The following is a 66,219-nucleotide window of genomic DNA, read 5'->3' as shown; positions in this document are numbered from 1 at the left end:
TAAACACAACTGAACTTCAAGTTTATATCTATTAGAAAGACCCTGTGTTAGGATATATCTGCACGCATGCACAATTTCTATATATATTTCTTATTAGATGAACGGGTATAATTGCCTTAATATTGCTAATTATTTAAAAAATGATAAGTTATTCCTCGCTAAAAATATGCATGCCACATTATTGACACAAAAGTTTGCAACCAAAAATGCTTGAAGTATAAGTCTGCAACCAAAATGTGCTTGAACAAGAAATTTTTGTGTATTGAACGTTATCTTCGTACTTGCGAACTAAACCATTTGTAGAGCATTGACAGAAACATATTTTGTTATTGTTAAATGCAGTTCAAAACTTACAAATTCGAATAAGTTAGGAGAAAAACTGACCAGAACAGTCGCATGTCAAATTTCAAAATATCTACAAGATCAGTTAATATCTTCAATAACTTCGTCAAAACAGAATCTAGGATGCTGAAACCTTTAACCGAGTGTGGCATATATATTGCATTATGGAATAGACATACTAATGAACTTCAAAATAACAAAGAAACCCACTTGCCTAGCAAAAATTCGTTCACCCGTTTCAAAAAATTACGCCGTGTTCGCCATTTTGTCAAGTTTGCAACTAATTCGCTCGCTAGAACCAAGTGTGCAACCACTTCACGTCCTGCCCCTTGCTATATTTGACATATTTTGACATATATTCACATCCTCTATAGCGTTTATTTAACCATATTTTAAACGTCGCGGCTATCTAATAAACGCTATGCGTGCCTACGAAAAGTACGTCGTTCTAAATTAGACGCTTATAAGAAAAATATAAACGTCTTTAATATTTACAGCTGTTTAAATCACTTATACCTACATTTTGCAGGCAGTCTCATCGCTTAAAATGTACGCTTCGTCATTGGACTCGTGGAGGCTAGAGTGAGGGGTGGGGGGCGGTGAAACATTTACGATATGGGATACAAACAATAATACAATGATAATGTCAGCAACACAAAGCTGCGTGTATGACTGACTGTTTTATGTGATTGACTAGGACGGTTCTCGAAGATAGAATGATTTCTGAATGAAGTTTGTGGTGCGCATGATTTGTTTAGACTCATAAATAACAAGTAACATGTATCTATCAAGTACAAAGCACGAACTAGAAGGGACCGGCACTATAATGTTGTGTGTATGATAAATGTGTTAATGACCTTTGATCACTGGTATTACATTTGTAATTTGGAGTGCTTTGTCATAAGTGTTTCTTATATGATTATTTTTTTGACATTACTTATTTACATAGCGGTCAGAATAATAACCTATATATAAGACAAACGTCCCCGGATGTAATACTTAAAGTCTAAAGTGATGCTTTACGCTAATGATCCCCGGCATTGTAGTTTCACACACATTAATTGGACAACTAGTGATAAGTAGAATTTTTTGGGGAGCGTCGTGTGATAAACAATCATCTGATTTAAGTATGTACTCTTGTGTAAGATAAAAAAGACATAGTACTAGCCAGAAACAAGAGCTTTTGTTCAGTTACGAATGGTATTTTAATTTTGTGAAGTGTTATTGTGACCTAGGAAATGATTATAACAATCTTAACTTCCTTAAATACAGAAGACCATTGTGAGATAAAAAAACACACACACACACATAAAAGAAAATAACAAGCAAGCAAACACAGATTTTTGAACGATGTGAGAAATTAATGTTTGTTTAAGGTATGACCCCCCCCTAATGCATAACCTCCGCTTTAAAGAGTGTTGAAATAAGCTAGAACTATTGTCAACTGCATTGAAACTGAGGGGCGCGGCTTCAAACTCCAGAAGGGGAAACTATTTTTACTTTTCTTTTAGTTGAATAACGTATAATCATGTCCTTAGATACAAAAGCCCTACATATTTGTCGAAAATACTCTCCAAAATTGAGATATGAATACCAACTTATGTCCTAAGTTGTTTATGACCTTAATTTTCATTTCATTCGACTGCAAAGCCGAGTTCATTAAACACCGCCCTTCCTTGATGTTAAATGATTTTATATAAAACGCACGGTTTACTATGGAATGACACAATTCATTTTGCGAGTCCTCATTGAAAATACAAGTACATAAAAAACATTCACATGCATTAGCCCATTTAAAGTTTCTTGCTTTGTTGCAGATCATTTTTATTTACATTTTCGTCAGATGGAAAGACAAATGTTCTTATTGTTTTATTTAAATCATTGATTGTACAACTGTCTGAGTTCATGTACTGAGGATAGTTTACCGATCGTGGGTCCATAATGGATAAAAATCGCATGAGCCGCGTCACGACAAAACCAACATAGTGGGTTTGCGACCAGCATTGATTCAGACCAGCCTGCGCATCCGCGCAGTCTGATCAGGATCCATGCTGTTCGCTTACCAACCCTATTACAAGTAGATAAATTGATAGCGAACACCATGGATCACCACGGATGCGCAGGCTGGTCTGGATCCATGCTGGTCGCAAACGCACTTTGTTGGTTTTGTCGTGACGCGGCTCTTTCAAATTTTTTTAATGACCTAATGGGTTTGATTTGTATATCATCACTAGAGCCAACTTTCCTTGTGGGCATATTATGTCTCAGAAAGCCATTTTCAATGTCTTTAAAATGTGTACCTAAATTTTTTAAAAATCTTAAGGAAAAGGCACTGAACGCGCAGTAATGTGTCATATAGTAGAATGTAAAGTAATATTCAGCCTTCCATACAAAATAATAATTCACTATAATTACATGAATTATACAAATTGCTTATAGATCTATAGCTACGGAAGCAAATACATTTTGTATTAGTTCATCTATATTGCAAATGAGCATTATTTTGAAAACTGTAATAAAAAGCTTTTGAGAAATGAAATTGATAACATATCCGAGGCATTATGGGCCTTTAATCTCAATGACCAGGAATAAAATGATCTTTTAGTTCAACAACCATTCATTAATAAGAATATTTGCAAAAACATGTTATGAAATATTAAGAAATAATATATTGTGCAAGATCTGAACAGAATAGAAAAGGATATTCCATATCTGAAAAATGTATTGTATTTTCTTTTGAAAATGTGATATTTTAATTGTGTTTTATAGTTATAGCTTTTTTTAAAGATTTTATGTTGATATTTTATTAAATAAAATGGTACAAGAATTCTTTGACTATTTCCATACTTCATAGATTGTATTTTATTTGATGTATACATTTAACAGAAATTACAATGAAAATAGACGATGAATATAAAATATGATCAAACAAAAACCTTATATATATAAATATAAACTAATGTAACTAATTTAGATTTTTACTTACCCCGAAACAACTGTAAATGTGAAAAGTATAAGGGCTAACATCTCCCACTGCCCTTCCATCGTTAAACTCCCGATTAATCTTGACACGGACTATTTATAAACGTTTAACAACACTTCATATCCTAAGTATGTGTGAACAACAACTGGCTTCTATGGTATAATCTACTTAAGGTACTCCTCCATCATTGCAGCGTATTGTTTATTTCACACGATTTCATCTTTTCCATGCATTCAGATAACAGAAAAGAATTTACTTGTTTTATTTGCCTTAAGCATAACAAGGTCGTTCAGCGAAGAGAAAAAATACGCACATACTTGGTATGACATAACAAGAAAATACATTGTAAAATAGAGGTGATAATATTTCCTTAACAAATATTCAGTGAGAATGTAACAAACAAAGAACTACACACAAAATTAAATAATAAATTAGAAAAGAATGTTGGAGTATTTTGCGTCATTACACTAGAGAAAACCCTTACATCAATACAGTTATTACAGGACCATTTCTTTTTTTCTTTGATTTTCTTACAACTGCTTGGCATTAACGAAAAATGATTTAAATTAATTATATTTGTGTGGGTATAATAATGCCTGAGAACATAGGGTCTTCTTAAGTCAACATTAGCTGTGCATTAAAAAACAATATGAAATAAAATTCTTCTTTAGTATCAGTATCCAGATTGCTCAAACGTATTTTTTTCACCTCCCGGAAAATATATTAAGAACTTTATATATGAGACGCGTCACGACAAAACCAATACAGTGCGCTTGCGACCAGCATGGATCCAGACCAGCCTGCGCATCCGCGCAGTCTGATCAGGATCCATGCTGTTCGCTATCAGTTTCTCTACTTGTAATAGAGTTGGTAAGCGAACAGCATGGATCCTGATTAGACTGCGCGGATGAGCAGGCTGGTCTGGATCCATGCTGGTCGCAAACCCACTATGTTGGTTTTGTCGTGACACGGCTCATATGTACCAATGTTTTCCACTTATACCGGCACACATGTCTCTTAGCCTATAACAAAACCATTTATATCTACAAATTCGGAAGATAACTTCATTTTGACAAGACGACTGAAGAATATCGCTTATGCATAAGGCCAATTTTAAGCTCTATACATTTTATTTGGTCCTGTAAAACTGCCTTTAGTATACAATTTTTTGACTTAACAGTATTAATCATCAGAAAATATGAAAAACCGTTTAAACATGTCGTTTAGAATAGAGGGGGAGACCTGTCTAGTTCATGTTAAAGAGCTATTATTTGTTCAGTTTGCTTGATATTTAGTACTAATTTTAAAAAAAAACCTTACTTCTTTCACTTAAACCTCTGAATTTATAAAACCCCATACTTCTGCGCGATAATGCATAGTTAAAGTTTATATGTCCTGCTGTATAATTACGTGACAAATTCGACATGTTGAACATAATCGGGATAATCCTTAAACTTTGTTTTGTTTACAAAGTAGTTATCTAAAATACTACTGTAAGATTAATGCAGATTTAAAAGGGAGATAAAGCTTCAGCACTAAAGTAAACTGTTGAGATAAAAGATCTTAACACCAATGTACTGGGTCTGAGAAATACATATAAACTTCCGTTAAAATTTTAAAGTGTTTTCATAATAGTATAATTCGCAATGAGCGTCAATTTGGTAGATAGTTGGATATTCGAATAACCAACTACATACTCGTTGGTTATTTGTTATTCCCATCTATTTAACAGTTGGTAGTTGGTTTAAGAAATATAGATTTAAGACATGTCATTGACATTTGTATCTATCATTGGATAGTCTTCGATTATTTATTTTCGAAAATATAATTATTTATTTATTTTGGTTGTGGAAAAAACTTTTATTTTCCCTTAAATCAATTTTGGTTTTTGATGTTTGAAACTTAACAAAACTTTTATAATAATTGCATTCAATTTGATAACTGCAGAATGCTAGTGATTGAATTGAAATATATTTTACTCATATTGAGTAATGCAAATAAAAATACGGTTGAATTATTTTTGTGAATTTCTTTTTTCCTGTTTCAATATACGATGATGAATACAAGGGTCTTAAAATATTAGATAAGACATTTGAATAAGACAGTATAAATAAGACATTTGAATAAGACAGTATAAATAAGACATTTGAATAAGACAGCATGAAAATATTACGTCAGTATTCGATTGTTTTGAATTAATTATATAGATTTCCTTATTCAGCTCAATTTTATGGCGACAATTGAGCATAATATCAACAAGTATTCATTTAATGAATAAATTTGAATGAGTATCTGTTTCACTAATTATTTCAAGAACGAATACGAATACGGACGAATATGAATTCGTATTTTTTTAAGATATGAATACGTATAAATATAAATCCTTAATATCCTAACTAATCAAAATATACAAAGAATTGTAACTGTGTAATTTAATCTGTCTTTTGCCCAAGAAGAGTAACTTCCCGTTGTTTAAAGCGTTACCGGTTAAATGTTACATTGTCGACCAACGAAGATGTAAAGTATGATAAAAGTTTAACACTCAAATTTAAATGGGAATGAACCTTTATAAACTCGTCAAATGATTATCCATTGTTTGATTTAAATGAACGACGGATAGCCATCTCTCACCACAATATTGTGTATGTTAAATTAACAAATGCAAAATGATAAAAAATTAAAACAGTGATCGGTAGACAAATAACGCTTAAACAAGAAATATGTGTTCAACAGTTTAAAATGGGATAAAATGTAGATTTAACATAAAAGGTATTTATATTTAATTTGTATTTTATTGCAATAGTTTTAAGTGCTCTTTTATTTTTATTAAATTGTAATAAGGATTAAAGGCTCTTTATGTCCCAGAAATGCTTTTATTTTTATTTCTCAAAAGCCTTTTTATTTTTGGTGTCCAGTTATAGGCTCTAAAAGTTATTCATTGGCCTGTAACCCGAACCATCTATGAATCTGTTGCTTTTTGGATAATTATTACAGTTAACACTAGTGATAAAAAATGTATGGAAGTCATAATACTACTTATTTATATTTTGCTACTTTAATGATAAAATAACTTCACATTAAGTGCTATTTCCTTCTGGCGATTAGCATCTGACATGCACTAAAAACCCTTATTTGAACGTTATAAAACCTCTGATTGTCCTTTCTAAAGAAGAAACGTGGTTTATTTCTGAGGCATAATGTGCCTTTAACATTTTTTTAAACTAATGGTGAAACATAATAGAAAACCACGTATATATGTCCACTGGCTATAAGCAGTTCGGTAGATGATTTCTGTTTTTTCCTGTTCTGTTTACTAGAGTAACTAATAACTGTTATATTACATTAGATAATTTCATGGCATTTAACTGCTACCGTTTGATAAATGTATGTTACAATTTAGACTCTACCATTTACGACATTTTGTATGAACGCAACCCATAGTTATTATGTCTTAAACAAGAAAATTGTTCATTAAAAGCGTAAATGAAATGAGCCGCGTCACGACAAACCAACATAATGGGTTTGCGACCAGCATGGATCCAGACCAGCCTGCGCGTCCGCGCAGTCTGATCAGGATCCATGCTGTTCGCTATCAGTTTCTCTACTTGTTATAGGGTTTGTAAGCGAACAGCATGGATCCTGATCAGACTGCGCGGATGCGCAGGCTGGTCTGGATCCATGCTGGTCGCAAACGCATTATGTTGGTTTTGTCATGGCACGGCTCAAATTTGTATGAGAAAATAGATTCATGCATTATGATCTTTCATCAGATATGGGACAGCAAGCAGCAAAACAACCTATAAGGGTTGTTCTTCCAGCTGATGAAACAGATGGTCTCAATGCTGACGCTGAAGATGACGAGGAAGAACATAATATTGATAAGGTATGTATCATCATCATCATCATCATCGTCTTCATCATCATCATCATCATCATCTATCTAAATCATCATCTTTTTATATCATCATCATCATTTTATTACATTCTCATCATAATCTTTTTACATCTCATTCTCTCATAATCAACAACAACAACAACAGCAACAACAACAGCAGCAGCAACAACACTTGCGTCATTATTATTAGCATCATCATTTTTATCATCATCACCAGGCATAACCAGCATTGTCATTATAATCATGAACTGAATGATACTGTGTAACTATGGTGGCTGTTTTCTGCCATTTCGTGTCTTCACCTTCGACTTCTGACTAAGATTTCAACCCGCGAACACGATAATTTTACAGTAGAAGATCTCACGAGAGTCTTTGCATATTAAACTATCGTTATTTCTCCTAAAATGCATCGTGTCCTGGTTTCGGCGCCCTTGAAGATCAAAGGCGAAGATTTGGTAAGTGAACATATTTATCATGTCTTCGCCTTCGACTTTAGAGGGACGAAGACCCGAAATGGTAGAAATCATTCACCATAAGTACACTGTATTTTCAAGCGTTGCCAAAGAATAACAATTTATTTGAGTAGTAAATCTATAGATCGTTTACAACGTGTACAATTGAACACTCATATTCACCAGATCCACTTGCAATAGGATAGTGAACAAAATGATAGTATTAATAGTTTGATTGATTTACAGTGTCATTGTTCGCATTTCATTACATTCCAGTTATATTCGTATATCTATATTCTTATACATTTATTTACAGAATAGTGATTATTAATAAATGATTACATTTGTAATTTATTTCATCTTCTATTCTTGTTCAATAATATTCAAGGTGAGCGGCCAAAAAACATATGTCTTCACAATGTTGCAGCATTACATATGTAGATTAGGATGAACATGTATCAATGTGAAATAAATTGTCCTTGTAAAATTATGAAAACAATTTGATTACAAAGTTTGTTTGTTTGTTTCACCTGTTACGCATTTGGTACATGTAAGTTGCGCTATTCTTTTCGTTGATAACGTAGAAATATCCTTATCAGAATTGTTCTCATAGACTCATGCCAGTTATGAATTTTAAATGTTTTCCCACATCGACATGTCGGCTTTGTCTGTTATGTGAAATTCATGTTTAGAAGTTTTTTCTTCGTACGACGGCTATGTAAAGAGATTACCTATTTGTCTTTGTTAATTAGTCGTTGTGAATATGCGAATATGAGAGGGGGAACAATGCGATTTATAACGTTGTAGTATAGAGGGATGAATATACGTCACATCCAGTTTTAAGCGCACCTGCACGACTAGTAGTTAACACTGTTAGTGTTATGTTTAAGCAATGGTTGCTGGAGTGCGGATAAGAAATATTAAGTGTGAAAGCGCAATCACGCAGTATTTTGTTTATTTAATAGCTCGGCGTGTCTGCAGAGGAGAGTGACTATCCGGAACCTAGGCCGCCATTACAAGAACTTCCGGTAAAAAACGATATTCATCTGCCCGGTAATGTGTCTGGAAAAACAGAACAAAGCAACACCTTAGATAAAATCGAGGAGGAAGGTACAATGTTTAGTACGAAGAGTTTCCCGGAAGAAGATTATCAGGTCGAGCTTGTCCCTGTAGGAGCAAGCTTTCAAAAGAGTATACAAAGACATGTTGAAGTTAACTCTGATTTCGATAGCGTTGATGAAAGTGGTAAAAAGACTTACCCTGTTGTGAAAACTATCACTAGAAGTTTGTCTTTACGTGATTCCCTAATTGGCTCTGGTCTTATGACTAGTTCAGGATTTCAACCAAACATGTCCAAACGAGAGGCGATGCTTGCTGAGAGAGAAAGGCACGAATATCTTAATTTAATTGCATCAAAAGCAAGCGAAGCTGACACACACAGAGGACAATTCAGGCGGTTTCACTTGGACTATCATGCAAGAAGTACACACACCGTGACCACAGATAAGTTCCGAAGTGTGGAGGATCGGGTAGCCGATGAGATAGCAGATAAGGTATGTTCCTAGAAAGATTAACAATATAACTGTCACTGCACGTTGGGTCAAATCTGAATTTGGACGCACATCCAGTGTTAGATGCTAGAGTCCCTTAAATGGCGCCGATTAGATCTTCGTCGTTTTGATTGTAAAGGCTCTCCATAATATACAAAATCACTTAATGATATAGTTGCCATTCCTATAAACATGTAGAGATTAAGAGATTGACACTCCTAGCATGCCTATACGCTCAGCTATAGGTTAATCCCAGCCCAGACAAACTACTATAAATTCTCACCCTTCCCATTCGGTTATCAAATTAGTGTAGGTTCCATCAATAAATTTAGTAAAGAGATGCCTGATTTCAGTTTCAATTTATTACATACTTAAATGAAAACTGTTTACAGTAAAAAATTGTTTGACATTGACGCGTTTATACTGCAACACTAAAATTAAGCATGTTACGCTATCTTTGAAAAAGGTACGTGCATGACGTATACTGTCGGGTTTATAGGGTCGGAAAAAGCGGCGCAATGGGTATGCGATGATATGAGGTTATTAATTTTATTATACATTGTCGAGTGCAATACTGTGTTCTATTGGCCAACTGTCAAATCTATATTGGACGAGGCGCAAATGTTTTGGAGCTGTGTACGAATTTTTGATTCAGGCTAAATGGAGTATGATATGCATTTGATATAGATATTTTGGACTCTGAAAATGAATTGTCTACATGGGATGTAATACGCATTTGATGATTAAAAGATAGTTTGGACTCTGAAATCGAAACAAGACTATATTGGGTGTGATATGCATTCGATATGAATGCTTTAGACTCTGAAAAGTGAAACGAGGTTAAATTGATAAGATTGGATCCGATAAGGATTTCTATCCGAACATCATGTGGTTCAAACTCTGAAAGTGCATTTGGTTATATTTTATAATGTGTGAAATAAGCATGGTTATTGAAAAAAACATATAATAAAATCATTTGACAGCCAATTAAATTGCTAAAAATGCAAAAATCATGTCACTGTTAACAGTTTATGAAGTAGTTCAACTTTGTATATACAACTTACTTACCAAATCAACAAATTTGTAAGCATAAATTATTCATTTCAATTGAAAAAGTATATTTTTTTCTAGCACAGAGACCATAGAGCAGAGACATATGAATCATTAGTGAATGATTTGACAGCAGATATAAATTCGGAGCGATTAAAAGTGAAGATTATTTTAGCATGGATGAGTAAGCAAAGTATTGGCAGACTTCAATTTGGTCGAAAACCACCATCACCAGACACACCAAACGGCTACATGATGCTAATACAGGAAGGACAAGGGACATTTCCGGTATTCTTCGCTCTTTTGTGCAGGTAAGCATTGTTTTCAGTATGATAAATGTTTACGAATCTAAAATCATGGGTACCAGTTATAGTGAGTTTGATGCGTATTGTTTGGCAATATTGACCTGAGACATTTGGATATTCAATCACCTTGTATGTATGTATGTATGTATGTACGTATGTACGTATGTACGTATGTACGTACGTATGTTTGTATGTTTGTATGTCTGTATGTCTGTATGTCTGTCTGTATGTATGTATGTATGTATGTTTGTATGTTTGTATGTATGTATGTATGTATGTATGTATGTATGTATGTAACTTGTTTATTTATATTTTTTTATTATCTTTTTTGCGAAATTTGACTATTAAGTTCTTATGCATGCTAATCACCTATTTTACGACTCTACAAATTGAAATTATTAAAATTTACATATACATCAACATAACATAACATAACATTATTTTTTCAAAAAAGAATAAAATAGCAAAAATCTAGACAGCTTCATTAAAGATAAATTAAACTCTTGTTATTTTACTTTTTCTTTTATTTGTTCATTAACTTTTTTTTCTTTTTAAAAGAAATGAAGTGATTGGAAAAAAGAGAATTTTATATAAAACACATAATGATGTATGCGACATTGCGGGTCTTTTTTCATATTTCATATTTCTTTTTCATTCAGAGCAACAAATTTGAAATGTGCTATTATCAGTGGGATATCTAAAGGGACACATTACGAAGTCGGAAGTAAAGATACCGAACTGCTGAGGAATACCTGGAATGCTGTGTATGTTGAGGGGTCATGGCAACTGGTAAGTCTTTTTCTCTTTTTGTAGTATAGAAATGAATAAAAAACATAGCATTTTAATTTAGATCTCGTGGTGTTTGTTAAGGGGAAACAATTCATTTGTTACAATATCAAGTGAAAACCGGTGGTTATTCCCCGTATTATGCGACAGAAAAAAAACCCATCGAAACAGGAGGCTTTTTTCTGATTTGTACGAGAGGGCGTAGCCCGCGAACATCAGTCAGATTGCCGAGTGAAGTGGTTTTCTTTCTCTTTTGAGTCATAGGCAACAATAAAAACACGTTCACTGTCGTCACAATATGAAACACTTTTAAATAAAGAAACCAATGTACGAGCGTCAGAATATGACTTTCCTGTCGTTATCCCTTTCCGAGTCGTCACAATGGGTAAACATCCGATCAGCATGCTCTATTTTCATCCTCGAAGAGAAAGTGCGGGCACTGGTTGCATGTATGGGTATATTTTCAACAGAAAGACCTAAAAACTATGATATTGTATTAATGTGATAGACATACTATTATTTAAGATAAGGAAAAAAATCCTTTGAAAATTGTATCGATAATTAAACTGAAACTTTCACACATGTACAAGAAGAAAAATTGAGAATATCTTAGAAATAGAATATCTATTAAACATTGCACGTATAATTATAGAAAACAAAACAATGCTATGCCTATTCTACAATGTTATGACATAATAATCATGTTTTGTATATTATTTCGGCAATGAATTTACAATTTAGAGATTTCGATTTTTTTTTCAAAAAGGTACATCCTCTTTGGGTATGCAAAGGTATTGCCAAAAGACAACTTAGTGGATGGATGAAGATAGAAGAGGAGGGAAAAGCGAAACGGAAACTCAGTGTTACAACACTAGGACGAGATATGCCATCTTACAATCCTTATTACATATTTACTAAACCAGAGGAATTTGTTTACCGAAACTTTCCTGATGAAGAACGTTGGCAGTTATTACAGAATCCATTAACTCTAGATAAATTCTTAGAACAAGCATACATACGTCCTATATTTTTCATGAACAACTTTAAACTAAAAAGCGAAGATAAATGTACGATTGCATCTGAAAACGGAGAGCCTTGTGAGATAAAAATAGATTTTCCAAAGCAAAAATCTTCAGATGCAGTTTTTGGATATGATCTGAGCAAGAAAATTGATAATAAAACAAATGAAAGAAACAGTATAAACGAAGATAAGGATAATAGTAAAGAAACTGACCAGAAAACTGATAAGGATATCAGTGAAGAAAATGACCAGAAAACTGATAAGGATATCAGTGAAGAAAATGACCAGAAAACTGATAAGGATATCAGTGAAGAAAATGACCAGAAAACTGATAAGGATATCAGTGAAGAAAATGACCAGAAAACTGATAAGGATATCAGTGAAGAAAATGACCAGAAAACTAGTGAGGAACAAACAGATGCCAAACGTTATGTTATGGTTAGGAAGTCGGAAGGTTCTGTAACATTTGAAGTCCGATTTTTCAGTGCTGGTACCTACAAACTGCGTTTATATGGTGGATATTTTAAGGAATTTGGGAACAAACCACCGTGGATTGTAGATGTTCTTTTTACATGTAATAATGTAAAGCCCGAACTGCATCCGCTTCCTTTTGATCCAGGTCCAGTTGGTTGGGGCCCAGGACCGACTACAGAAAGTTTTGGTTTGTATGTTCCATCTCATGTTGAAAGTGACATACTCGTTACCGAAGAGGAAGACACTATTGTATATTTTATATTACATCATAAAGTTAAAGCGAAAGCATCACTACATCACTGTAAAATTGACTCTGACCAACTACAAAAGTTTATTGAAATAGATACGGTTCCAGTTGGAGATATTATAACGCTACAAATACGACTCATGCATCCCGGTGAAGGTGAATATGGGCTACAAATACACGTTAGAAGTCACAGGATGGATGTCAATATATGCAATTACATTGTACAAACAACGTCAAAGCGACCATTTGAGGTACCTTCATATTTTATTTTGCTTATTCATTAGCTTTAACTACAAGTGTTCCACACCTGAATTTACTTTAAATCAAAAGTATATTGACAGCCACTTCAAATATATCATCTCGTTTTGCCTTCATAATATCAAATAGTTGTTAACATAATTGTAATGGATTTACTTTCCACTGAATTTACAAATCAAACCTATTGTCTTTTTTGTTGCAACACGAGAACAATTACCCTTTCATAGTAATACAATAATTCTATTATTCTTTGTTGTGTTTTTTTCCACAGACATTTTACCCTCGAAGAGCAAGACGTATGATACTCGATGCCATGGAAACTTGCGATATTGACTTCTTCAAAGCTGCTCTTGATGAGTGTCAACGTACTGGCATACCAGACACGGACCCAGACGTTAAGGGTGCAAGAAACAGATTTGAGTTTCTTAGTTGTAAAACAGGTTTTTTACTTTTAGTTTTTATAATTTGCTACTTTGTTCTGTTTCTCATAAAAGCTATTTCAAGGCACTTCATTCCTCAGAAAAGAAGAAACGTCAAACATGAGTTTTTTAGTATTATAATGTATGTAATATTTTTCTTGTTTTTTGTTTTGTGTTTTAATAATTGTTTTGAAAGATGTTAGATTCTAATCACTCGTAGAAAATAGGACTGAATATGAACAAAAATGTCATATAGGTAGCAAAATGTAAGGAAAGTAGTATTTTGACTTCCATACAAAACACTTAATCAATATATCTGTACATATTGCAAAAATGCAAAAGGAGCAAAATAAGATTCACGTTATTTCCAATAAGTAACGTTATGTAAATTTTAACTAGACAACAACAATAGAGCTTTAGGGAAATAAAAGTATCAGCACTTCATGGACACTATTTGCTTTTAGTAAGACACTTTTCAATTGAGATTGTGATCATATTAGTCATCTCATCAAAGGTAATATGTCATGCTGTTTAAAAGTTTATACAATCATTGTAATTCTTGTAACTGTAGCAATTTGGAAACACAACTAAGTAAAACCAGTATATTAGTTCAATCAAAATAAAGTGTGTTTTTATAATTTTATGTTTAGAATTGTACGTTGCTCTCCTTGTGAACAGAATTGATGTATCTGAGCATGCTTTGTACCGCACTAGGAAGGCTAACTTAGATATACTGTTGGGTAAGATGTTAACTTATTTTAACTTACTTAAACATTGTTTGGCCTATCTTACATCATTAATGTTTCAATGCCTAAATAATGCAGAACTAATACTGTACAGATTAAGTTATCATTTATTTGTAAACATATTGTATAAAAATCGGTAACTTGTATTTTCTATACAATTATAAACATTCTAGTAGCTTTACACATGAAGTAGTTCAGAAATACATGTGCAAGGCATTGATATCAATTTATGTTCATTATAACATCGTCATGATACTCTGCCAACAATGATTTGCAGATATGCACAATTTTTTCTTCATTCTATCACCACATGGTAGTTTTAAAGCAGGATATCCAACTAAAATTGTGCAGCAAGTTTCATAATCATATTTGTATTCAGCTAAAGAAATTATGAAAGCTGAGGAGCACTTACAAAAGCTGCTTAAGCTGGATGAAGGTGGGTGGACCTGTGACATCCCCGAAATAGATCGACAATCACTTGTAGAGCTAAGTGAACTGCGAAAACCAAAGCTTGAAGTTCGACTCGTTATTACAGCAATGTACATGCTGCTAGGCATCGAAGAGGAAAACCTCAAAGTAATCAATTTGCCTGTCAAAACTTTTTTTAAATTTTATACTTTAACGAACATTTCTTCATATCAAAAAACTATATATGGTGTGATATATGCAGACTCCATAATATTTGCTTCATCATTTATTTATTATTTAGTTTAAACATATTGAATTTAAGCTTGAATGCGAAAAAAGGTTTCATTTTCGAGTCCACTTACTGGAGCCAGCCAGTACTGGTCTCATATGAGGAAACATGGTCGTAGCCCGATTAAGTCGCGATCCCATGATCCCTGGATTGAGGGCCAGACACCTTATCCACTAGGTCACCGCTCCTCTATTTCCCTATAGAACATGTAATAATACATTTCTGAATGGCTTTATGACCTGACAATATATGTAATTCATACAATCAAAAAGAGCACCAGTTATGGAATTATTTTCTCTGCATTCGTTATTATCTTTGACTCAATTGAAATAAAATGAGTTGTATATTTGTCACTTTCGAAACTGTAAAATAAATATTTTTTTTATTAGGATTGGAGAAAAGTTAAAAAGTTTCTTAGAAATCAACAGAGCACTCTCGTCGAGATTGCGCGACTGGAGAAGTATCTGATGCTGAACACAACAAGTGACGTCACTGTGTCTGGAAATGTAATTGATCGTGTGCTTGAAATACTGGCCAACTACACAGTGGATAACATACGGCGTGTAGATAACACTGCTGCTGCGTATTTTCAATGGGTCAGAGCTTATCTTTATTTTTAAATACTTTTAATATAATTCTATAAATATTTTACTTTAATTATAGACCTGTACCTCAAATAATTTATGGTAATGTATGACAAACCTGACGTATAATAAAAGAATTATCAATATATTAAGTTATAAAAAAGCTCTTACTATGATATCTTTATTTCTTGTTTTTATTCTATTCTATTTGATTAATTAATTAATTAATTAATTGATTAATTAATTAATTAACTCATTTATTTATTACAGGTAACTTCTGTTACTGAAAAACTAAAAGATAACCAGTCAAAACAGAAGAAACTAGAAACGGTAAAAAATAGTGCTGTAAAATCAGCTGTAAAGAGTCAAAAGGGCTCAAATGTGGTTAGCACCAAGGAGAGTGTGATTCCAAAAATGACGGACAAATCATCTGTAAAATCGAGCACAGTAGGAAAAACTAACGCGACAGTTATGTCTAATAAGCAAAGCGCAATTACGCGAACATCAGAAAATGCTACCAGATTATCTCATCGTAAAGACGATAGCTCATCAGAACACAAATTGTCTTCCAACAAAAGCATCATATCTGATACCAAATTAGAAAATACAGTAAAGAATAAGAGTTATGTTTCTGTAAAGTCAAAACAGGGAAGTACTGAAAATCATGACAATATCTCTCAAACGTTAACAGGAGATGCTGGTATCTTAAAAGTGCGCAGTTTAACAAAAGAATTGAAGTCAAACAATGCAAAATCTATAGAATCTCCCATGTCAGGAGATGAATTAAAACGTGACAGTGAAATCTCATCAAAAGCCAGTCTTGGTAAAAAGTCACAGGCGTCAAATCGTCCAGAACTGTTGTCCAAAAGGTCAGGAACATTTGTTCAGGAATCAGTAAAGAGTGCAGATCGCAAGACAATATCTAGGAAAGAGAGCAATGTCACAACAAAGTCGGTTATGAGCAATACTGCAACAATTAATGGTAAAGGTAAAAGTGTGATAAACGGTTCATTAAAGGATGACATATCGGGCAAAACGTTCTTCTCTGATGGTAAAGGATCAAAGCGGAATTTATCGACTGGTCATTTGTCAAGGCCAGGCTCGAAACGACAAAATTAAGCTTATATTATCGCAAACAATCATTTGGAGTTGAAAATACAAAATAAATCAAGTACATACACACATGAATATATACATTAATTTTCCTTGTGCAGTATATTAGTAACAAAAATAAGCATTTGTTAACATGGCTTTATTTATTGTCGCAAAAAGTTATAAAGTTCATTATATATCATATCCAGTATATTGATATAGCTGAAGATTATTGCTTTTTGTTCTTAAATCTCAGTTTCCATTTTCTGTGAAAATAAATGAAAACTTTTGACGAGACCATTTTTATATATGTATATGTTCCTTGCATATGTTCACTTAACTATTTGAAATGTCTTAATTTATAAGGAAAGAGACACCATATGATTTTATTCGTTACGGTTGTGAAAATTATGCGACTATAAACATTATTTTCCTGCTGTATATTCATAGATTTTGATGTTAATTTACAAACTTGAACTTTAATCGGTTGAAAAAAAAATCATAGAAAGTGTTTGTTTTACACAAGGGGTCAAAAATGACATAATTTGCGCAGTTTGTACATATTGCATTTTAACTTATTTATTTGAACGCATTTAATTTAATAAAACTTATTTTTGTATCATTGTGTTTTGTTACTAAAATTTATATTTAAAATAATCCATTTACCGTTCTAATAAGGGGTTTGTATTCGAAAAAAACCTATATCCCACTACTCAGATGTTCACTGAATTCTATATTTCTAGGTTACCTTTCGGCAGATTGTTACCTGAAAAGCAGCATGCCTCCAGATTAATACATATTTCATGAAATTTTTGAAAATGTATTTAAAAGTAAAATATTTAACAAATAAAGTACCTTACACATTGCAAACAGCACTTACAATCCACGTAAATTACCAACAATCCACGTAAATTACCAAAGACAATGCTAAAATATGCAAAAATAGTACTTACTGGGTTAGTCACGCAGGAAAAATACGGCGATGAATACTGCAAAATCAGTCAATAATCGCAAATAACATGTACGAAATCATTTCTTTAATTTTAATTTTTTAAATGTTTTTTTTTTAAATCTTAGCAAAATTTTTGCAAGTTTGATTTTATTCGTAATGATTAATTTTTATTGAAACAATTGAAATGACTGCTTTAGCACTGGGAAAGATCGTTAATGTGTAGATGTTCGCCGGTCTTCTAATGAGACACCGGGCATTAGAGTGGTAATGTTTGCAACGGCTACGACTAAAGATGGTACTTTACACCAGGAATGGGATTATCTGTTTTCAGGTCTTTATTAAAAAATTAAAATCTTAGGAGTTAGTTTTAAAAACAGATATCTATCAAGTAAATTTGGCCGTGTTTTCCTTACATTGCTAGTCATCGCTCCCATTAACTTCTTATGTAGAAATTCACTTCGTGGTTGTATTTGGGAAAAGACATCGCCAATCCGAAAATATATCTCAGTATCTCTATAAGTTGTACTACATGTACTTGGTAGGACTTCGAATAATGCTATGCGTGAATGTTAGTCGGCTTTTTCACGCATAATCTTTGGCTCAATGTATATGATTTAATGTAGACGCTGAAGCATAATATCTTTATTTATCAGCATAGATGAATGAATGAATGAATGAATGGTAGGATGAATGAATGAATGATTGAATGAATCAATGAATGAATGAATTAATGTATGAATTAATCAATGAATAAATGAATAAATGAATCATGAATTGAATTGAATTGAATTGAATGAATCAATTATTTAATGATGAGTTATTTTTATGAATAAATGAATGGATGGATAGATAGATGGATGAATGAATTTTATAAATAAATGAATGAATAAATAAATAAATAAATTGTATTGAATTGAATTGAATTAAATTGCATTGCATTGCATCGACGAGAATTGAATGAATGAATGAATGAATGCATGAATGAGTGCAAACCTACAAAAAAAGAAAGAAAGTTCAGTCTGATTTATCTTATTTCTCCAATCACCTTATGATAAATGAATTCATAAATTAAAGTGTAAGGCGAGGATTTCATAATGGTTGAGATTATAAGGTTTATACATTGGAAACATTGTAAACTATACATCTAACAAATTTTAAAAGTATTCGTATATCTCGCATATTAAATAAACAACAAAGGGCCGTTAGCCATTTTTCATCCCCTTTTTCCAAAACCTATCCAAAAACTCCGACAGTAAACGTCCGGGTATTTGTTGACAATAGATCTGTTGAAAATGAATTAAAATCATTTATGAAATAAAGATAGATTTTCTCAGATAGCAAATTACTTAAATTGATTAAATCTCATTCTCTGGATAATAAGCGCCTTCGAACATGATTGCAATACTGTAAACAAGAACTGTCAATCGGACAATCAAGAGCCTGGATACTGCAAGAATGAGACGTAACTATACAGGGTTTCCTTTTTTAACGTAGCGATTGTTTTGTCCCTTCACTTACTTTGAACTTAACCAAATACGAGTACTTATTTGACTAACTCAATGATAGTCTTTTTGTCTGTATAAATAAGATAAACAAAGCAAATCATTACTCTATGAAATACTAGCTCGATTTGAACAACAAAAATACCAACATTGTAGATTGAAAAGAATAACGTAATGGCAATTTTATTGTTTAAGAGTATGATTTTCAGAAATGTTCATTAATAGCTTGCCTCGCATAAATAGGTCAGCATAACTATAGAAAAGGCAACAATTTGTATTGTAACACAAACTGACCTACTTATAAAACAACACTCATTTTTTGAAATTATAGCTTTTAAGCAATAAAAGACATCGTAAATATGATCTGTGATTTTATTTGGTTATGTCATTTGTTCCCATATCTTATATCCGACATAGGAACGCCAATAAATCAGTAGTAAGGCTATAAAATATTTGTTCCTAAAAGTTATGATAGCTTCAGAAAATCAATATAACAAAACGTTACTGAGAAAGCTTTCCTTCATATTGAAGGAGTACTAGTATTGTCAAAAGAAGCGGCAACGTTATACAATCGGTTATCTACATACGAACATGGAACACAAGTTTGAAAATAATCATATCTGACCTTAATGAAAATATATTCAATTTAATAAGACAAGATCAATTAAGTGATCTTATAATTATTTGAATAATTAACATAACTTTTAAATTATTTACATATTATGAATGTCATTGATCCAATGTAACTGGTTTTTTTCTCAAATCATACAAACCACAGAAAACCCCACACAAATCGAAATTTAATACAGCATTTATATTTTCAGTGCTTACTCTGTTAATATATAAATATAATTCGGGAATCATCTGACAATATTCGGTGCAAGTACCCTCCTAACATAACAAAGCTGAAATAACTTTATTATATGATACTTCGACCTACTCCTAAACTTAGAAAATGTTAATATATGTTAATAGTCAATATATTTTGACAGGTATTATATTGTGAATTAAAACATTTTTGTCCTTTCAATGTTTTTTTATCAATAAAAATGTTCTGGATAACACCGAACATTAAACAATGACAAAAACGTTAAGGTCAATCTTTCCAAAATATCATTTTAATCTCCTGGACAAGAAGATAATTTAGAATGGGACCAAATCGGTTTACGACATTTTGCATATTTATTTATATGTTTAAAGTGAATTTGAAGCTCTTGCGGAATAAAAAGGTACAGACGAGTTATTTTGTTTCAGTTTATACATTTGCTAACCAGCATGTATCAAATACTGCAAGTTTCAAGAGAACCCCTTGGATAGTTTTAGAGTTATACACCAAAATTGCAAAAAAGGACGTAATATAAGGATAGGATACTATTTTAAGTTTTATGATTGTTCTCTGTCTTTCCTTTTGTCACGTGTATCTATAGTGTATCACACACCGTCTCATCATGCTCAACATTTGTGCTAAATTGTTTCAAAATCTCTTGAAACATGACCGAGTAATATGCCGAAAAATATATTAATTGCTGGCATTATACCATTGAGAGTGGCCTTGGAGCAACCAGCCTAGGTCTTGCGCATGACATGCCGTCTTACCATGTTTTTCTAACTTCTAATTTGTGACCTCAATTTGTCACATTAAACCTCAAGCTAACGGTATTCTCGTCTTGTGTATGACATACCGTCTTATTATGTTATATATTTTTGCTATGCTACCTAAAAATCCCTTGATGCATGCCAGAGTATGGGCCGGACCAGAAATTCCAAGTGCTGATATTCGACCTCAAAGTGCGACCTTGACCATGAACGTAAGGTATATGTCTTTTAAATGACATATCGACATGGAAATGTTTCAAAATACCTCGTTGCATGACAGAGTTATGAGCAATACAAGGTTTTCAAGCACACGAACGGACAGACGGACTGAGGTACCCCTTGCAATTATCTAGGGACGTTGTGTATTTATTTTTTCCTTTGTTTTTTTTAGAAATACTGGAGAGTCGCCGTGTGTATATTTGTCTGTATGTGCCGGTAAGGGACGTAACATAATAAAATAAAAAACTATCGAATATAAATGAAAGCAACACTCGTCTGGTCTTACAATGCAATTCTATATTATGCCTTCATGAACTATTTGGTGCTTGCTGTTTATTCCATTCGACAACATGCAATCTTTTGAAATATAAAATAAAAGAAGAATCTCATTCAGGTTTGATTTTTATATATTTTAATATTCTCCGATAAACGTTATGAACCGCGCTGTCATAGTACCCCTTCTAAACATTCTCGAATAAGCGGTGCGTTTTTAAACGTTTGATTCCAACATGTATTTACATGGTTGACAGAAAACAAAAGGCAAAACTTAATTCAAAGAGTATTAACATTTCATAAAATAAAACATGTTATAATTTCGGATCGGTAAATGCAATAATCATTATGGCTGATTAATGACATTAATATTCTACCAGCCAGCGTCTATGTTTTTAATTATGTTGTTTTCTACTCAAATGATCAATTGTGAATGACGAAACTATTTTTGGCGTTGAAGTGCATGAACTTGTTACAGTTCAAATAAAACAAATAAAAACAAGAAAATGTCTACTCAGGATATTTATGGCCAGAGAATCGAAGTCAAAACAAAAGTATACTCTAATTCTGTATTCGTCCTAGACATAAAAACACCGCGATGTTCTGTTTGAAATTATTGAAATTATTTGTCACGAAAGCAGAAAAATATGAACAAAGTGGTATTTTAACTTCCATACATGTACCAGAAACAAAATCACTGTACACATTGCTAAAAAGAAATGAGTAACATTTTGGAAATTTAAAACGAAACTTAAAGGCATTTGAGAAATAAAAAATACAGCAGATCTGTGTATAATTAAAGTGATACTATTAGAATATGGAGGCGATATGTATACAGTTCATTTCAACAGCATGTGCTTTTAAAACTTTACTTTACTAAAAGAAGAGAAAAAAACGAAACACTAATGACAACATTCAAAGCTGATTTATGTTTACGCTTTCTCCATATACTGTAACTATATACAACGATATTTATTTGTATTTGATGCATGTCATTTATTAGAAATACCTATCTGTCTGTGGTAAAGTAGACTTGATACTATGCTATATTTGTTTCAATAGTACCAGGCAGTGTAATATTCTACTATATCGTTTTGTAGCCGTAACTGCCAATCAGTAAGATACGAAAATAGTTTGTATTTCTGAAAGCTAGCTGCCAACTCATTTTCCGAAATAGATGCACTTAACATCATAGACTTACAATAAATTTTCAAAGTGACAATCGAAGCTCGACTGGCTTAGGTGCTAACATCAAATATAAAATACCCTTAGCAAGAGAATATTTTTTATTTGAGGAAACTTTTCAGCTTACATACGATGAGACGAAAGCTTTATTCAATATTTCGTTATATTTAAAACAGTTTTTTATAATTTTGTCGCCACAAATAAAACGGAAAAGTCACTAATGCTTAGTACGGAGTTCAAAACAATTGTTGTAATTATTTTTTGCAATATTCTTCAATTAAATTGTTAATTTCTTTTTTAACTTGTAAACTGCGTTTTCTAAAATTCCGAACAATTGAAGTACACCTACGAAAGAAAGTGTGCACTTAGCAATAGTCTTGCATTGTAAATACTGCTTTTCAATTAAATATTAAACAAGAACTCGCCATCTTGTTTAAAATGACGTTTGCTGGATGTTAAATGCATTGCTATGGAGAGAAAATGTCGACTGAAGGCTAGAAATAGGCGATTATTACGTAAATTGGTATTTGCACATGCATTCAACTATACCAGTATGAACTTTTGTCAAGGTGATAAATTCAAAGTTAGATCTTTTTGGCATGAAGACCAACAACAATTCCATGGTACCAGTATATCACGTGCCATTTCGTCGGGAAGATAGACATTTCCAAAATTCGTGCTTACTTTCCTTGTAAATTGTGCATTGTAGTTTGCATTGTAGTTTCACACAATAAGACTAAATTTTATTTAAAAGTCTATATAGATGAAGTGAACCCCAGTGCGAGACAAAATTAATACTGACCTAAAGGGCATGACAAAAAAAATATCAGTTTTGTTGAGATCCACAAGGAAATGCTTCACCTCTTGGTATTTTAGTTTGACATGATAATACTTAATATGTTTCACTACATAAGTCTGTATAAAACAATTTATCACCGAATGGGATAAATATTGACATAAGGGGATAAATAATACCAATATTGTCCATACGGTAATATTTGACCCAATTATTTAGTAAGCTTTGTGCATTAAAGTGTCACACAGTGATATTTCGATGTTGTTTTTATTCTTGTAAGTAAGTAAGTAAGTAAGTTTTACTGTAATATAAGTATTTATCCCCGGGTGGGACAAATACTGACACAAGGGTATGATTAATATCAATATTTATAGAGGTCAACAAGGCAATGATACATGGCAAAGATCTAAAGTCTAGGCATTGTTGTTTCACAACATAAAACTTATAAAAACATTTTCCTATATAAGACTGTATTAAATAAGTGCTCCCGAGATAGACTTACATTGACCATAATACCAGTTAAGTAGGTCAGTATAAATCAAGTGCCCCTTGGGACGGGGACAATATTGAACCCAGGGTCATGATTCATATCAAGTTTATAACTGTTAAGAAAGCAAATTTAAAAATAATCAAATGTTTATAAAATTTGCACGGGAAATTACATAACAACCATATTTAACTGTTTGTGTTCAATTAAAATGCATTATTTATTATTCATAGCGATACTTTCTTCTACAACTAATTCACGTTAGTAATCGACAATTAAAATAACATATCTGCGTTCTGGGGTGTTCAACAAATAAGTTAATTTACTGACACAGACATAGGCATTATATAAAACCCATTTAATTTCAGAAATTGCAATACTTTGTACAGAAAACATCAGTTTTACTTGTTTATGACATGCATGCACGAGCAAATGTCATAAAACATACTGAAGGAATGAAATTTTAACTTTAGGATTGTCTTATATTATAATACATATAATTTTAAATATTGTCTGGATATATAACAGGGTTTCAACAATTTACTACAAATAAAATGATAATGTTCAAATACTCGCTGTCAATTTATAGGATGGTTTTTGAAAATATGATTATTATCTTGTTTCAAATATATATTTCGTTTTTTTTGAACTTTGTTTATATGTACATTTTTGCATAATGTTCAGTATCATATTGACTTTCCTAATTGACTACTTTTTTGTGGAATCTTCGAGAGCATGGAATAGCTTACTATCCCGACATTCATCTGGCTAAATATGGTAAATTAGTAGTAGATGAATAAAACGTATACAAGTATTATCATGCTTAATGATTTGATACTTTTAAGTATCCAATTCAACTGATATTGTTTGTGGAATGACGAGGTGGTTATTGTGTGTAAGTGTGTAAAACAGAAGAAGCTTGCTTAACAAGACTGGTGTATAAACAAATCGTATACAACTAAAACAATTCTTCTTGACAAGTCTTTAAGGTTCTTAGTTTAAATGACAAACAAAGCTTATATTAATGGCGTAAGCATGTCAGCAAATACGTCAACTGTTGCAGTATGTGATAATGGCGATCTAAAAAGCTCGTCCTACTAATTCAGATGATACTGCAGGAGTTGGGTGGAATTTCATTTATTTTGTTTAACAACATACTCTTTAGAGATTGTAAGATCCAAAAATGTGTACAAACAGAATCCAAAAGAAGGAAGACAAACATAAAACAAAAAAAACAAAAACAACATAATAGCGACATATACTGTATATGCCCCTCTGTTACATAAAATTCATCTTACTATCAGAATTATTGTGTGCAAGCCCCATAACATATACAATCATTTAATTGTGTACCTACTGAATAGTCATGTAAAATATACAGTAACTATAGAGAAACATAACAACTATATAAACAAAAATACAACAACAAAAACAACAAGAAGAAAAAAAACAAAACACATTTCTGTCACCCCTTGTTAGATATATGATAGGTCCCTGTCAGTCTTTTTTATTACAGTATTCTAGTAATTTGGCTTGTTCTCACGAATTAATCCATTCGTAATGAATATAAATAGGCTAATTTTCCGTCTTCTATAGAATAAATGAATTTTCCCATTAGTGTTATTCAAATATAGTGACATTTATTTAATCATTATTTGAATGTCATTTTAGAGATAGTCAACGAAACAAACGGACAGCTATGTCTGTCTCATCCACAAAGAAAGGTTTCCTTTATAATGGTTTCCATACATCTCAAAAATGCAATGGGGACTAAGTTTTCAATAGAGACTCCAGCCAAAGTATCTGAAAAATAAGTCCAAGATTGTAAAATAAATAACGAGTGACAACGAATTCCTTAAATAATAATATATTTTTTTATAAAAAAAACCCTGGAGAGATACACAATGATACACATTTTTGTTAATGTGACAACAAATATTTGGTGACTTAAATATTTCAAACATATTTATTGTTAATCCTCTTAGGGTACGATAAAATAAAATATATATAATTAGAGTAATTAAAACAGTCTGGCAAATAGAACTCGTCGACAGTAATGAAATAGTAATAAAATACAATGTAGGAAGGAATAGCGGGACAGGACAGATCGTGTCTGTTCATTGGAAATGACGAAGACAGTGCCAGAGCTTTCATCCTTCAAGAGCCGGTAAAAAACTTCAAACATTCATCTAATGTATGGGTATGGTCTTTTTCGAGCAAAACTGAAGAATAAAATATTTGCAAGCGATTATATTCTTATATCAAGTCAGATGCGAAACAATAAATGAGAGCTTCGATTTTAAGATACATTTAATTGAAGCAAACACTTCTCGAGATTCTGTTAGTCGTCAATGTCTGGTAATGCACGATAAAAGCTGTGCATACAAACTTTGTTTATTTTTAAATTGTAGAATAAAACACCGGTAGCTTGAATATAAGATGTAATGATGCATGCTCTAGTTGAAATAAAATTTAAGCTTTACTCGTATAACAACATTGAAATTCAAAGTATCAAAAATGGGATTATTGTATAACTGTCACATGACGTCGTTTGTTTTGAATTCATTTTACATTTTATTTTAGCACTGTCCTTAACATTTTGCTCTTACCATTTCAATTAAGTGGCTTTGTAATTAAATAATTATTCTATGTAGATCTTAATTCAACATACTCAATTTATTACTGCATTCTATTTTTATATGATATATTATGAAATCATTACTAGTAAATTGGTGAGTTATAGGCCCATCGGACCGGGTACTATAATTGTACACATACATGTTTTGTTTGTTTCGTTTTTACGCCTTTTCCCAACATTATTTCAGTCATATAGGCGGGTAGTTTCCTAACCATCGTTCCTGGAGAGTTACACAAGTACTAGACTACCTTCCTCCGCGCTTAACTACCAAAGCATCTCCCGGGGATCGAACCCACGCCAGAGAGGTAACTGGATTAGAAGACATCGACTCAAACCCCTCGACCACGGAGGCGGTCTACACATACATGCATATGATTGTTATTTGTTATTGACCATGCACATGTCACAATAATAAACAATTTACCTACCAACCAACCTACGTACCTACCTATCTGTCTGCCCCTTCACCCACCATGTTTAAATGTTGTATGTTTAACGTTAAATGTTGAAGAAATGATAAAAAATCCGAGTAACAAAGTAAATTATAGCCTAAATATGAAATTTAAACGAACTTTATACTCTGCATTTCCCAAAGCCTAATTTTTATACATGAGATCCACACAAGGAATCAAACTTTTTGATATATATATATATATTAAGTCCATATAATTATCTTATATAGCTCAAACCTAGTAATCTAAGGATTGTTGACCACGTGAGTTCAAACCCTGTCAGGGACAAGACATTGTTTCCTTGAGCAAGAAACTTTACATTCATCCGGCATCGGATATAAAATAATGTTAAAAAATATAACATGTAATTCGATAAAAGATGCGGCATATAATTCAATGAACCATTTCCTTTTCAACATGTTCAAAGACGTAGATTTATTGTAAAGAACTTAAACATTAAAAATATATTATACTATTTTAACTATACGTGTTCCAATAGCGTATCAGGTCAAACAATTCACTACACAGTATCATTTAAGACCATAATCAATTAAATGATGGTGATGGTGATTATTGTATCGATAATAATAATAATGCAGGGCTGCGTTTCATGGAGACTTATGACCAACTTTAGGAGAAAAAGTTTTTTCACTTAAGACCGTTTCAAGTAACTGTCCTATCTTTTGTCTTAAACTTAAGACTTATGACCAATTCGCTCTCCTGAAAAAAGTTACAAAATACAATGGCACGCGCATAATCCCGGATTGGATTTACTATGTAATTGATTATAGCAAGTATTAAAAGTAATATATTGCCCTCTTATCATGTTGAGTGAAAATATATACCATATTTCACGAAAAACGATAAATTAACATAACCGTTTTATTTAATTTCATAGTAAAAATAATAGTAACGAACCCCCTTGCTTGCTACGCAACTGCAATGGTACAGCGCGCAGTAATATTATTATTTATAGATGCGTCTTCTTTTGCACGCGATATTTGGCGCTACATTGTGCCGTCATGTAAACAGCTCTTTTAACGTCTGTACAGCATTAATGACTGAATTAAAGATATTGATGTTCGGATTTATTTTCTTAGTTAGACAATTATCTATCATTCTAGATAGTTTTCAAAACAAAATTCAACAAAAAGTTGTTTGATTTTGGAGTGGTTTTGACTTAGGACAATCTTAAGATACCTTTTAAACACTCCTAGACTTAGGACTGTTTTGGTCATAAGTATAGGAGTCATAAGTTAGGACCTTCTTAAAGACTTTCTTTGAAACGCAAAATTGTCACAATTTTTATCTTAAGACAAACTTAAGACTTAGGACTCTCCATGAAACGCAGCCCAGATTATCATTTGATTGTGATGATGGTGAAAAGTGTTGACATTTTCAATTGTGACCTCATTCAGAGCCAATTACTTTGAATCATTGCATAATTATCATTGTGAGCAAATAAGTTTATAGAGAAGTCATTTGTTAAGAAATAATTCCAGTTAAATACTAGAAACAATTATTTATACCTATATACAAGCCGAAATACTGACCTAGAGTAATAACATTTTTCAATGTTTAAACAAAGAGTCTTTTGGTTTATCATTTAAGCAATGCCGTATATAATTTTGTTATCTGCATTTTGTTCTTAAAATTTAAAGATGTTCAATACTAACACCGCTTCATAAATGAAAATGGTGGTTGTGGTTGTAATGAGAATGATGCTGAAAAAGTTACAAAATACAATGGCACGCGCATAATCCCGGATATTTACTATGTAAATAGCAAGTATTAAAAGTAATCATTGCCCTCTTATCATGTTAAGTGAAAATATATACCATATTTCACGAAAAACGATAATTAACATAACCGTTTTATTTAATTTCATAGTAAAAATAATAGTAACGAACCCCCTTGCTTGATACGCAACTGCAATGGTACAGCGCGCAGTAATATTATTATTTATAGATGCGTCTTCTTTTTGCAAGCGATATTTGGCGCTACATTGTGCCGTCATGTAAACAGCTCTTTTAACGTCTGTACAGCATTAATGACTGAATTAAAGATATTGATGTTCGGATTTATTTTCTTAGTTAGACAATTATCTATCATTCTAGATAGTTTTCAAAACAAATTCAACAAAAAGTTGTTTGATTTTGGAGTGGTTTTGACTTAGGACAATCTTAAGATACCTTTTAAACACTCCTAGACTTAGACTGTTTTTGGTCATAAGTATAGGAGTCATAAGTTAGGACCTTCTTAAAGACTTTCTTTGAAACGCAAAATTGTCACAATTTTTATCTTAAGACAAACTTAAGACTTGGACTCTCCATGAAACGCAGCCCAGATTATCATTTGATTGTGATGATGGTGAAAAGTGTTGACATTTTCAATTGTGACCTCATTCAGAGCCAATTACTTTGAATCATTGCATAATTATCATTGTGAGCAAATAAGTTATAGAGAAGTCATTTGTTAAGAAATAATTCCAGTTAAATACTAGAAACAATTATTTATACCTATATACAAGCCGAAATACTGACCTAGAGTAATAACATTTTTCAATGTTTAAACAAAGAGTCTTTTGGTTTATCATTTAAGCAATGCCGTATATAATTTTGTTATCTGCATTTTGTTCTTAAAATTTAAAGATGTTCAATACTAACACCGCTTCATAAATGAAAATGGTGGTTGTGGTTGTAATGAGAATGATGAATATAACAAAATTGTCAATTTTGAACATAAAAGAATAATAATTATATAATTTAATGAAATAAACAACCTCTTGGAAGAGCTATCAAATTGAGCATAAAAACTAATAAGAGTTTAGTATTAATTAAATGTGACGCAATCATACAGTATGAGGCGTTGTAATCACAAGACTTGATCTGCTTCTTAAGTCGCATTCTGTTTGTTATGCATAGAAATTGTCTCATTTCCCTATATGTTTTAGTGAAATATGAATTTCCCTAATAGTTGATCAGATATTGTCTTATTAAAGTATTTTATCTTGAAGCCGCCGTTTAAATAATATTTGATTTGTTGTGATTTGTTCATCTCTATGGAAAAATAGTTATTGCAAAACATTTAGTGGTGCTATGATTTTGTTGCACATTTTCTGACAGCGAATTTTACAATAAAAACGAGATTTGCCAATAATCCATATTACACCGTCAATGAATTTATATTTTTACATACGGATTGATATGTTTTTCATTCTATTCTGAAAAAAATGTCATTCAACATTATTTTCCTTTATAAAAAGCACTTATATTTCACTACAAAATATATCATATTTCAATGATAATAATGCAATATTAGCACAACATAATTATCAACAACAACTTTAGCTATGCGGTATTGCGATATGTTTACCGCAAATTTAAAAGTCTTTGGGATTCAAACATAGTCGCAATTTGATTTCGGAACTTACAATCATTGGCAAAATATTGAATGACAAGTTATGGTTGTTGTTGTTATGAATAGTAAAAATGTGCTGAAACTGCTTTAACTCACGTTATATGAAGCTGCCCGTTTTTGAAGTAGCGATTACACGCAGAACAATTTATTTGGCTCATTGAAGTCCACAAACACAGGAAAACGATAAAACACAGTAGATGTTTTCAATCAGATAATAAAAAAAACTGTTCAGTATTGCATGCATAACAATAAATCAACCGAAAATAAATGGAAATAATATAATAAAACTACATATTGCGGAGCGCAGTGCAAATAATCAATAAGTTTGTCATTCATAACAACATAACCAAGAAGCACGAATTCCGACTGTCATAAATATCCAAAAGCTTATTATCACCGAAATTATAAATCTGTGTTGATATCATAGAAAAAAATAAATGTGATTTTATACTTGGAAATAAAGCTTGAATATAAAATTTGCAATAACGAGTACATGTAAAACAAGGCTGCGAAAGTGATATTAAATGTAGTCCCTGTCGGAACTTAACGATATTGGACCTTTTACTTTCCTTGTTTCTAAGCAAATCTGAGACTTCCTTTTCTAGAAAATATCAAACCATCTGTAATCGTTATTTTTGAACATTTTTGAAGTGTAAGACAATGTTTAGGGAGACAATATTCACTTGTAAAAAAAGTATATATAATTGTGCAAGAGTAAACATAATTCTTTTTGTCTGTAATAACTTGATCAAGTGAGATATAATCTTTGATGTCTTTTTATAACCATTTGTGTAAATAAATTATATTTAATATATTACATCATGTAAATATATTCCGTTTTAAAGATGAGTATTTGAAGATGTAAAATAACAAAATAAATAAAACAATAATTATTTAAATACCCTTTAAAATCAATTTATTGCACAGCGCCAAACGTGTAATATTCACTTTCTTTAAACAGGTTTATGACCGCATTAATTTGCTGTCGTATTTTTATTGACAGGCGTTGAAAGAATTGTTTATTTATGATTCGCTATTTGATGCAATGTTCGTGATTCAGACAAAGCAATATAAATGTATGTATGTCAAAAATAGGACAACCACCATTTCTTAATTACGAAGGTGTGTAAAATTGTTTTGGATTCGGCCTTACATTTGCCTTCCAGCATAGCTACATGTTCACCATTAATTGTAATATTTATTATCATGAACCCTTAATTAAGTTAACTCCCAAAAAATGACAGTTTATAACAAACAATGTTAACAGAATAAATGTATTTGAAAAAAGGCTTTATGATAAAATATACATGTATTGTACAACACTAGTTAACTAGTTAATAATCAAGGAAAAGACCACGCAACTTAACATAAAAGTCATTAAAACTTTCATTAATTCATGAAGGAGCTTCTGTTGTCGAGTGATTTCAAACTACTTCAAACTCCTTTTATCTCACCGTTGTGGGTTGGAAGCTATCTAGGTTGCTTATGAAACGTCGGTGATTATACTCTGGTGCTGTTCGCCCCTAAAATAATGTACGGAGTGGGACGTTGTCTTCCTTATGTCGCCATAAGACTTTTTCAATGTTGGTGCGATGTAAAACCCAACAAAATATTCCATGCCATTATTATTTTACAGAAGTATATTGTATTGCGTTTACGGAATTAACTCTTTGAACGCAGAAGAATCCTCCGAAATGAAAATAAAAACCGCCTATTCCGCCAATCCTTATATGTATTGCATGTAGAAAGACTGTTAAAATCTTTCAATCTCATCTTTTTAGTTACGATATATTAGGGAAAGTAGTTCATCAAATTTAAATTTAAATGTTAATCTGTCACTTTCACATTCATATACAATAACATTTACTTTCACGTATTCACCTACATATGAAAATTAATATAAAATGTCTCTATACATGTGTACATGTAAAATTAAATATAATAATCTCTCAAACTTTACAAACGCTTTCAAAGATATCCTTCTCTTCCCTCAAACTTAACATCATGTCTTTTAGCTAAATCAAATATAATTCAATTGGATAAATGTTTTCAAAAGCCCGTGATGTGGTGTGACGTAATTCCAACAAAATTGTATGCTGTAAAAATACCAAAATCACAAATGCAATTTATCAGTTGGTTACATTTCATAAAAATCTTTATTTCTTAATGCATAGAAATAGCCTCATTTGTCACTGTCAGGAAACGTTCAATGTCCCTTTCGTGTCATTTCAACATTGTGTCATTTAGATTTATATTTCAATGTTATAAATTCCGCTTTTAACAAAACAAATTGCCCTTGTTTCAAAACCTTGTCTTTCTAAGTTTTCTAATGAAAAACGTAATAATTTGATTTTTTTGTATAAGCGGCAGTATGACTAGTCTGCAAAAAGTCGAATAAACTTGAAAAATTAAGTTTGAAGGTTTTGTGATTACAATTGTAAATATATGTATTTTTGCAAAACACTAGGGCAATTGCCTAAGTTTGCTAAATATCTGAAATAAACACATTCACATTGGTAATATTTGAGCATATATAGTTATTGCTTTATATCTAAGGAAATATGTTGGCTTCAAAAATGTAATGCGGAATCTTCCGTTTGCGAACATTGTATGTTTTCATACATATGTGCAGATTATTTTTAATCAGTCCACTTAACATGCTTATAACATTGCCTATTGTGTTTTACGTATATGCGTAAGAAAGTAAAAAAACAGACAGTGCATGCAAAAATTTGTGACTTCACAAAATCGACTGGACGAAATATTAATTATACAAATAGTATGTGTATTGGAATAAATATAATATCATCTTTATAAATACATAAAAAAGTAGCTGACATCCAAATTATACATAAAAATAGCTTAATAACCTAACTAGTCGAGAGTGAATGTAACAATAATATAAACTTGCATGGGATTTGAATAATAACTGATTTGAATATCATAGACCCTAATTATAATTATAATCTGTAATGGCGCATATAACTATAATATTTAAAGATTTGTTTTTCAGATTTAACCATGTCTAACCATGTTTCCTCTCGGTTCCCTCAGTTCATTTGCAGGAGTGGTTTATCTTTTGGAAAGCGCTGTGAGCGTAGCATGTTAATTGTTTTAGTGCATTTAACTACTTTTTTATGTCACGCCGTAGTCATTAAAGGAACGACATAATTCGAAAGGCAGTTTCCTTAAAAAGAGTGATTAAGCTATTTGTGACATTATTTACAGAATAATTTCGCAGTGATGGGAGACACACAGGGAAACTTTTTTATGTCAATAACATTTTTTTTCTGCAATTCTTAATATTGGCAGAATTAAAGGATTAACACAATTAACTTAACTATTATCTGTTTTCAAGAAATCGTGATGTGCGTTTCCCATAAAGTTATTTATTCGACTGCTTCAGATCAGATAATAGGTGAAGTTTCAAATTTATTTCCGACAAATATTATTATGAAATTGAACCTTACTAAATGTCGCCTGATCATATTTTATTCATGTGTTCGAAAATGTTATATAATTCATACCCTTTCAAAGAAGATGTTTGTTTTTGTGTTGTTCATAATTTGTGCAAATATAATATTTCTATTCAACTTAGCTGTCTTATTTACATACAACTGTCAAAGCTTGAGTTTTAACTTTTTCACCTTCATTTGGCGAGTCACAAATACATACAAAGCTACCAAAATGCTTAGTTTTGGGTAAAACACACGCACACACATACTTCTCATTTCCTGCACACAAACAAGAGAGAATTACAAAGACAGAGAAATATCACAAGTTTCAAGTACCTTCAAAACATTATGTCTGAGTTATTAAAAAAATTGACCGGGACCATCATTCGGATATGTCCCCTGCCCCCTTAGAGCAGCCAGAATGGAAGAATGAGATGCCAATAATTATAATAATATAAATTGTAATAACGAAAAGCCGGTAGCTGTCTTTCTGTTAAAATTAAAGTTAATAACACCATAGACACATGTCAAAATACCAAGATAAGTAATCCTGTAGGAGAAATATCCAGTATAACAATTATAGTATATAGGTGTCTTTGTAAAGTTAGATTGTTCAGAAAAGGTCTAATAACATCTAATAACATATAATCGCCGTAGCTAAATGGTTATGATAAGCTATAATAGTGACACAACTCATTATACTTTGTTTTTTTTAAAAATAAAATTACTGAAATGAACTTTGAAATGTAGGTAAAATGTAACAGATATAATAACACTTTAAATGTCCATTTTGCCATTAGAAATGCTTTTATTCTAAAAAGCTTTTAATCGTGTACTTTTATAGAATCCAAAAAGTTTCCCATTTTTGGCAAAAATTACAGCTATGGTGAATTTGTATTTTGTATAGATTGCAAAATACTACTTTGTTTCTTTGTTTACGGTTTGTTCCATTTATGAAAAATTATTTCACATTCATCGCTACTTTCTTCAGGTAACAAGCATTTTACATTCTCTAATTGCATTCTCTAGACATTATAAAAATCATGTTTGCCTTTTCTTAAGAAGTTAAACATTATTTATTTCATAGGCATAATGTGCCTTTTATTAAATAATTCTTCTATCAGTCAGCGCCTATGTATTTTATTATTATATTGTTTTCTACTCAAATGATCAATTCTGAATGACATACCTATTTTTGGCGTTGTAGTGCATGGATTGTTTACAGTTCAAATAAAACAAACGAAAACAAGAAAATGTCTACACAGGATATTTATGGCGAGAGAATCGCTGTTGAAACAAAAGTATATTCTAATTCTGTATTCGTCCTAGACATAAAAACGCGATGATCTGTTTGTAACAGGAGCCACAACAGAGTTCACGGGACGAACATTAATACTTAAAGGGACATTATACCTCAGAAACGAATTTGTTCTATCTACAGAAAGGGCAAACATATGTTTAATACGGTTTTAGATATGATAGATGCGCATCACCTATAGATTGAGCACTGAATATGAAATTATTTGTTACGAATGCACCAAAATATAAACAAAGTGGTATTTTAACTTCCATACATGTACCAAATACTAAATCACTGTACACATTGCCGAAAAGCTATGAGTGACATTTTAGAAACTATATATAACTAAAATAAAAAAAGCTTTTGAGAAATAGAAAATACAATATATCCCCGGCATAATAAAAGTGATACTGTAAAAATATAAAGGCGATATGTATAAAGTCTATTCCAATAGCATGTGCTTTTATAGCCTTACTTTACTAATAAAAGAGAAAAAAAGAAACACTTATTATAAATTCGAAGCTGATTAATGTGTACACTTTTCCATATACTGTAACTTATATATACATAGATATTAATTTGTGTTCGATGCATGTCTTAAATTAGAAATACCTATCTGTCTGTGGTAAAGTAGAATTGATACTATGCTGTCTTTGTTTCAATATTACGAGACAATATGGCATTCTACTATATATTTTGCAGCCGTAACTGCCAATCAGTAAAATACGAGAATAGTTTGTATTTCTGAAAGCGAGCTACAAAGACAAGACATTTACCAAAATAGATGTACTTAACCTCTTAGGCAAACAGTAAACTTTCAAAGTGACAATCAAAGACGAGTGGCTTAGATGCTAACATCAAATATCAAATACCCTTACCGCTCGAGATTGTAAAACAGAATAGATTTGATTTGAGGAAGCTGTTCAGCTTTCATACGATGAGACGAAAGCTTTATTCAATATCTCGTCATATACATAATTTTGTCACCACAAATAAAACGGAAAAGTCACTAAGTGATTATTTAGTGACGGATTCATTGAAAACAAAACATATACTTTTTTTAATAAATTCTTCAATTTAATTGTTAAATGTTTTTTTTTTTTAACTTGTAAACTGCCTTTTCTAATATTCCAAACAACTGACATACACACATTAAAGAAAGTGCGTATTCAGCAAAGAGTCTTGCACTGTAAATATTGCTTTTCAATTAAATATTTAACAAGAACATGCAATTTTGTTCAAATGACGTTGGTTGGATGTTAAATACATCACTATGAAGAGAAAATGACGATTGAAGGCTATAAATAGTTGATTAATGCGTAAATGGGTATTTGCCTATGCATTCAACTATACCAATATGAAATTTTGTCAAGTTAAATCTTAATTGCTGAAAAAACACACTTACGATGCCAGTATACCACGTGACATTTGACATGGAAGATAACACTGCCAAAACTCCTGCTTATTTTCAGTGTAAATGATGCATTGTTGTTTCACACAATAAAACTTAATTGTTTTAAGTCTATATAGATGAAATGCCTCCCCCCACCCCCGGAGCGAGACAAAATTAATATTGACCTTAAGGGTATGATAATAAATTAAGTTTTGTCGAGGTGCATAAGGAAATGCTTCATGCCAAATATCTACGCTCTGGACATTGTAGTTTCATATGATAAGACTTATTAAGTGTTGGTAATTGAGTAGGGGGCGTGAGGGATGTTGCACGTATTCATTATCCCTAATGTACGGACTCAATCAACCTAGCCTGCAATTCTCTTGTAATTTTGTTGTGATTAATGCTTCCGATGGATCACTTTGTTTCCAGATTTGTTTTACTACTGTAACATATGTCTGTATAAACAAGTGATCACCGGATGGGACAAATATGGACATCAGAAGGAGGATAAATACCAATTTTGTAGAGGTCCACACGGTCATGTTTGTTCCAATTATCTAGTAAGCTTTGTGCATCATTGTAGATTTTAACACAGTGAGACATCGGTGCTTTTTTCCTTTATAATTCATATTAATTTTATGATATTTTAATTTAAATTTATATTGACTTAAGGCTCATGATTAGAAAATTATATTAGATTTGTGGCAGTCCACAAGGAAATGCTGCACTCTAAATATCTATGCTTTGAACATTGCAGCTTCAAATGATAAAACTTCAGTAAGTTGAACTTTTGAAGTCTATATAAAAGTGATCTCCATGGCGGGGACAATATTGACCCCAGGGGCATGATCTATATAAATACCGTAGAGGTCAACAAGACAATGCTACATAAATATAATGTCGCTTCAGAAAAGATTCATTTTCCTATACAAGACTATTATATAAGTGACTCCCGTTAAAGACTGATATTGAGCCAGGGGGCATGGTTAATACCAGCTATTGGTCCACACATTGATGTAGCATGCCAAATATCTAAGTTCTGGTCAATGTAATTTCACAAAATAAGTCTCAAGTGTATTTTTCCTATATAAGTCTGTATATTAAAGTGACCCCGGGCGGGGCAAATATTGAACCCAGGGGCTAGATTCATTTCTATTTTGTAAAGTTTAGTAAGGCAATGCCCCATGCTAAATATCTAAACTGTAGACATTGTAGTTTTATACAATGAGACAATATGTTTTCATACATGATTCTATATAAATCAAGCAATATCCGGGGCGCTGCAAATTTTGACGATGATGTTGATGATGATAATGACGATAAGGACAATTATGATGATGATGATAATAATGATGATGGTGATAATAGGGATGCCTTAGGTGGTGGTAGTAATTATTATGGGTGTTAGTGATGAAGATAGTAATGTGATAATGGAGATGGTGGTGATGATGATGATTGTGGTTGCGATGCTGCTTCTGCTGCTGATGATGATGAAGGCAGTAATTATTGTGGTGGGAATAATATTTATTATTATTTGAAGGTACATAAACTTTCAGGAAGAAATTTGGTAGTTGGCTGCAGGTTATGCACATGCCAATTGTATGAAATAGCGCCGAAAACATCCGTGCCGTTTTTTTTAGCTCTCCCGTCACTGTTATGGAAATTCAGGTCATCTGAATTACATGTACAAATCCGAGGCTCCCCGCAATGAGCTAAGCGGATTGACGATTTTGGTCTGCATGAAAGCTTCTTGTGAAATAAGCAAAATAAAGATATTGGTATTTTTTAATATGAATTAAATGTTTATCAAATTTTCCTTTGAAATTACAATGCAACCATATTTTATAATTCGTGTTCGAAATACTATTAACAAATTTAAATTTATTACTTTTGATATGCGTTTTGGGGTGTTCATATGTATATACCAAATCCACACACAAATCAAACAGACAAAGGCATTAAATAAAACTCATTTATTTGCAGAAATTGCAATACTTTAACAGGAAATAACTGTATTTACTTGTTTATAACATGCGTGCACGAGCAAATGTCATAAATTGTACTAGGGAGACAATTTCAAATTGTCTTAATATACATATAATTATAAACATTGTCTGGATATATAACAGGGTTTCAACAATTTACTACAAATGAAATAATAATGTACAAATACTCGCTGTCAATATATAGGATGTTTTTTGAAAATATGATTATTATCTTGTTTCGAATTTATAGTTCGTTTGTTTTTGTCATATATGACTGTACATTTTTCATGATATTTATATGGTTAAAAAGGTACATTTTTAATATCAGTTTTATATTGACTTTCAAAAATGAATTTTTAAAACTAAAGTCGTCTCGTTTGTGAAATCTTAAAAAACAGTAATAACTTATTTGCCTGACAATAAAAAATATTCATCAGGCTGAATAATGTAGTCGATGACTAATACGTATACAAGTACTAGCATGCTTTATATTGTTTAGTTTAATTTAAATTACAAGGTGTTTAATGTTTAAGTGTATGAATACATGTATTAAGATTCTGGTTGTATAAACAAACCGAATATATAAATTGAAAAACTCTTACTATTGACTTATAGGTTCTTAATTTGTTGTCCAATTTTAAAAGAAAAACTAAAATTATATCAATGACGTTAGCTGGTCATCAAATACATAAACTGTTGCAGTAGGTGATAATTGCTGTCTTAATAAAACAGATGCTACTGCTGGAAACGTTCGATTGTAATTACCGTAGATTGTTAGTCGTTTTGGAAGAGCGATATAATTAAACAAGAGGGACTGGAATTTCATATATTTTGTTTAATAACATACTGAATAATTAGAGTTTGTAAGATCCAAAGATTCTTACAAACAAAAAAATATCCCAAAGGTAAGAGACCATAAAAACCCTGTAAAACAACAGTAATATGCCACTCTCTGCTACAAAAAAAACTCATTTCCATACATCTTACTCTCAGAAATATGTGCGAGCCCCATGATAAATACAATCATTTATTTGTGTACCTAAATGATTAGTCATGTAAATATATAGTAACTATAGAACAACATAACAACAAAAACAACATGAAAAAACACCACATTTCTGTCACCCCTTGTTAGATATATGATAGGTCCCTGTCAGTCTGTTTAATTACAATGATCAATGTATTCTAGTAACTTGATTTTTTTCTCACGAATTAATCCGTTTGCAATGAATATAAATAGGCTCATTTTCCGGCTTCTATAGAATAAATGAATTTTCCCATTAGTGTTATTCAAATATGGTGACATTTATTTAATCATTATTTGAATATCATTTCAGAGATAGTCAACGGAACAAACGGACAGCTCTGTGTGTCTCACTTACAAAAATGAATTCATTTATAATGGTTCCCATACATCTCAAACATGCAATGGGGACAATATTTGTTTTCAATAGAGGCGCGTTAAAGGAATGCATATTTTATAGGAAACGTGTTAAGCATACCAGACAAAGTCTCTGAAAAATAATTCCAAGATTGTTTAATAGATAAACAAGTGACAACGAATTCCTTATATGATAATATAATTCTTTATATAATAAACCCTGGAGAGATACACAATGATAAACATTTTTGTTAATGTGACAACAATACATTGTATATTTGGTGACTAAAATATTTTAAACATATTTATTGTTAATCCTCTCTGGGTACGATAAAATAAAATATATACAAAAAGAATAATTGAAACAATCTCGCAAATAGAACTCGTCGACAGTAATGAAATAGAAATAAAATAGGTAGGGATAGCGAGATAGGACTGATCGTGTCTGTTCATAGGAAATGACGAAGACAGTGCCAGAGATTTTATTTTTCCAGCGTCGGTTTAAAACTCCAAACATTTATCTAATGTATGGTTTCTTTAGAGCAAAACTGAGGTGCAAAATATTTTCTAGCGATTATATTCATATATGAAGTCTTTATGTGGAACAATATATGAAAGCTTGGATTTTAAGATACATAATTGAAGCAAACACTTCTCGAGATTCTGTTAGTCGTCAATGTCTGGAAATTCACTATAAAATCTTTGTACACAAATTTTGTTTATTTGAAATTAATGAATAAAACAACGGTAGCTTGAATATAAGATTATAAGAATCTTACACCGGCTGCCGGTACAGACCGTAATATCTAGCTCGATGGTAACTGTTTACGGCTGTAACGAGGCTCTGCCGAGTTTCCGCTAAACAGTTACCCGAGAGCTAGATATACCCGTCTGTACCAACAGCCGGTATTTGATTCTTTTTCTTTCATATTACATGTCAATTATTTTCGGAACAGATATTATGAAAACTGATACTCTCATTACGCACTTTTTTTTATAGTAGCGTATGAACATACAACTTCATTCATAACGGACAAATGGCGTCATCCTTAGAATGCGATTCATTCATAAAAAGCGCGCGTAAATGACGTCATTTAAAGCAAGCGACTTGTCTTACATGGCGGGTGTAAGACAGAAATTTCTAGCACCGGTGTAAACGGTAGATAATCCTGTCTGAGATGCAAGAAATAAGGATTCATGCTCTAGTTGAGATAAAATTTAAGCTTTATATCAACATTGAATTTCAAAGTTTCAAATATGGGATTATTGTTTTACTGTCACATGACGTCGCTTGTTTTGAATTCATTTTAATTTAGCACTGTCCTAAACATTTTGCTCTTACCATTTAAGTTATGTGGCGGTTTAATTGAATTAAGTCCATATAATTATCTTATATAGCTCAACACTCGTAATCTAAGGATTGCTAACCACGTGGGTTCAAACTCTGTCAGGGACAAGCCATTTTTTCCTTGAACATTCATTACTTAGTACTGAGTGGTTACATGAACGGATTCGAGAGCGTTTCAATACGCTTACAGCTTCCAACACGATCGAACTAAAATGAGTTTGTATATTAAACTAAAACATTTTTTTTTTGTAATTGATGAATTAGTCTCCTCTTTGTTTCGAAAAAAGCCAATAGTTATCTATTCAAACAAACTGCAAATAAAATGAAATAATTTCAGCCACTTTCATGACTTATTTTAATGAATAAATTTCGCAGGTATTCATACGTAAACGTTTTCTACCCTGCTAAATTTATTGTATTCTATATGCTCATAAAAAGCTCGTCAATTATGTGTCATTTTATTATTCTGATAAAAATTGTAACAGAATCGGAGACATCTTTCTGTTGTCATATATTCAAACGAGATACATTGATTTCAGTTTATCGAGCTATCATCTACATTTATTTTATATGATGCATTTAAAAAACAATCCAGATTGTACGTCACAATGTCTACAGCAAATAGATAGAAATGAAAAAGGACTTTACATTCCTACCGTAATATACTAATATTTCAACTATACGTGTATCAGTAGCGTATCAGGTCGAACGATTCACTACACAGTATAATTTTAGGCCATAATCAATAAAATGATGATGATTATTGTATCGATAATAGTAGAGATGATTATCATTTGATTGTGATCATGGTGAAAAGTGTGGACATTTACAATTGTGACCTTATTCAGAGCAAATTATGTATAATTTTGTTATATGCATTTTTTCTCAAATTTGAAGATGTTTAATACTAATTCCGCTTCATAAATGAAAATGGCGGTTGTGGTTTTAATGAGAATGATGAATATAACAAAATTGTCAACTCGGAACATGAAAGAATAATTATATGATTTAATTAAATAGACGAACTCTTCGGAGAGATATCAAATTTAGCTTAAAATAATAAGAGTTTAGTATTAATTAAATGTGACGCCATCAGACAAATCATCAGACTCGATCTGCTTCTTAAGTCCCATTCTAATTGCTATGCATAGAAATTGGCTCATGTCCCTGTTTGTTTTAGTGAAATATGAAGTTTCCTAATAGTTTATCAGATATTGTCTCACTAGAGTATTTTATCTGTAAGTCGTCATTTAAATAATCTGTGATTTGTTGTTATTCAGTGATCTCTATGGATCCATTCTATTTGTAAGTGGAAATCATCAATGCTTTGGAAAAGATTTTTAGCAAAACTTTTAGTGATGATATGACATTTGTTGCAACAAGTTTGACAAAAAAAACATGTTTTGCAAATAAGAAATATCCAAATTACAGCTTCAATGAATTTATATATAAACATACGGATTGGTGTGTTTTCTATTCTGAAACAAATGTCATTCAACATTATATTCCATTGTACAAAACACTTTCATTACAAAATATATGTTATTTTAATGAGTTTAGCACATCGTAATAATCAACAACAACTCCATCTGTGCGGTATTGCGATATTTTGCCCGCAAAAGTCTATACAAATAAGTCGTGGAATGATTTCGGAACTTAGAATTTTTTGCTGAATATTGCATAACAAACAAGTGGCAGTTGTTGTTGTTGATAATAAAAATTTGCCAATACTGCATTAAAATCATTCTATTAATATAACGTATATAATTTACCCTTTATCTGAAGTGGCGACAACACACGAAGCTATTACAAGGAGAAACACATTTTATTTGGCGCATTGAAGTCCGCAAACACAGGAATATGATAGAACTCGGTAGAAGTAATCAGTCAGAAAAGCAAACCAATATATTCAGTATTGCATGCATAATAATAAATCAACCCAAAATAAATGAAAATAATATTATTATTATAATAAAACTTCACATTGCGGAGCGCAGTGCAAATAATCAATAAGTTTGTCATTCATCACAACATAACCAAGAAGCACGAATTCCGACTGCCATAAATATCAAACAGCATATTATCACCGATATCATAAATCATTGTTGATATCATTGAAAGAATAATAAATGTTATTTTATACTTGGAAATAAAACTTTATTACATGTATAAAATAGCAATAACGTGTACATGTAAAACCAGAATATATAAAAATAGCGCTGAATACATTTGTTTTGTCCAAATCGAATGTGATATTAAAAGTGGTCCTTTTTTATCTTGCAACTTAACATTATTGTATTCGAACTCTTATTTTCCTTGTTTATAAGCAAATCTGGAACTTTCTTATCTAGATAGAAAAAAAATATAATTATCTATTATCGTTATTTTTGAAAATCACTTTAAGTTAAAGACAATTTTTAGGGAGTCAGACTACATTTATGACTACTTGCACTTTTTCAAAAAGTATATAATTGTGCAAGAGTAAACATAACTTTTTCGTTTCAAGTGAATTATAACCTTTTGCTTCTTCTTCTTACTATTTGTGTAATGATATTATGATTAAAGTGTAATATATTATATCATGTAAACATATTCCATTTCAAAGATGAATATTTGAAGATGTCTAATATCAAAATAAATAAAACAAAAAGTGTTTAAATACCCATGAAAATTAATTGATTGCACAGCGTGAAAATGCCGTACCAAAACTGTAATATACATTTTCTTTTAACAAGATTATGATCGCCTTTATTTGCTGTCGTATTTTTTATTGACAGGTGTTGAAAGAATTGTGTTTAAGACTCGCTATCTGATGCAATGTTCGTGATTCAGACAAAACAATATAAATGTTTGTACGTATGTCAGGAAAGAGGACAACGAAGTTGCTTTAAAATCGTTTTCGATTCGGCCTTACGTTTGCCTTTAAGCAAAGTTACACCAATAATTTGCATCATTTATAATTATGTTTTCTATATATAGGTATTTAAACACCATGGCAGTTATAACGAACAATCTTTACAAAATTAATGAAATTTGAAAAAAGGCTTTATGATAAAATATAAATGTATTGTACAACATAAATGAAAATAGTCTCCATTTTTTCATATGTAATTTAATACATTATTATTGTTCATCTTGCTAGTTCAATAGGGAAAGCATCAGTTTTGCAAGACAGGGATTGCTAGTTTGTTCCTCGGGCAAGGTGGTTTTTCAGTGTTTGTTAATCTCGAATATCGGGTCGAATGATCATTTGTCTCTCACTGCTAATTCAGGAAATATGGGATCCGTATTTCGTCACTTGCGGAGACGTTTCCTTTTATCAATGAAAAGACCTTGCAACTTAACATAAAAAGTCATTAAAATTTTCATAAATTCATGAAGGGGCTTCTGTTGTCGAGTGATTTCAAACTACTTCAAACTACTTCCTTTTATCTCACCGATGTGGGTTGGAAACTATCTGGCTTGCTTATGAAACGTCGGGGATTCTACTCTGGTGCTGTTCGTCACGGAGCGGGACCTAAGGTTAAGCTGGAATGTCAACATTGATCTATGATACTTCCAAAGTCTGATGCATAATCATATATAAGTAAGATTATAAACTTGACAAATCTTTAACTTAACATTACATTGCAAGTTTTGTTCAAATATCCTCTGACTAATGTCAGAATTGTTCCTGTTTTAGGACAGCAATTAAATTTTAGTAATAAAACACAAACATGCAACGGTACGAGTGACAACACAAGATATAAGAAAGGTGTTATTATGTTTCTTTACAAACAAACATGATCAAAACAAGAACAAAACCAAAAAATGAAGAAAAAAGACGAAAAAACATTCATATTGATAAAACAAGGTAATTATAATTACTCTCCTTTTCATTATTTCTTGGAACCTTAAAAACTAAGAATATCAATTGATTTTTTGCACTGGTTGTACAAAATGTAAAAAAAAGATACAGGCATGCATATCCTCTCGTATATTTTCAACAAACATAATAAAAGTAAAGAAATGAAAAATAAATTTTTACTTGGATAGAAGAATAAATTATTTCCTCCATATCTCCAGAAACAATCGATCTAAAATCACCAGGACCTATTAAAAAATAGATGCTTTCACATGCCATTTATTACCTCCCCCGGCTGCCATTTTGGGGGGTATTCCCAATATATTATATGCCGAAGATATGATATTAAAATATCTCATAATTCTATCAGATAACACCCCCGCCCACTCCCCCCACCCAAAAAAAAACACACACAAAAAAACAACAAAAAAAACAACAAAAAAAAAAACAACAAACACACACACACACAACACAAAAACAAAAAACAGAAGTTGATTATTTTCCCCTTTCTACAACGTAATTTAGACACGATTTACACTTTTTAAATTGAAACCTTTAAAACAATAATGATGACTTCTTTCTTTCATTCATTCTTTCTTTCTTTCTTTCTTTCTTTATTTATTTCTTTCTTTCTTTCTGTTCCTGATAATGTAACAAAAAAAACAACAAAAAACTGTAAGATATTATGCTGCCTGTTTTATGTGATTTACACTTATTTGTAAGAAGCCTCTTCATATTCTAAACTAACACAAACTTCAATTACTTGATCATGGACAAATTGTATACTAAAGTTGTAAAACCTAACATTTTAATACTTTTGATTAAAAGTTATCACATACATATTATAAGGCGCTTTATATCTAAAATGATACATGCTGATTCTAATATCATTCTTTGTGAATTTTGTTTAATTTGATATAATCCATACCCTTTCAAATAAGATGGTTGATTTTTGTAATAACGAAAGGCCGGTAGCAGTTTTATTGGCAAATTTTAAGTTAATTAGACAAAAAGACACATGGCAGAATATCAAGAAAAATAATCCTGTGGGAGAAGTATCCTGTAATTCAATAGTATAAAGGTGTTTGTTGTTCAAAAAAGCGTCTTATAACATTCATGTATAATAATCGCCGTAGCTAAATGGGTATGATGTGCTATAATAGTGACACAACGCATTATACATCGTCTTTTTAAATATAATTACTGAATTTTAACTTCGGTTCTAAATGGAGTTGAAATGCAGTAACAGAGATAAATCTTCAAAGGTCCATTATGCCATAGAAATAATTTTATTTCTAAAAAGCTTTTTAATGTTGATGTACTTTTAAGGTATCCAAAAAGTTACCCAATGGCTAACGCCCTGAATCATTTTTCAGCGGTTGCTTTTGGTAATAAGTACAGCTATAGTGAATAAGTATTTTGTATAGATAATTACTACATTGTTTACAGTTTGCTACATTTATGACAAATTATTTCACATCCAACACTTATTTCTTCATGTAATAAGCATTTTACATTCTATAAAACCAGTTTTTAAACATTATGAAAATGCCTTGCATTTTCTGAAGAATTTGAAAATTTATTTATGTCTGAGGCATAATGTGCCTTTTATTTAATAATACTTCTATCAGCCAGCGTCTATGTATTTTATTATGTTGTTTTCTACTTAAATGGCCAATTCTGAATGACAAAACTATTTTGAGCGTTGAAGTGCATAAATTGTTCAAATAAAACAAACAAAAACAAGAAAATGTCTACTCAGGATATTTATGGCCAGAGAATCGCTGTTGAAACAAAAGTATATTCTTATTCTGTATTTGTCCTAGACATAAAATAAGATGTTGTGTTTGTAACGGGAGTCAAAACAAGGGAAGTACATTATTACTTAAAGACATATTATACCGCAGAGGCGATTTTCTTCTATCTATGGAAAGGGCAAAAATGTTTTAAACGACGTAATAATGGTTTTAGACATGATGGATGCGTATCACATAAATAATGTAGCGCTGAATGTGAAATTATTTGTCACGAATGAACAAAAATATAAACAAAGTGATATTTTAACTTCCATACATGCAATACTAAATCACTGTACACATTGCCGGAAATCAATGCATAACATTTTAGAGACTATAACCAAAATAAAAAAGGTTTTGAGAAATAAAAAATACAATATATCTTCAGCATATTAAAAGTGATACTGTAAGAATATGAAGGCGATATGTATAAAGTGATGGAATAATGGAAAACAAAACATATACATATATATTTAAAAAAACCTGTAAGGCGTTCAACACAATTGTTTTGAATGTCTTTTTATCCCAATATTCTTCAGTTAAATTGTTTAACTTTTTTTACTATGTGAAAATTGCGTTTTCTTATATTCCGAACAACTGAAGTACATACATTAAAGAAAGTGTACACTCAGCAAAGAGTCTGGTACTGTTAATATTGCTTTTCAATAAAATATTTAACAAGAACACGCAATCTTGTTCAAATGACGTTGGGTGGATGCTAAATGTATCGCTATGAAGAGAAAATGCCGATTAAAGGCTATAAATAGGCGACGTAAATTGGTATTTGCACATGTATTCAACTATACCAGTATGAACTTTTGTCAAGGTGATAAATTCAAAGTAAGATCTTATTGACTTGGGAAAAAACAACAACGTACCAGTATACCACGTGACATTTCATATGGAAGATAACATTGACCAAATTTCTGCCTATTTTCATTGTAAATTATGCATTATAGTTTCACGCAATAAGACTAATTTGTATTATAAGTCTATATAGAGATAGCAAACCCCGGGCTAGACAAAATAAATATTGACCTTAAAGGGCATGACAAAAAATTAATATCAGTTTTGTTGAGGTCCACAAGGAAATGCTTCATGCCAAATATCTACGTTCTTTGCATTTTATTTTCACATGATAAGACTTAATACCGAACAGGACAAATATTGATATCAGGGGGTTGATTAATACCAATGTTGTAGAGGTCTGCACGGTAATTTTTATCCCAATTATCTAGTAAGCTTTGTGCATTGTAGTTTCACACAGTAATATTTCGATGTTGCGTTTGTTCTTTATTAGTCTATATTTTAAATTAAAAGACCCCGAGGCGGGCTAAAGTTTATATTGACTTAATAATTGATATCAGATTTGTAGAGGTCCACACCGAAATGCTACATGTTCATTCTACATATCTATGCTCTCGACGTTGTCGCTTCACAATCATGGTAAGACTTCAGTAAGTTATACTATAATATATTAAGTATTTATCCCCGGGTGGGAGAAATACAGACACCAGGGTCATGCTTTAAATCAATATTTGTAGCCGTCAACAAGGCAATGCTACATGACAAAATTTAAAGTCCAGGCATTTTTGTTTCACAACATAAAACTTATAAAAGTGATTTCCTATATAAGACTATGTAAGTGCTCCCGAGACAGACTTACATTCACCCAAGGGGCATAATTAATACCAGTTATGTTGTCGTCCAACATAATTATAAAATATCTAAGTTCTAGTCAATATTGAACCTAGGGTCATGATTCATTTCAAGTTTGTAACTGTTAACAAGGCAATTTAAAAATAATCAAATGTTTATAGATTTGCCCGAGAAATTAGATAACAACCATATTTAACTGTTCGTGTTCAATTAAAATGTATCATTTATTATTCATAGCGATACCTTCTTCTAAAACTAATTCATGTTAATAATAGGCAATTAAAATAAACTCTCTGCGGTCTCGGTTGTTCATCAAACAGGTTAATTTACTGACACAGACATAGGCATTAAATAAAACCCATTTATTTTCAGAACTTGCAATACTTTGTACAGAAAACATCAGTTTTACTTGTTTATGACATGCGTGCACGAGCACATGTCATAAATTGTACTAGGGAGACAATTTCAAATATAGAATTATCTTATATACATATAATTTTAAACATTGTCTGGGTATATAACAGGGTTTCAACAATTTACTACAAATTAAATAATAATGTTATAATGCTCGCTGTCAATTTATAGGATGTTTTTTGAAAATATGATTATTATCTTGTTTCGAATATACTGTATAGTTTTTTATCTTTGTTTATATCTACATTTTTGCATGATATTTTTATGGTTAAAAGAAGTGCATTTTAATGTTCAGTATCATATTGACTTTCAAAATTGACTACTCGTTTGTGTTATCTTGAGAACACGAGAACATGGAATAGCTTACTATCCCGACAAAAGAATTAATAGTCATCTGGCTAAAAATGGTAAATTAGTAGTAGATGAATAATACGTATACAAGTATATTTATGCTTAATGTATACAATTGGTATTGTTTTTGAAATAACGAGGTGGTTATTGTGTGTTAGTATGTAAACAGAAGCTTTCATAACAAGACTAGTCTGTAAACCAATCTTATACAATTAAAACAATTCTTATGACTGTCTTTAAGGTTCTTAGTTTAAATGAAAAACAGAGCTTATATTAATGACGTAAGCTCGTCAGCAAATACGTGATCTGTTGCAGTAGGTGATAATGGCGATCTAAATAGCTGGTCCTACTCAAACAGAAGATACTGCAGGAAACATCGATTGTAAGTACCGTGGACTATTTATCGTTTTAAAACAGCAATAAAGTTTTACTAGAGTTAGGTGGAATTTCATTTATTTTGTTTAACAACATACTCTTTAGAGTTTGTGAGACCCAAAGATGCGTACAAAAATATACCAAAGGTAGAAGACCAACATAAAAAACAACATAACAACAACAGTTATATGCTCCTCTGCTACATTAAATTCATCTTACCATCAGAATTATTTGCAAGCCCCATACTATATACAATCATTTACTTTTGAACCTACTGACTAGTCATGTAAAATATACAGTAACTATAGAGAAACATTACAACTATATAAACAAAAATACAACAACAAAAACAACAAGAAAACACATTTCTGTCACCCCTTGTTAGATATATGATAGGTCCCTGTCAGTCTTTTTTATTACAATGATCAATGTATTCTAGTTATTTGATTTTTTCTCACGAATTAATCCATTTGCAATGAATATAAAAAGGCTCATTTTCCGGCTTCTATAGAATAAATGAATCTTCCAATTAGTGTTATTCAAATATGGTGACATTTATTTAATCATTTTTTGAATATCATTTTAGAGATAGTCAACGGATTCAACGGACAGCTGTGTGTGTCTCACTCACAAAAAATCCTCTATAATAGTTACCATACATCTCAAAAATGCAATTGGGACGATATTTGTTTTTAATACAGTCTCCTCAAAGAGAAGAATATTACATCGGAAACGTGTTGCATACCAGACTAAGTCTCTAAAAATAATCCCGAGATTGTTTAAACAATAAACAAGAGACAACGAATTCTTTAGAGAGATAGAAAAAGATAAACACCTTTTTAATGTGACAACAAGATATTTGGTGACTAAAATATGTCAAACATATTTATTTGTAATCTTCTTTGGGTACGATAAAATAATATATATAATATAATAAAAGTCTGGAAAATAGAATCCGTCGACAGCATTGAATCGAAATAAAAATAGATAATAATAAAGTAGGAATAGCGGGCCAGGTTTGATATGGTCTATTCATAGGAAATAGCGAAGACAGAGCAACATCTTTCATGCATCTAGCGTCGGCAAACATTTATGTTATTCTGTATATAGTTTCTTTAGCGTAAAAATTGAAGTGTAAAACTATTTGCGAGCGAGTTTATTCATTTGTCAAATCTTACGTGGAACATTATATGGTTTTAAAGATAACTTTAATTGAAATAAACACATCTCGTGATTCTATTAGTCGTCATTGTTTGAAAATTTACGATAAAAGCTGTGCATACAGATTCTGTTTACTTAAAATTAATGAATAAAACAACGGTAGCTTGAAAATAAGATGCAAGAATCTATACACAGACTAAAATAAAAACAAGAGCTGTATAACAAGAACAACATTTAAGGTATTAAGTACGGGATAAATGGATTACTATCACAATACACCGCTTGTTTTTTTTAATTCATATAACCAATTATATATCACATTAGTACATTAAACATTGCCTTAAACACTTTGCTCTTATTATTTAAGTTATGTGGCATTATAATTGAACGCGATATCATTTTATGGAAATCCTGATTTATGATAGCTTTCTAGATTTCGTCACAGTACGCTTATATACTCAAAGTTCAAAGATAGTAATACAGTGATGCATGAAACTCAAAACTAGCTTACACCTTGCCACAGGTCGCAGGTACATGTAGTTATGTGTATTGCAATTATTACGATGCATATATTAACGATGAAACAACATTATAATTGTAACATCATTTTTATATTTCTATCAATCAACGACAAAACTTAACTGCCATCAGAACGTGTCAGCTACGGGTGTGTAAAAGAAGAAAACTATAAACAATGTCTAAATGTATATGGGTAACAAGATATATTTGTCGCAACACAATATTTATCAAACGGTTACCTCTATTTGGTTTATTTCCCTTAACGGTCAATGAAATTATATATACTATCAGCTTAGTATACTGAATGATTCCTATTGCAGTCGTGGAAGAATATATATATTAAATATATAATGATACACGCTGTGAATAAGTTAATTTCTTTAGTAATAACCCAGATAACCCAAATAAACAAAGGAAACCTTAATTTAAGATAAATACCATTATGCTTTGACGTTCTAAGACATCTGCGGATGTAACTAAAATCAAAATGTCACCATGTTCATGTTTAAAAATTTTAATATTGAATTCTGCTCACGCCGGTGCCAGGGGCGTGGAAGGTAACTTGCACTTAGCAGTACCGTCCATGAATAGGCTCAATCAAACCGATTCTGTAATATTTTCAATTTTGTTGTTCTTTAGGGATAATTCTGTTTTCCCCTATTTTATTTAGAATGGGGAAAAAGCAGCAAACAAACAAACAGCAGATTCCAAACATATTGTTGTATTGTTTCTTAGATTTTGGTAATGATTTGCATCATAAAAAATTTCAATGACCTCTGTTCCAAACGATTGTGTGCTGAAGATCTTCTAATGAAGGAAATTGAGTACATCCGATTGTTAGAAATTGTTTAACGTTAAATGTTGGAAAGATGATACAATTCCGAGTAACAAAATAAATCACAGGCTGTATATAGAACTTTAGTGCGTGAAAAGGCTGCTAGGCAAAACGTCCTTTAAATTTCGGTGTAACGAATTTTTACACTGAATTAAAAAACAATATATTTTTAATAAAAAATGGTTGATAATGTATATTAGAAGTTCACGAGTAGTATATCCCTTAACAATCGGATATAATAAATATCAAGAATTATAACATGCACTTCGATACAGATGCTGCATACAGTTCAATTGACCATTTGCTTTTAAAAGACGTAAAGTCATTTTACAAAATGTATATTTATTTGCCCATTAAAAACTTAAATCATATATCATTTTATTATTCTGATATAACAACAAAAATAATCGTTGTGATCTTTCTGTTGGCATATATTCAAACGAATACATTGCATTCGGTGTATCGAGCTATCATCCACATTTATTTTGAAATGATTCATATAAAGAAAGTATGGTGTTCCATTGAGTACATAACAATGTCTGCAGCAAAATAAATTAAACGCAAATCAAGACATTCGTACCGAAATATACTATAATAATGATACGCATACAAATTGCTTATCACATCGGACGATTCACTGTACAGTATAATTAAAAGCCATATCTGATCAAAATGATGATGATGATGACTGTATCGATATTAGTGGTGATGATAATCATTTGATTGTGATGGTGGTAAAAAGTGTTGACATTTACAATTATGACCTCATCCGAATTCAGAGCAAATTACTTTAAATCATTGCATAGTTATCATTGTAAGCAAATAAGTTTATAGAGAAGTCATTTGTTAAGAAATAATTCCAGTTCAATACAAGAAACAATACCTATATAAGCCGCAATACTAAACAAGTATAATTATTTAAAGGGTCTGTTGGTTTATCATTTTAGCCATGCTGTATATATTGTATATGTAATATGCATTTTTCCTTAAAATTTTAAGATGTTCAATTCTAACACCTCTACATTGTATGGCGATAGTGGTTGTAATGAGAATGATGAATATAACAAAATTGTCAACTTTGAACATAATTAGTAATTATATTATTTAATAAAAAAGTAGAAATCTTTGAGGAGCTATCAAATTGAGCTTATAAAAAAGATTTTGGTATTAATTTAATGTGACACGATCAGACAGTATGAGGCGTTGTAATCACTAACTCGATCTGCTTCTTTAGTCTCATTCTATTTGCTATGCATAGAAATTGGCTCATTTCCCTGTTTGTTTTATAAATTAGCGAAAAATGAAATTTTCTAATAGTTTATCAGATATTGGCTCATTAAAGTATTTTATCTGTAAGTCGTCATTTAAATAATCTGTGATTTGTTGTCTATGGATTCTATTTGTAAGAGGAAATCATCAAAGCTTTGGAAAAAAAACTTTAGCAAAACTTTTCGTGATGATATGATGATAAGACTTTTGTTGCAACAAGTTTGACAATAAAACAAGTATTGCAAATAAGAAATATCCAAATTACAGATTCAATGAAATTATACTTTTACATACGGATTGGTATGTTTTCTATTCTGAAAAAGAATGTCATTCAACATTATATCCCATTATATAATTTGAAAGCAATCTCATTACAAAATATAGGTTATTTTAATGATTTTAATGCAGAATTAGCACATCGTTATAATCAGCAACAAGTATTGCGATATTTTGGCCGCAAAAGTCTATGGGATAAAAATAAGTCGTGGTATGATCTCGGAACTTAGAATTTTTTGCAAAATATTGCATAACAAGTGGCAGTTGTTGTTGCTGATAACAAAAATTTGCCAATACTACATTAAAATCATTCTATTAATATAACGTATATAATTTACCCTTTATCTGAAGTGGCGACAACACAAACACACTAAGCTATTACAAGGCGAATCACAATTTATTTGGCGCATTGAAGTTCGCAAACACAGGAATATGAAAGAACCCGGTAGAAATAATCAGTCAGAAAAGCAAACCAATATGTTCAGTATTGCATGCATAACAATAAATCAACCCAAAAAATGGAAATAATAAAACTACATATTGCCGAGCTCAGTGCAAGTAATCAATAAGTTTGTCATTCATTACAACATAACCAAGAAGCACGAATTCCGAATGCCATAAATATCCAACAGCATTTTATCACCGATATCATTGATATTTGTTGATTTTATTCTTGGAAATAAAACTTTATTATAATATTGCAATAACAAGTAAAAACAAAAATATGTAAAAACAGCGGAGAAGCTGAAAGTATCATTATATTATTGTCCCAATCGAAAATTATATTACAAGTGGTTTCTATTTATCTTGGAACTTAACCTGATTGGATTCGACAACAAAAAACAACAACGATGAAAATTGTTCAACTTACCGTTAGAAAATTCAAGCTTTTCAATGCCAGCAAAATCTGTTTTGGACCTTTTCGAATGTTCATAGCTCTTTGAATATTATATATTGATCAAAATGTAAAGTATTTAATAAACCCGTTCAAGTCGTATATCTGATTGATTCAAATTCAAGTTTTAACAATACCATTTTATATGTTACTTCCTTAATAACACGACATTTGTTTAATATTTCACAAATATCTGGAGTATACCGTATTCTAATAAAAATGGTCTAATTTACTGATGCTATTGAAATCGACATAGATACATAATTTTGTAAACTCTATAGGAGCGTTGTAAACGAACATTATTAACATTTGATGTATTGACAGCATGGAATTCAATGAAATAATATACATACTTTATTAATAATATATACGATATTATTCGAGAGAGAAAATGTTTTCAATGTCGTTTGATTGCTATGTATTTGTTGCACCGACATATTTCCTATAAGGTTTTCTATACAAATGTCCCAAAGGTACTAAAATAGATTAAATTGCAACTGATTGCTTTACTGTAGTACAGTAATTTTTCAAAATGTAAAATGAATTATTTCCGTTGTCATAGACATTGCTTTTTTAAGGTCTTGGAAAAATCAGTGCAAACTTAAATTGATATATATATATATATATATATATATATATATATATATATATATATATCTCAAAACTACAACATGTATGTTTCTTTATTTTTAGTTTTATCTATCATTTTCTCGTCCGTGTTGGTTGTAACACATCTGGTTTAAAGATAAAATGACTTTAACAAATTAATTGCAAATCAATTGTTAACCGACTGGTTAACTACGTAACTAATTTATTTTGTGCCGAATGAATGATTTTTTAAATATCAGTACATTTTTTTTCAATACATTTGTTCCGAATAATTCAATTCCATAATAAATTAAATAATCTTATTTTTTGGACGAAATAATCGTAAACATTTGGGCCTTTCAACTGCGCGTATGCATGGTCTGGATCCATGCTGGTCGCAAACCTATTATGTTGGTTTTGTCATGGCACGGCTCAAATTATGTTTTCATGATAATCGTGGCTTTTTTGCTCTTTTTGCAAAACATCTATCGATTGTAAATGCAATTTGTATGTATCATAACATTCTATTTTATCTCACAATAAATTTAATTGCACCTTTAAAGAAAAACGCTTTATACCGTCTTACTTTTAATATTGAAATTTAAAAATTGAAACCTAACACTCACATCATAAAGCAAAACTTTTTTTTCAATTTATTTTGTTCATTTTGTGTCAAGATTTTCAAATTAGATCACAACATTAAAATATCAGACTAAGCTCCATTTAAAAGTGAATCTAGATACAACATGTATATATATGAAAATAAATTGATGGAATGTTAATGTTAAAATATCTCAACAGATATTTTGATTTTTTACAGTATATATGCAAAAATTGGATTGCATTTTGGCAGCAGATTGGAATATTCTATGAAGACCATCTTTTATGTTTGACAGTCAGTAAATCATTACGTAACAAAATAACATTTCTTTTAGTATCAGCACATGAATGATGTGTATTCAATTTCCATAATGTTTGCTAGAGGTTTGTTACGCATAAGTTTATAATGCGATGCAGAGAAAACTCAGTATACACGCTACATTTATATTTTTTAGTTCATTAATATATATGATTTTCTAGTTAATTTTTAAGCAGTCAACCGTTAAGAATCTTATAAAATCAGAATGCGACGTTAAGTATACGAATATTTTGCATTTAACTTATTTACATATAAATTTTAAATTCTACATTTTAAAACGGTTACGTATAAGTTTTATAATGAATGAAAATATGAACAAGGTTACTTTAATTTACTGTATTTCAAAAGTAAGCACTTCAACTTTTTTAACTTGATACTTCATTGATCGTATTCAATAAGTAGAATTGTATAAAAGGAATTTGAAAACACAGATAATTCCGATCATGGATTCCTATGAAGTCATTCTCCCTTCCCGTTGAAGTATAAATAAAACGAATGAAAATATTCTGTAGCATAATAAAAGAAGGTATATTCCGATGGTGGAAAAGTAGGCAGTCTGGTTTCGAAGCAAAATAAAAATATAAATGTTCCATGTCGACATCTCAGTTTGTTTTTTGCAATTTATCCTGCTACTGTCTATTTCATCAGGTGGATAAAGCCCTGCCGGATAAACTCCAGTCATTACGTCATATGATGACGTCACATGGATAGCAGCAAAACAAAACTACCTTAAGATTCTATTTTACTGGGAAAAAGTAAGAATAAAACCATTTAATTAATCTAAAAACATTATTAAAAGCAGGATAAATCAAATACATGGTTGATGTCGCGATGGAAAAGGTTAATACGGTTCGCTGCAAAAGTGAATCTTGGCTCGCTAAAAACAGCCAAGATACACTTTCTCGCTCACCGGATAAACCTTCTCCATCCCGACATCAACCATGTATTCTCTATATTAGTACTACGTAGATTTCCTGTAAACGTCTGAATGAATTATGCAATTTCTATCTTATGACACACATGACACATTGAAAACAACTCTGACAAATGATTCTCATAATTTTACAAAAATATTTCGGATCAAAACTTCGATTGTGTCAGACTCTGTTATTCTAACAGAATTTGTTTTTAAATTTAGTTACAGAAAATATTATCACAATTCGATCCTTTCTTTTTATACTAAGTAAAATGTGATTTGCAACATATTGTTTTTTGGCACATTTTCTGTGCGATAAAAGTACAATGGTGCTAAGATATCTCTTCTGTCAAAGATGATTGATAATACGTAATCAGATAAACACTTTGTAACGTCTGTGAGATACAAATATTTTACCAAGTCACCTCAAACTTTACCGATACTTTTATCAATTATAATATTTTCACATTAGAAATAATATACAAATGTAGGCTTTGAGCAGAATACTATAATGTAAAGCATAAAGATCGCGACAGGCGTTTGTCAAATACAAGACCAAAATATAACACGGCATCAAATCAGAGAAAAATACCTTAACATATAAAACCCATCCACTATTTAAGTAAGTCAGTTGTTTATTATTTTGTATAGATCAAATACAGATAATAATCCTATAACGAAACAATTTTTTTGCATCTAATTAACTAGTTTTTGTTAACGTTAACAATAACGTGCAAATAAATGATTGCCTGAGGAATAGAAGTAAACCTTAAGTTAAAACATAAATATATCAATGATTTATTATGTAAACGATACAATATATAAATACATATAAAACAAATGTTTGACAATTTTTTTTCTATTGATACTTAAAGACCATTTAAATGCTTACATGTGTGAGATCTGGTTTGTCCATGATATATTCATATTTCAATGCTATTTACAATAACCACCTTACGACTTATGCATAATTCAATTGATGTATGTAAGGAATTACGGTTAAAAGCACAATCTAATCAGATGGTTTTTATTGTCCTTATAACTTTCAATTATTATTACGAAATAAAAGAAATCTACATTATCCATTGACTTCAATTTCAAGTCTAATATGGTATTGTTGACAATAATTTGTAGGGAATACTTTAAAAGTAATAAAGCGTTTCCACTCTTGAGCACTTTAGAGGCTTACTTTTAATACTTTAAAGGAAAATAATTGTAAGCACATTTGTGTTGTTGTTTTTTTAAACTCTATTTGGAAACATCGTTTCTATAGTTACAACCAAAGAGAATATTTTTAACCTATATATGACGGAAATTTCTCACATTTCGTCTCCTATTATCGTCTTGACAATCAATCAATCAATCAATCAATCAGACAATGTTTCACTGCTGGTACAATGTATCATAAACAATTTAAGGAAATATATTTTTTCTGACTTTGAGTCCGTCAGTTGTGAAAGACGAATAGTTTCTGTCTGCATGGATACCGAGAAAAGTATTTTGATTATTTCTTGCTTTCCTGTTTAGTAAATGATATCATACATCAAGTATGACACAGGTTTCAAAGAAGCGATATAACTACCCTCAGCAATACTCTTTCAGCAATAAATTTTACGATAGACATTTTGCATATAATCAGCAAACGGGAGCCTTTTTTATGCAAAGCCATTTACTTTGAAGTGAAGGTATTTTTCTTAAGAATTTGCTTAACATATAGAACATAATTTTATGAATTAAATTTAACTCCTAGGCAAGTTAGAACGAATACATCAGAATCATTTTCCAATTGTTGTCATACAACAACATGCATTTGGTAAATTTTCCTTTAAGAATATATATTAATTGCATTTTACATAATCTTTGAAATTGACATGTATTTTTCAGACTTGTAGTATGTAACAATTATTTCTTTACAAGTGCAATAATATATTATGTTGTTTAAACGTTATATAACAAAATCCTAAAATGTATGGAAACGAATAATGTTATGAATTAATTTCTTTTGAGATAGAAATTCAGCCACACTCTGAAATGAAAATAATGGGGAAATATAATAATTGTAAGTCTGTCTATGTTTATATGAAGTATAGTCGTTAACCAACAACTCGTAGCTTAAAGAATTTACGCAGCAAATCGAAACTGTTATCATTCTATAGGAATATGAATGCCAACATCTAATATTTTGGTTATGGGAGATACCTCACAATTGTAAGTCTGTCTATGTTTCTATGAACAACAACTCGTAGCTTAAAGAATTTTACGCAGCATATCGAAATTGTTATCTTTCTATAGGAAGATGAATGCCAACATCTTATATTCTGGTTCTGGGTGATATATTACAAGCAACATGTAACGGTGCATGCGAGTCACAGAAGTCACGCAAGATGCTTGGTAATTTATGTTTCGAGTACCTTTTTAAATTGCGATTAGTGGCCTTTTTGGTTCTTCCTGTCTAGTATACTTCTATACATACATACATCTGTGACAAGAGGTCAGCAATATTTGGGATTTGTCTAAGACATTAATCAGTATAACGGAAAGTTCAGCTTTTATAAGCTTTTGTCTTGAACAGTTAAGTAACACTTGCAATTACATAATATACGATATATCAAACTATGTTTTTAAGAACATAAGGAAAAGTAAATACAGGTATCCACTTGGTTAAAATAGTCATGATCATTGTGCACAGGGGCAATAACTGCATCCTTTTATTAACAAGAGGGCATTTATAAATTATAGTAATGTATATGTTTGCATGTTAGATATTAAACAGACGGAAGGATTTAGCTGTACAACAAGCAAGACGGCAGTTTTTCTGCTATCTTCTGGATGTCGGCTGCTTTAAATTGAAAAAGAGTGATTAATAGCATTCCAGTTCCATCTTTCATTAAAAATGTTTAATTCTATTGCTTTCCGGTAGAAAAATGCAAGTAAGTCATGAAATATTTATGCTTAATTGTAAATCAACATTTAAAATATTTTAGCCATTTTTTTTTAAACAGGGGATAAAACATCAAGAGAACAGTAACAATAATTACAATAAATAAATGCTTGTATATTTATGTTGACCATCCTTTACTTCTCAGTCAGTCAGTCTGTTATTACATAACAAGGACAAAATTCTTACTGTATCATCAAATGAATAACATGGAATAACTAACTTGTATGATTTAAAGTTCTATATTCTATCTTAAACTGTAAATAATGTTTTAACAATTTTAATTTATAATTTTAAGCGTTTATTATTGGAGTACTTGAAATGTATTGATGGGTATTTTAAAAATATTGGTTCTCAAAAGTTCTAATACAATTTTTTGATTCAACAATTTTGTTTGTTATTTTAACTTTTAATTTAATTATTTTAAAAAATATTTTACTTCGATCTCACCTTTTTTCCCTTTTAAGAAATGCTTTAGAAATTTAGAATTTAGAGGGTGAAACGTGATTAACTAGGCACCATGGTGTTTGTTAAACAATCTGCGCGATGCTTAAAGAAAACTAAAGCGAAGATATTTCTTCCGTCAAAGATGAATGATAATACGTAATCAGATAAACAATGAAACAGAGATTGCCAGGTAAAGCTATCATTGGTTATGTTTATGTGTACATTTATATCTGTATAAAGTCATAATAAATTACATGTATTTGGGGCGCTGTAAAACCAAACAGGCAATCATGTTGTTCAGTACAAAACTGAAAAAGAACAATGACTAATATATTGATAATATTTAAAATGCAATTTCATTTTATAAGTTCATATGGATCTGTATTTAAATGCAGATGGGAAGCAAGTATATTGAACAATTGGAAGGTCCCGCAAAGAACAATACAAAGTAAGCAAAATGCACATCAGTTAGCATCTTCAGATAAACTAGGAAGAAGAAAAAGATAAAGGCTCTTTTAGAACACACGACTGTTAATGGGTTTAGATTAAAATCTAAATGCAAATGTTTCTTATTTATACAGCCTTGCATTACAACTAACCAGACGAATATCAATTATTATTTTATTTCTGAAATTTTTACCTTCCTAAACGTCAAATAAAATCAATTTCATGGTTATTTAAAGTACTAAGTATCAATTTTATTCTCATAGAAGAAGTACTTTTTTAATATCCGGGACGTCATTTTATCACACTATTGAATAATGATACATTATTGCATTCAGTCTGGCTACTAATTTAAAATCAGCAAACACATTATTTTTAGAATCGTTCTTTCAAGAGTGCATAAGTATTAAGTGATACATCGTTCCCAAAAGAAATTTGAGAATTATAACGTTAAGTGTAACTGCTTAAGCCGGTGCTACGGGGCGTGGACGATAGTTTGCACTTGACAGTATCGTCCATGAACAGGCTTAATCAAATCGAGCCTGCAACATTTTCAATTTTGCCGTGTTGGGCTTTATTTAGGGATTCATATTTTCTCTATTTTGACATTATATAACAATAATTCGGTAAAACTACCTTATATGTACATATAACATTGTACATCAAACTTTGTATAGGCGATTATGTTTAAAATTTATAGTTTGCAACATATATTCCTCCACCAGTACGTGCAGTAATGCGTTTTGTTGTTTAAGCATTTTGTAACAAAATCCTGAGGAAAAATAGAGATCTGAATATTTTTCTTCAAGATTGAAACTTAATACCTGGGCCCCGAATGCAAATAAATTTGAATTATAAAAATTGAATTGTAAGCCTCTGTGAAATTTGAAATACTCAAAAATACAGTGCTAGTGTCTTGATAGGAGTGTTGTTATTGGTATAATGTTATAAACATTATCTATTTTAAAGATGAACATGACGATATATGTTTTTGTCTAAAAGAATGGACAATTTATCATAAACCTGATTAGTCTGAGTGCATTGGTGATTTATTACTAACCTTGTTATGTCTGAACGTATATCGGAAATATAATTAATATTCATCTGTTTGAACATACTGGGTGTTGATGAAGATATTATATACTGGGTATCAGAGCGACAGGATGCATAGTTATTTGTTTCACTCTAATTCTTGTTTACATAATGGAGATGCGATGAGATAAGATGCACTCTTATATGTCAAATTCAAATTCTATTAATTACTTGCATTGTCTGAACAATAAGACAGATGCAATGTACACTTTAATGGCTAAAGGTGTACTGTTTGAATATTAGATATAAGCCAAGACACGTTCCTGACCTCAAAGTTCTCACTCGGGATTGAATGTCCTAATTCTATACCTAACCAAATGTTACAATCTATTAATATATCGTATTATGCATGTTAAAACTAGATAACTATTGTTTGTCTGCCATTCATTTTTTTATTCAAACCATGGACAAATATTTTGTGTGTATATAATTTGTCATTTATCTGACGAATTGCTATTAATCAGTCTGATATCTTAACTCTGCGAAATTAAATAAAATCGAAAAAAATAGCAGGAAAATATACAAATTAAAACTGAAGAAAGTTATAAAAAATGGTCAACGACCCAAACTGGGCTTAGTTTTTCAGTTTATTTTACATACAATATTTGGGAACAAATTTTTGAATTTGGATATTATGTGTTTAACTAAGTAATATTATTGATATTTTGACATTCCGCTGTTACAGTATTTAAAAGAATATTCATATTGTATCATCACGGAAACTGAAAAAAAATGTCAGCCGTAATAGTAATAATAATACCAATTAATACAATTTTAAGACATTCAGAACAAACGAATTCGCGTTGCATATTGTTTGACAATTATCAAAATATAACAGAACTTCAGTCAAAAACGCCCTTTTGAGTCGTTTCACTTATAGAATAATTTATTAATTCATTTTATACTTGTGTTACAGTTGGTTAAAGTAATAGAAACAATATTGAATTCATAGACATCTGATTATTATTTAAACAACTTAACATTTCGAGGTACAAAGTTTTAACCAGACGATTCTCAATCTATTATCATATTACATACATTTCAATTCCAAAACAGATCAAATCAATTGTAATACAGATTTGTTTTCTAGTATAACAACTCTTTTTGCAGGGGAAATCTAGTACTCTCTTTATATCCGGGACGTCACTATAATACAAGGATGGATAGTGGATACATTATTGCTCTCAGACTGCCTCGTATTCCAACGAAATCAGCAAGACAAATTAGTTTACGGATCTACTTTCTGGGAGTGGATAAGTAAAAGTGGCCAATCTTTTGCATACATTTTGAGATTATTATAATATTATCGTCTTTAGGAAAACTTTCAAAATTTGTTCGAATCAATTTACTCAATAATAATGACATGCATATTATTAAATAGTAATAGTGCCTTGTTGCTAACGTAAATTCTGATCCTAAATATATATTTGATAGGCAGTATGGGCCATTATTAGGTACTACATTTGTCATTATTTGGCAAGTTTTCTATTAGTTTATATGTGTTTCACGTTTTTCTTCTTTGATTCTTATATTAAAAAACGATATGTTTAAGTCTCGAAGGATGGATTTATTCATCTGACCTACTCTTATATATATAACTGAATGTTTTAATTTATTTATAATTTATAAATCATTGACATATTTCTGATAAACCCACTGGTTTGAAGTGGTTCCGTTTTGATTTTTTCGCTTGTTTGCATAAATAAAACTATTGTTGGATACATTGTGTCTTAAGTTATATACTATACAAAAAGGTTTGAATCGTCTATGGATATTTCTCCTATTTTGTCTTATTTTGGGACATTGACCATATTTCATTTTGTTGTTTTAACGTCTTGACTATCAATCGATCAGAACAGTCTTCGCTTCTGTTACAGTGTCATAAACAATCCCAAAAAGATATTATTTTTCTAAGAATCACGAGTCCGTCTATTGTGAAATAATTTTTGTTTCTATTAATAGCATCCATGAAAGTAATAAAAATGTTTATTTCTTGTTTCTTAAGTCGTCAAAAATGTAAATCGAATCAGATATCAGATTATTCAATATCGCTGATTATAATAATAATATTATTGCTAAATTGTTTATTGATTGAAAAATAACTACTCGATGTCTTTGCATATTCTTGAAACTCACAAAATGGCCTTAACATTATCACAATTGTCGAAAATCAAATGTATTTATTTGATTATGTTATCATAAAAGCTAACGGGAGCTTCACTCATTAGGAGGAGCTAGGGCTCCTTTTATTGTTCTGTTCATATAAATAATATTGAATTGATGTGAAATGTTTTATTTATGGTTTCCTTTTCAGAGGGTGTTATAGTGGTCTGAGGTGAAGGAACATGTGACTGATCAAGCTACATTATGTGTTGGAAATAACACATATTACTTGATGGTGGACCAGTAAAACTGTATAGATGGTTCCCTAACTTCCCTTGTTTAAAACAGACGCCTTCCATAAAATTCTCAACCTCACAATTAAATTTATTTACAATTAACTGTCTATATATTTTTATATCTTGCTACATATACATGAAGTTGAATCAGCGTGGGACTAGCATTAAATGCGCTAAGCAAACGTTTTCTAGCGTTTTGTAGAGAACCTCCTTCCATAATCTTTTTTTGCAGGAAAGGAGTAAAAGAAAATTTATCTCTTTGAAGTTGCGAAGAAGGAAATCTCAGATAAGAATCCGCAATATTCACATGATGAAGAGGGAATAACATAACAAAACATCTACAATGAACAAATACAGAAAGAACTAATGTATAACCAGGTTACATAGATTCCGAGCACTTGGCGGCAGCGGTTGCTTGGGGACTGCAATATGAAAAGACAATGCAGTTAGATACTGACAAAAGTTTTCAGCGATATTTTTACTGCGAATTTATGCCCTTAAACTTCTTTTTTTCTTAAACAAGCAGACTGTACCCAATATTTTGCCATGAGAATAACTTGTTTTAGGGGGCTAAACTGGTTCATAGTTATATGTTTAAATTTGCCACAAATTTTCAAGACGCGAAATATCAATTGCCAAGCAAGATTAAGATGTCATTATTTTGTATGTCAATGAAAATTTGACGGTAAGCTTAACATACAAAATAATACAACTACAACATAGAAAATTGTTTTAATAATTGAAAAAGAAAATAAACTAAAAATGTTGAACAGCAGAAAATTCATATACACAAGCATATAGTTCTTTACAGCAGTTCCTTTTAGATGACAGAATACCATCATTTTGTCGTTGAAGTCACTTAATCCATTGTTGTTAATATTTCAGTACTGCATGGTTGGAATTCAATTTACTGCCCACTTTGGTTAAGGTATTTTTCTCTTATTATCCTCAAATACCAAAAGGTCTATTAGTTTATAAATGTCATCCTTAAAAATTGCTGTTAGCTGAGAGTTAGTTCATCTACAATTACTAATCCCGTATCCTGAAATACGTCAATAATAATAAGTGTTGTTTGAAACAAATGAAAATTAACTACTAAGAAAAGAAATACGGAAGCTTATAAAAACTGGATTGTGAAATGTATCTCATACAATACCTTGCTAGTGAGCCTAACTTGAGAATGCAAAATTCAAGGATAATGTCAATTCAAAGCTAGATGTATTTATTTCGAATGCATAACCAGGTGACATTTCATAGAAAAGACAATTTACGACTCGTCAACAAAAACTTATATAGTTTGTGTTTTCAGAAACATATCGACAACCATAAAAATAATAAATACGACAAAACACATTACAACAAGTATAACAATAACACTTGTCAACAAAGATAATAGGCTCTTTGTCTCTTATCCAGACAGAGCAATTTCGTTTTGAGACATGAAAGACACATTGTTCAACACTTTATTTAGTCTACTTTAAGTAATTGCACCAAAACATGTCTTATACACAAGGAAATCACACATTTCTTTGCAATATCAATATAAGGCAGCTCAGCTTAATTTGTTCACCTACATTCTGCCAGACGGAGATAACTTTATTGCAAATGATGATAAAACTCAATGCGTCTTATTAGTAAATAAGTTTGTGTTGCATTATTGCTTAACTGCATAAAAAACCTTTTCTCACATTTGAATTAACGCTTAGTTACTTGGAAGTTATATAAAGAACAAATTTTGTTTAAATGCAGAACTAAAGTCAAAAGGGATTTACTAACGGCAGCCTAAGGAGACTAGT

The 66,219-nt window shown here is 31.0% G+C and overlaps 1 protein-coding gene across 1 annotated transcript; it reads left to right on the top strand.

The window, feature by feature from the left end:
• Positions 1 to 5,864: 5,864 nt before the first annotated feature.
• Positions 5,865 to 17,508, top strand: LOC132716645 (uncharacterized). The gene is made up of 11 exons (XM_060699970.1): positions 5,865 to 6,094; positions 7,096 to 7,208; positions 8,638 to 9,225; positions 10,354 to 10,583; positions 11,237 to 11,366; positions 12,130 to 13,356; positions 13,635 to 13,803; positions 14,433 to 14,522; positions 14,908 to 15,104; positions 15,615 to 15,821; positions 16,080 to 17,508. The coding sequence occupies exons 2-11, from the start codon at positions 7,098 to 7,100 to the stop codon at positions 16,926 to 16,928; spliced, it is 3,798 nt and encodes a 1,265-aa protein (XP_060555953.1). The 5' UTR covers positions 5,865 to 6,094; positions 7,096 to 7,097; the 3' UTR covers positions 16,929 to 17,508.
• Positions 17,509 to 66,219: the final 48,711 nt, after the last annotated feature.

This window comes from Ruditapes philippinarum, unplaced genomic scaffold, assembly GCF_026571515.1.
Source record: "Ruditapes philippinarum isolate M1 unplaced genomic scaffold, ASM2657151v2 ctg1834_1_1_1_1, whole genome shotgun sequence".
In the NCBI taxonomy this organism is placed as follows: domain Eukaryota; kingdom Metazoa; phylum Mollusca; class Bivalvia; order Venerida; family Veneridae; genus Ruditapes; species Ruditapes philippinarum.
The sequence above is the reverse complement of the archived record's forward strand: the minus strand, read 5'-3'. Positions and strand labels throughout refer to the sequence as shown.

What these genes read in the sequence shown, in the direction of transcription:
- LOC132716645 (XM_060699970.1), top strand. Translation starts at nt 7,098, where the DNA reads ATGGGACAGCAAGCAGCAAAACAACCTATAAGGGTTGTTCTTCCAGCT. An exon ending in TTGAGGGGTCATGGCAACTG is followed by an intron (nt 11,367 to 12,129) that starts GTAAGTCTTTTT and finishes TTTTTCAAAAAG; the next exon opens with GTACATCCTCTTTGGGTATG. An exon ending in TCGAAGAGGAAAACCTCAAA is followed by an intron (nt 15,105 to 15,614) that starts GTAATCAATTTG and finishes TTTTTTTATTAG; the next exon opens with GATTGGAGAAAAGTTAAAAA.